We start from the raw sequence: 72,089 nt of genomic DNA on the forward strand, positions 1-72,089 counted from the left end.
GTTACCACACCAATTGAAGTGTATGTTACCACACCAATTGAAGTGTATGTTACCACACCAATTGAAGTGTATGTTACCACACCAATTGAAGTGTATGTTACCACACCAATTGAAGTGTATGTTACCACACCAATTGAAGTATATGTTACCACACCAATTGAAGTATATGTTACCACACCAATTGAAGTATATGTTACCACACCAATTGAAGTATATGTTACCACACCAATTGAAGTGTATGTTACCACACCAATTGAAGTGTATGTTACCACACCAATTGAAGTGTATGTTACCACACCAATTGAAGTGTATGTTACCACACCAATTGAAGTATATGTTACCACACCAATTGAAGTATATGTTACCACACCAATTGAAGTATATGTTACCACACCAATTGAAGTGTATGTTACCACACCAATTGAAGTATATGTTACCACACCAATTGAAGTATATGTTACCACACCAATTGAAGTATATGTTACCACACCAATTGAAGTGTATGTTACCACACCAATTGAAGTATATGTTACCACACCAATTGAAGTATATGTTACCACACCAATTGAAGTGTATGTTACCACACCAATTGAAGTGTATGTTACCACACCAATTGAAGTGTATGTTACCACACCAATTGAAGTGTATGTTACCACACCAATTGAAGTATATGTTACCACACCAATTGAAGTATATGTTACCACACCAATTGAAGTGTATGTTACCACACCAATTGAAGTGTATGTTACCACACCAATTGAAGTGTATGTTACCACACCAATTGAAGTGTATGTTACCACACCAATTGAAGTGTATGTTACCACACCAATTGAAGTGTATGTTACCACACCAATTGAAGTGTATGTTACCACACCAATTGAAGTATATGTTACCACACCAATTGAAGTATATGTTACCACACCAATTGAAGTATATGTTACCACACCAATTGAAGTGTATGTTACCACACCAATTGAAGTGTATGTTACCACACCAATTGAAGTGTATGTTACCACACCAATTGAAGTGTATGTTACCACACCAATTGAAGTGTATGTTACCACACCAATTGAAGTATATGTTACCACACCAATTGAAGTATATGTTACCACACCAATTGAAGTATATGTTACCACACCAATTGAAGTGTATGTTACCACACCAATTGAAGTGTATGTTTTTATGGTGAAGGAATCCAATAATGTAGATAAAATGAACAGAAAATTGCTAATGAAGATGCACTGATCATTACAAAAAATAATATTTCTCTCTAACTCATTATTACTTGTCTTTGTTCTACTTTTGGTTGAAGTCTAATATTATATTACTTTTTGTGTAGAATCACTCATAACGTGTAATATGATGTGCATGTTGAGCTTTTTGATATTGCATTGTTTAGAAGCACTCCACCTTCCCATTGATATATATACACGATACAATAATTCTCAAATCAGTGCATTTCCCTATATTTTGGCGATATTCCTGTCAAACTTAGTGACAAGTATTGACATACATGTATATCAATATCAGTTTATGAATTCTAGTTGGATGGACTGAATAAATATCAGTTATATTAGCCTATAACACAGTACCATTCTTTCTGTCAGCTGCAGATTATTATAGCAATAAAAATATTTTTCTACTTCTACTTCAACTGAAGTATTAACCGTGTTGATAACTTAAATACTGCGTAGGACACTAAAAGCAATCATCAACAAAAAACAACAAAAAATGAAATGTCTTGCTGGAATGATTGCTTGATTTATGCAATTGTATCTTCTTCTGTTCGCTTCTTGTTGACTGATGTTGGTAACAGACAGCTTACAAAGCAAGTGAAGATCAAGATGACAGACAGCAAATAAAATGTCAAATGATAGTCGAATGGCCAAGGTAAGTCTGGAAAAAACAATCAAATACACACAACTTAGATAATATCATATTTTTTTGTAAAATTTACTGTAGAAATATTAGCAAAAAGCCAACAATTAGCATTTTATAAGTTACATCCTTTAAGGTGTACAAATATGTGTCACATACATAAATAACAGAAAAAGGCATATCTGTAGCACTGTCATCATCCTTCTAAGTTTAAGACATGCTCATGTACTAAGGTTTAACTATTTTAAACCTTTAGTTTAACAGTATATAGAGCTGAAATCAGAACATGAAACTAATTACATGATGTATAATGTAGTTGTAAAGTTTGATTGCTATCAGTTATTAAATTTATGTCATAGACATATCTCTAGAACAGCATTATGATTCTGTTATATACAATTGTTCAATGTATGTAAAAAGATCGACAAAAGCTGTATAACCAAAATCTTGGTCCAGAATGGCATAAATGTTTGATTTTTATGCCCCATTAACATCAAAATGACTGTCATTCAAGCCATGTTGAAACTGATGGTCAAACAAATAGATGTGTATATTTGCGCCAAGATGTATGACATACATATGAAGTTTGAACATGGTTGGTCAAGGCATATTAGAGATACAGCTGAACCTGAACCACATTTATTAAAACAAAATGGCTGTCTGTCAGCCATTTTGATTTGATTTGAAAAACAAAATGGTTTGCATCAGAATCCTTAACATACATACATACATATACCGGTATATAAAATTAACATACAATTTAGCAATTTTCAAAGTTATAAACAATGGGAAGTTATCTCCCATATGGCATTGCATATATGTGCAATAACATGCTCAGTAGTGCAAAATTTTAATTGAGCATGTTTGTTGATTACCTTACAAAAATGAATTTTAAGTTAAATACCGTTATGTTCACTCCAAGCAAAAATGTTTCCTCCCACAGCTGGTGCAGTTGATCTAACAAGTGCAGTCAGAGACTGGGCAACTCCATATACTGTTCCTTTATCCTTTGCCTGGAATTAATAATCATATAGCACTACATAAATTCTATAGCACTACATAAATTCTATAGCACTACATAAATTCTATAGCACTACATAAATTCTATAGCACTACATAAATTCTATAGCACTACATAAATTCAAGTATTTATGACTGAAAAGGTCCAAGTGTGAGTTTTCAGCTCTGTTTTGAACCGATCATTAGCTAATACGACTGTAACAAAGTGATTGTTATTGGAAAGTGTTACAAACATAACTTACTAGACAAGCATTTCCAACCAGTACATTCATGGATACAAAGGCTGTCATCCTAGTAAAAAAATGTAATGAATTGAATATAGTGAAAATCTATAATATTGAAATTAATCTGCTACATCATTTTATTTGGCGAAGCAATTTTCAACTGGAATTACAAATTATTATCTAATAAACTATAAAATTCAACCATACTTTATCAAAATAGTATACCTTGATATAGTACTTGCAGTAATAAATACAACCAATACTGCCCATACTTTGACTGGAATCCTCCATAAAGACACATGCTCATCTTTTCGACTTTCTGACAATAACTTGCATTGTTTAATTAAATTATCTGTAACATTTGTCCAAGGCACTGCAGAAAGTTGCAAATCACTGTATTTAGGCTTAGTGTTGTTCATTAGTGAGTTACCATATGTGATCTTTGAGTTCACAATTTGTTCATTATCAGTTGACATAAAATGTAATGTGTTAGAGTGGTGAAGCAAATCAGTTTCAGTCTCAGAAGACAGTGTTAAATCTTCTACTCTCTTCTGTACATTGTCTTCTAAAGACGTAATCTCTTCTGCTGATGCAGTATTCAATGGCAACAAAATGGTGATGTTGTGCGTACTTGGTCGTGAAATTGGTCCAGCAATTCTATTCAATGTTGGTATTAATGATGCAGTCACTCCAAACATAACAAGTCCAACCTTCAGCGTATGTTTAAAGCCAATATTCTTTACAATGGATGGGTAGACAGCAAGCTAACATACAAACAAAAATAAATCATTCCTCTTTAAAAATACTATAAAAATCAGGTTGTTTTAACAAACGAATAAATATGATCTTCATAACAATCAAAGAAAAATTAATATTATAAAAAAATGAATTCCAGCATCATTATGTAGACCATCCAATTGAAAGCATAATGTGAGAATATGTTGATAAAAGTTTTGGGTGCTTTAAATTATGTGATTTTTGCTTTTGCTGAAAAACATGTGAATATTCAATGGTGTTACATTACCTGATATATTACTTCAATTACAGACATCAGACTGTACATAAAGGAAATTTCACTTGTATCTAAGTCATAACCGCCATGTTTATAATCAGTAACCAATAACAAAGGTATCAACTATAAAAAATTCAGGAGGAGAGCATCTTACAGTCTAAAACTATGACTTAGTACAGCTGTAGAGCAACTATACCATCCTTTGATAAGTTGATCAGGTAATATAAATTATACATACATATGTTTTTTACTATTATGATTGTCATGTTTTCCAATTATTAGCTTTCATTTGAAGAAATGAACATTCTCTTGATTTGTAATAATAACTAACTTTTATTTTTTAGCTTTTCTATTCATGAATATACGAATTGCTATAAATTTAGAAATAAATATATAATTATTTTATTATACTGGTAGTATGTGTCAGAACTGATTACCTCAGCATGAACCCCAGCAACAAACGCTAATAGACACTGAATAATGGTAAGGAGATAAACGCGTCTATCTTTCATCGGTTGTACAATTTTATGAACTCCAATCTTGCATCTTCCAAAACATGTTAAAGAATTTTCTATGAAACAAAACATAATAGTTCTGAAATTCTAATAATATTTATCATCAACAGATTAGTTTGGGTGAGCAACCATACATGACTACAACGACCAGTTCACGAGTGACCAACTATAGATAATTAGTGGCCACTTTATCAGTGACCAACCATAGATGATTAGTGACCAGTTTATGAGTGACCAACCATAGATGATTAGACCAGACTTTTATTATCCCTTGTTTCGCGAACCCGCCGAATGAGCAGGAGCCGAAAATGAAATAAAAATAAAATTTTATGTTAGCGTAAATTTTTCTCGTGTCCGCCGACTTGTAAGTGCAAAAAATTGCTAAAAAAACTTATTGTAAACTTCATTTTTTTTTTCCGCCCGCCGCATAACAACCAAAGTTGCATTTTTGTGGGACTATCATGATCAAAGTACCGAAGTCTTGCGCAGATGAGAAACAAGGTTGTACATGGAATAAAATTTTATTTCATTTCTTCGCTCCGATCAATGATCTCACTTACAATTCTTTGAGAATCACATAAATCTAATGAAAGAAAAGGAATTAATTTTATTTTTTTTCCCGCCCTCCTCAAAAAAATTGCCTTATAAAAACTCAAGAAACAAGGAATAAAAAAAGCCTGGCCTTAGTGGCCAGTTTATCAATGACCAACCATAGATAATAAGTGACCATCAGTTTATAAGTGACCATCCATAGATAATTAGTGGCCAGGTTATGAGTGACCAATCATAGATGCTTATGAGTGACCAACCATAGACAATTAGTGACCAGTTTATGAGTGACCAATCATAGATAATAAGTGGCCAGTTTATGAGTGACCAACCATATATAATAAGTGACCAGTTTATGAGTGACCAACCATAGATAATTAGTGGCCAGTTTATGAGTGACCAACCATAGATAATTAGAGGCCAGTTTATGAGTGACCAACCATAAAATGCTTAGTGACCAGTTGATGAGTTACCAACCATAGATTAGTGACCAGTTTATGAGTGACCAACCATAGATTAGTGACCAGTTTGAGTGACCAACCATATATGATTAGTGACCAGTTTATGAGTGACCAACCATATATGATTAGTGACCAGTTGATGAGTGACCAACCATAGATGCTTAGTGACCAGTTTATGAGTGACCAACCATATATGATTAGTGACCAGTTTATGAGTGACCAACCATATATGATTAGTGACCAGTTGATGTGTGACCAATTATAGATTAGTGACCAGTTTATGAGTTACAAAACCATAGATTAGTGACCAGTTTATGAGTGACCAACCATAGATTAGTGACCAGTTTGAGTGACCAACCATATATGATTAGTGACCAGTTTATGAGTGACCAACCATAGATGATTAGTGACCAGTTGATGAGTTACCAACCATAGATTAGTGACCAGTTTATGAGTTACCGACCATAGATTAGTGACCAGTTTGAGTGACCAACCATATATGATTAGTGACCAGTTTATGAGTGACCAACCATATATGATTAGTGACCAGTTGATGAGTTACCAACCATAGATTAGCGACCAGTTTATGAGTGACCAACCATAGATTAGTGACCAGTTTATGAGTGACCAACCATAGATTAGTGACCAGTTTATGATTGACCAACCATAGATTAGTGACCAGTATATGAGTGACCAACCATAGATTAGTGACCAGTTTATGAGTGACCAACTATAGATTAGTGACCAGTTTATGAGTGACCAACCATAGATTAGTGACCAGTATATGAGTGACCAACCATAGATTAGTGACCAGTTTATGAGTGACCAACTATATATGATTCAAGGTTGTATGCTTCTTGGGTTTTGTATTTGTTCATGACTTGACACAAAGCTAAGACCCCATTTATTGTGAGTTCCTATCAGAGATTTATTTGTTTCAACTATAATTGTTAGCTCTCAAGACACATAGTTAGCCAAAAAGGTGACAGCATAAGTCTTAAGTTTATTTGAAATTCACTGCATCTCCTACATGAAGCCAGTTTGAATGAAAATATCATCTTTCTTGACCATTCAGCACAAGGCATTGCTTGTTGTGGTTTGTAAGGTGCAGACATAAGCGACTACAGCCTCATGCATGCAATGGCCTGTGTCAAACACTTTATAAAAACTTCACTACATCTACCCCAGATTCTGGAACTTTTGCTATCTAAGCTAACCCACAGAATGGTCTTAATACAAGGCTTTCTGGTTCTTGCCATAGTAGATTAAATAACAGTTGTTGCAATGGCAAATGTTATTATTTGGTTACAGAGGCAAAGCAATCGAGCAGGTAGTTTTCAAAAAACAAAAAAAAAATTCATAGTTGAAAATATTGTCACAAAATGAATAATTCTGACAAAAGGCCACCCAACATACATGTGTCAAGTATTAATGCAATAGAGCTGGTGCTGTTGTCGTTTATATGAAAAGTTGACAAATAAAAGATGCAAGACAGATGTAGACAGACAGACAATCATCGATTTGAGCAAAAAAAGATTGGTAAACACCAGGAAACAGATGAGTGTAGAACTTTGGTTTCAAATAAATCATGCACTCAGACGTTGAAACATGAGTAAGCTGATATCCTTGCCAATGGACATTTTAACAGGAAGCAGAAGACAATACGAACTATTGGTCCATTGAAACAGTCCTGAAATTAGATCTGACTCAACTCTTGGTAGATCAAATCACTCAGTGTGTTAGGTGATGATGCTTTTGAAAATGATCCCACAACTATGTGTCAGCCATCTTGAAATTGATGACATACAAATTAGATTCACCTAAAATGAATTAGTTAAAATAACTTGTATATAAATCGACCATCAACACCACAAACTGTGCAACAAATTGCATAAATGTCTGCGTATACATGTACATGTCCATTGAGTCTTTTTTGACATCAGGAAAAAGATTATGATGTTTTACAAACAACTAGTCCTAGTGCTTCTGTTGCTAGAGTACAATATTTCAGTGATGGCTCTTTATAATGGAATGCAATTTTTACAGTTTTATGATATATTATACAACATTTCTGACCACTTTTTTAAAGATTTAAGTATTAATTTTTCATAAAACCAAACAGAAACCAGACTGTGGTCCATTTCTGTCACTGATTCAGATCAAGGTCATGATGTCACTGAAAACCCTAGTATTACCATCTAACCTAATTATTTATTCTAAGCATACTAGGTTGTTTTCTTAGTGTTGTTGGGAGAGGTGATTTTGGATGAAAATCGTGAAAAAGATTATGTGCATATTCAACAGAGACTTGTTAATCAACCTGCCAAGTTTCATCGATATCTGCTGCAGAGTTTCTGAGAAAATGTTGGAGATGTGAAGGAAACCGGAAATAAGAATTTATACTAATTAAAACTGTTACACAAATATATGATAGTAGCTGTTGAATGTTATAAACTAATGAGTGATGATTTTAAAGGCCATACCTTTTTCCCCAAATCTATGGTATCTTTTCTTTGCACAAGGACAGCAACCACAACAAAACCATGCTCTACGCTTAGATACATTCACTTCATCATCAGGAGTATTAATACTGTACTTAGTTATATCTTGCGTATCCTGATTATGATTTATCAAATTTTCATTTGCTGGTTCTTCAACTGGTGACCTCAAGTCACTGTGACTAGCAGGTATGTCAGCATATACTTCAGTCATATCTGCCATTGTTTCCTCCAGATAAACAAACGAACCTAATGTTAAAATTAGTAAATGAGAATATATACATAAGTATAAAATATACAGTCTATTGATAGCTATGATGTCATAAATGATTATTATCCTTAAACACAGCCAGCCCAGATAAACTGGTCAAAGGTGTTTTAATTTTTAATCATTAGAAACATATGGCAACTTTTTACTTTGACCAAGGCGACAAAAACATAATCGATATGTCATCGATATGGGAAATCAATCATGGTACTGCATTCACTAAGGCCATACAAACAAATGGTTGTGCTTTTCATCTCAGGGACCAGGAACAATGCATCTTAAACAATATATAAAATATAATGTTTTTGAATAGATCCACAAAAGCATCCCCTGAAACAAAACAAAAAACATTTCTCCATTCTACCATATGTGGTGAAATTCACTGATACGAAAAAATAGACAAAACAAACAAGTGAGGTGTGGCAAGATAAATTGACCTAATACACTTACCGATTAATGCAAAAATACACAATATTATACATATTAAACATGGCAGAAGGTAAGGAAAATTCCTAAGAATTGCTATGTTTAGTGCATCAAACTTCAAAGCAGGACAGCTAAAAAAGCCAGCAGCTATTGGACCCTACAAGATATGAAGAGAATCCATGTGAATACGACAATTACCACCATATTTCAAGGACATATATGTGTTGTTAAAAACCTATAACAAGTGATGCAGTTGCCCAATCTAGCAATATCTAAGGATTCCACAGTTACAATTATTACTTGAGTAAAACAGAAAACTGTATAAAACGTAGGTCACAAGTCAGAATATAATCTATTGTCAGATCAATTACAAGATATCATTGTACAACCATTAAACATTTGTGTCTTTTGAATTTTGCATAGTTTGGGTCCTTGTTCACTATCGTTGTTGACAACAATTACCCAAACCTAGACAGCAGCATGAATTGATGCCATATCACTAAATGAAGAACTTACAAAATTTAATGGTTCTATACAATTGTTGTTCCAAAATGCTATACAAGTTTAAAAGAATGGTATATTTTATCACATGACCATAGTGCATTAGTGGTGAAATATCAATAACTCCATATCTCACATTGAACATGTTGACATGCATGTCAAGGTTGAATGCTACATGCAAGTTAAATACACGTGTGCATATTTTAGAACATATGGCAATATTTTGTGTCAAAATCTGTCTACAATTATTCATATTAGTATTAGTGAACTTTTTGGTTTACTTTCAATCTGTTTTTTTGAGAATAATAATTTTAGCATGAACCACAATAAAAATACATTTCCTTGTTAAAACCCTCTAAAAATTTTGTCAATATTTTGATTCTCCTCGACATCAAAAAATACCATGTAAGACACTATATATCTGTTTACACCATTTATCACTGTGTTAAATTTTGAAATATATTTGTTCCCTGGGAAACGATCATTATGGTAAAATGCCCTAAAAAAGACACAACATAATATTTTCACTCCATTTTGTACATCGACTTTCTCTGAACTGAGTATAGTATAGGGTGAAAACACTCAAATAAAGCAGATAAAAATAATTTTGGCACTGATTTCACCCCCTCATCCTTGTTACATGAAATATTAGATATGTAAACAACATTTTTTTCTTCTTCGAATAGCATTCTAACTGGTTTGTTAGAGCTCATACAGAATTACTGGTAAACTAAATTATATGACAGTACCATTTTGTTTTCATTTAAATATTAGAATTTGAATAAATTGAGTTTCAGACAAGCCATGCATGGCACAGTCCCCAATAGTTATCAAATTTCAGATTTATAGTCTTGTTTATAGTAATATAGCTGGAATATAACCATGTCAGGAATATGATTTTTTTTAACATTAATATGATTGACATTTGTATCTGATCGTCAAACGAGTACTTGTCCATATTGAGAGATATTGCTCTGGAACAGCATTCAAAATCAGCCATTTTGAATGCATGTATATATATATATATATATATATATATATAACATGATGTATAACGAATATATAAAATTTAAATAAAATCAGTCAAAACATTTAAGAAATATGGCTCTAGAAACCCAATCATTGAAACAAAATGGCCGCCAGTCAGCCATTTTGAATCCAATCTGAAAAATAAAATGATGTGCATCAGGAACCTGTAATGTCTAATGTATGTTATAAGTTTGAACAAAATCCATCCATAAATGCAAGAAATGCTTGATATTTAAAGATTTTTTAGCACAAAAATAGCCACCATTTGGCCACTTAGAAAAGGATCGTCAGACCAATATATCCGTATATCTATGACATGATGTATAACGAATATTAAAAATTTGAACATAATCAGTCAAAACAAGTCAGACATATGGGTCTGGAAACCCATTCATAAAATCTGATCTGAAAAATCAGGAACCCGTAATTTCTAATGTATGTACCAAGTTTGAACGAAATCCATCCATAAATGTCAGAAATGCTTGATATTTGATGATTTTTTAGCACAAAAATGACAACCATTCGGCAATTTTGAATAGGATCATCAAACCAATATACATGTATCTATGACATGATGTATAATGAATATTTAAAATTTGAATATAATCATTCAAAACAAGTCAAAGATATGGGTCTAGCAGCCCATTCATTAAAACAAAATGGCTGCCAGTCGGCCATTTTGAATGTTATCTGAAATACAAAATTATTTGCATCAAGGTCCCACAATGTCTAATGTATATATCAAGTTTGAACAAAATCCATCTGTAAACAGCTGAGAAATGCTTGATTTTTATGATTTTATAGCACAAAAATGGCCACCATTCGGCCATTTTTAATAGGTTCGTCAAACCAATATAGCTGTATATCTATGACATGATCTATAATGAATATTTAAAATTTGAACATAATCAGTCAAAGCAAGTCAGAGATATGGCACTAGAACCACATTCATTAAAACAAAATGGCCACCAGTTGGCCATTTTTAATCTTATCTGAAAAACAAAATGATGTGCATCAAGGTCCTATAATGTGTAACGTATATATCAATTTTGAACAAAATCCATCTGTAAACAGCCGAAAAATGCTTGATTTTGATGATTTTTAGCACAAAAATGGCTGCCATTCGGCCATCTTGAATCAGATCATGAAACAAATTGACGTGCATATGTATAATATCATGTATGATGTATGTGTGAAGTTTGATTGTGATTGGTCCAGGCATTTCTAAGATACAGGTCCGGACGCACAGACGCACGCACACACGCACACACGCACAGAGGTCAAAACATAAGTCCCCGTTTTCGGACTGCGTCGGAACGGGGACTAATAAAAACAATTACTTGGAGAGAGAAATAATTCATAAATAATGATGACTGAAATTTATTTTGAAACAATTTTGCCAAGTAGGGTAATATTTTCACTGATTTTGAAAACTATTGAGGACAGTAACTGCAAATGTGTTCACTAAAAATGAACATATGATTTGTGCAAATAGTATGGCTTCCTGGGCTGTACTATCAATACTATCCTATTATGTAATACAAATCAACCAGCTGTATGAACAAGTGACAGCAGGTGATCACCTTATAATATATCAAGATTCATGGGCTGTACTATCAATGCTATCCTATTGTGTAATACAAATCAACCAGCTGTATGAACAAGTGATAGCAGGTGATGACCTTATAATATATCAAGATTCATGGGCTGTACTATCAATACTATCCTATTACGTAATACAAATCAACCAGCTGTATGAACAAGTGATAGCAGGTGATAACCTTATAATATATCAAGATTCATGGGCTGTACTATCAATACTATCCTATTGTGTAATACAAATCAACCAGCTGTATGAACAAGTGATAGCAGGTGATAACCTTATAATATATCAAGATTCATGGGCTGTACTATCAATACTATCCTATTGTGTAATACAAATCAACCAGCTGTATGAACAAGTGATAGCAGGTGATAACCTTATAATATATCAAGATTCATGGGCTGTACTATCAATACTATCCTATTATGTAATACAAATCAACCAGCTGTATGAACAAGTGATAGCAGGTGATCACCTTATAATATATCAAGATTCATGGGCTGTACTATCATTACTATCCTATTGTGTAACACAAATCAACCAGCTGTATGAACAAGTGATAGCAGGTGATAACCTTATAATATATCAAGATTCATGGGCTGTACTATCAATACTATCCTATTACGTAATACAAATCAACCAGCTGTATGAACAAGTGATAGCAGGTGATAACCTTATAATATATCAAGATTCATGGGCTGTACTATCAATACTATCCTATTATGTAATACAAATCAACCAGCTGTATGAACAAGTGATAGCAGGTGATGACCTTATAATATATCAAGATTCATGGGCTGTACTATCAATACTATCCTATTACGTGATACAAATCAACCAGCTGTATGAACAAGTGATAGCAGGTGATGACCTTATAATATATCAAGATTCATGGGCTGTACTATCAATATTAAACAATATTAACAAAAATATATTGAATTCTGGAAAGAGACAATTATGGACAAACCTAAGTTGAGAACATATACTCAATTCAAAACAAACTACAACTTTGAAAGTTACTTAATTATACTGAATCTAAAACATAGAATTTCTGTCTCTAGATTCCGAACAAGTAATCACAGCCTAGCAATAGAAAAGGGTAGACATACCCAACCTAAAATTTCTTTGGAAAACAGGATTTGTAAACAATGTACTTTAGCAGACATAGAAGATGAAATGCATCTCCTCATCAAATGCCCAAAATATCACACACTGCGAATGGATATATTCTCAAATATACAGTTTCCTGATGAAACAAAAACTGACCAACAGAAATTTACATACTTAATGAAAAATTCTAACACAAATGTAATCAAACTTGTTGAAGAATTTATACACAGCTCGTTCTTAATGAGAAACGAGAAAGATACTTAACAAAAACACTAAAATCTATCATTTATTATTTGCTATAGTTATTTTGTTTTTTAATATCTTACTTTTGTTGCTATAAACTGATGGAAACACTGTATTTCTAAGGATGCAATAAATTATCTTTATTATTATTTATTAGTATCAATACTATCATATTGTGTAATACAAATCAACCAGCTGTATGAACAAGTGATAGCATGTGATGACCTTATAATATATCAAGATTCATGGGCTGTACTATCAATACTATCCTATTGTGTAATACAAATCAACCAGCTGTATGAACAAGTGATAGCAGGTGATAACCTTATAATATATCAAGATTCATGGGCTGTACTATCAATACTATCCTATTATGTAATACAAATCAACCAGCTGTATGAACAAGTGATAGCAGGTGATGACCTTATAATATATCAAGATTCATGGGCTGTACTATCAATACTATCCTATTACGTGATACAAATCAACCAGCTGTATGAACAAGTGATAGCAGGTGATGACCTTATAATATATCAAGATTCATGGGCTGTACTATCAATATTAAACAATATTAACAAAAATATATTGAATTCTGGAAAGAGACAATTATGGACAAACCTAAGTTGAGAACATATACTCAATTCAAAACAAACTACAACTTTGAAAGTTACTTAATTATACTGAATCTAAAACATAGAATTTCTGTCTCTAGATTCCGAACAAGTAATCACAGCCTAGCAATAGAAAAGGGTAGACATACCCAACCTAAAATTTCTTTGGAAAACAGGATTTGTAAACAATGTACTTTAGCAGACATAGAAGATGAAATGCATCTCCTCATCAAATGCCCAAAATATCACACACTGCGAATGGATATATTCTCAAATATACAGTTTCCTGATGAAACAAAAACTGACCAACAGAAATTTACATACTTAATGAAAAATTCTAACACAAATGTAATCAAACTTGTTGAAGAATTTATACACAGCTCGTTCTTAATGAGAAACGAGAAAGATACTTAACAAAAACACTAAAATCTATCATTTATTATTTGCTATAGTTATTTTGTTTTTTAATATCTTACTTTTGTTGCTATAAACTGATGGAAACACTGTATTTCTAAGGATGCAATAAATTATCTTTATTATTATTTATTAGTATCAATACTATCATATTGTGTAATACAAATCAACCAGCTGTATGAACAAGTGATAGCATGTGATGACCTTATAATATATCAAGATTCATGGGCTGTACTATCAATACTATCCTATTGTGTAATACAAATCAACCAGCTGTATGAACAAGTGATAGTGATAGTACTATCAATACTATCCTATTATGTAATACAAATCAATCAGCTATATGAACAAGTGACAGCAGGTGATGACCTTATAATATATCAAGATTCATGGGCTGTACTATCAATACTATCCTATTATGTAATACAAATCAACCAGCTGTATGAACAAGTGATAGCAGGTGATCACCTTATAATATATCAAGATTCATGGGCTGTACTATCAATACTATCCTATTATGTAATACAAATCAATCAGCTATATGAACAAGTGATAGCAGGTGATAACCTTATAATATATCAAGATTCATGGGCTGTACTATCAATACTATCCTATTACGTAATACAAATCAACCAGCTGTATGAACAAGTGATAGCAGGTGATGACCTTATAATATATCAAGATTCATGGGCTGTACTATCAATACTATCCTATTACGTAATACAAATCAACCAGCTGTATGAACAAGTGATAGCATGTGATGACCTTATAATATATCAAGATTCATGGGCTGTACTATCAATACTATCCTATTACGTAATACAAATCAACCAGCTATATGAATAGCAGGTGATAACCTTATAATATATCAAGATTCATGGGCTTGTCGCATACGACTTATTTACCACTTCAGTGTCACTGAGAATGTTCTAAAACCGTACTGTGTCTGGGTGGAATATTCTAGATTTTTTTTAGAAAATGGTTGAATAGGTAATAGAACACTGTAGGAGGCAATAGAAGGTAATGGAACATTCTAGAAATTGGTAGTAAGTTCCAGACTCATTATGTATACGTATGCTGATATAATGGTCTATTTATAGACAGTGGAGGTATATATAGGGGAGTTGTTCAGCACTGAGTTCAGATCGGAGATCTCGTTGAATTGTGTTGGAGTTTAAGTATCTAGTTATTGGAGGTTTGGAGTTTTACCGCTTTATTGTAATTGATGTTTGCAGAGTATAATAATACCAGTACCAGTTGAAACCTTATCTGTTGGCTCCGTGTTCGTATTTTATCATCGCCGTCAGGGAAGTCTTACTGTTACTGTTGCTATTTTGGTATTTGAACCATCACACCTGTACTATACCAATTACGGTAATATTACGTTGCGTGTGACATCTGGGGGCTCGTCCGGGAACAGTGAAAACATATAGAAGACAACATGGCCAGCGAGATAAAAGATATGTCAAAACAAGAGTTGATGGAATGGGCGGATGAACTGGGAATGACTGGAGAAGACAAAAGGAAATCTATTTTGGAGCAACTGAGTTCTCAGCAAGCTGACAGACAAGCGGCGAGGGAAGAGAGAAAGGCAGAAATCGAAGCAGAACAGCGAGAAAAGGAAAGGGAAGCAGAGGTGAAGAAAATGAAGATTGAGGAAAGAAAGGAAAAGTTACGGCTGGAAGCGGAAGCAGAACAGTGAGAAAAGGAAAGGGAGATTGAGGAAAGAAGGGAAAAGTTATGATTGGAAGCGGAAGAAAAGAAAAGAGAATTTGAGTTGAGGAAATTAGAGCTGCAAGCAGCAATGCCGGGGTTTCAACAGGCTGATTTTGGTGGTCAATGAAATGTGGTCAGTGATGCACAGTCACCAAAGTTGCCTGCATTTGTTGATGGTAAGGACGAACTTGATAGTTATTTATTGCGGTTTGAGAGGTTTGCAACGAATGCGAGTTGGCATAGAAATGGATGGGCCACAAAATTGAGTGCGCTGTTGACTGGTAGAGCACTGGAAGTATATTCTAGGATGTCCGACACTGATGCAGTTGACTATGATCGGGTGAAGGTGGCGCTGTTGACAAGATACGATTTCACAGAGGATGGGTACAGGAAGCGATTCCGTGAAATTAAACCTGACCAGTTAATTGTGTGGCTTAGGAATTATTTTGCTAAATGGGTTGAGTTGTCAGGCACTGCAGCAACATATGATGGTGTTACCGACTTGATGGTGAAGGAGCAGTTTATTGGTGCCTGTACAAGAGATCTTGCAGTTTATCTTAAAGAAAGAGCACCCAAAGATTGAGATGAGTTGGCAGTAATAGCAAAGCAGTACCTAGTGGCACATGATCAACAGTTATCCACGAAAGACCAGGTGAGGCGTAATGATAAGACTGCCATTAGAAATACTGATGTGGGACAGGGTAGTAGTATCCGGTGTTTTGTATGTCAGGGTGTTGGTCATCGAGCAGCACAATGTCCATCCCGCGTTACTGATGTCAACCATGACAAAGGTAAACAGTGCCCTCAGTGTGGTGACATAGGACATGTGGCTAAGTTCTGCCATAGTGGACAACACAAGGGTCAAGAAAGAAAGAGTGTCAAACCCAGCACTACTACTGGTACAGCTGCAGTGGTTAAAGAGGAGTCTAATATCAGTGCTAGCTGTGCTGTTCAAATTAACAGTGATGTGCCTAAAAGGATTGAGAAGGACCATTTGTTGTTAGCATCGGGGGAGCAGTTAAAGGTTGTGAATGGTGCATGTGTGGAACGGAGTGGCGTTGTGGAGGACAGGACTTTGCCTGTGGGTCAAGGGAAGGTTGGTGACACAGTTGTGACCATGTTGAGAGACACTGGGTGTAATGGCATTATAGTCAAGAAGAGCTTGGTACCAGATAACCAGTATACAAAAAAGATGGGTCATATATTGATGGTTGATCGTACTGTAAGAAGGGTTCCAGTCGCCATGGTGGAAATTGATACGCCATATTTGAGAGGCACGGTTGAAACATTATGTGTGCAGGACCCAATCTATGAGTTAATTGTTGGGAATGTGCCCGGAGCAAGACCACCAGATGACCCACATCCAGTGTGGAAAGTGAGTGGAGCAGTAACAACCAGAGCGCAAGCGAAGAAATCTGGTAAGGTGAAGCTGCTCAAAGTGTGTGATGTAAAGACTAGAGCACATGTAACAAAAGACAAATTAATCGAGATGCAGCAAGCAGACACATCGTTGAAGAAGTATTATAATAAAAGAGAACCAGAAGTGAGAGGGCACCATACAACCGAGTTCCAGGTATATGGAGGCTTGCTATATCGTGTGTATCAGGATCGTTCAGTTCCAGGAGGCAAGACGGAACGTCAAGTGGTTGTGCCGAAACTGTTGAGGACTCGTGTTATGGAGATTGCCCATGATTCAATATTTGGTGGACACATGGGGATAAAGAAGACAGAAGACCGGATTGTGACTAGCTTTTATTGGCCTGGGTTACATCAAGATGTTACCAGTTTTTGTAGGTCGTGTGATGTGTGCCAGAAGACTGTTTCAAAGGGATCAGTTGTGAAGGCCCCATTAGGTAAGATGCCTTTAATTGATATGCCATTCAAGCGTGTGGCTATAGATTTGGTTGGACCAATTACGCCAGCCAGTGACGGGGGTCATCAATACATCTTAACTATGGTGGACTATGCTACACGGTATCCAGAGGCGGTTCCACTTAAACATATAGATACAGAGACTGTAGCCGAGGCGTTGATTACTTTTATAGCCGATTGGGGGTTCCAGAAGAAGTACTAAGTGACATGGGGACTCAGTTTGTGTCAGAATGCATGCAAAAAGTATCAAGATTGCTCAGCATTAAAAGACTGACGTCTACGCCCTATCACCCCATTTGTAATGGACCGGTGGAAAAGTTTAATGGTACTTTGAAGAAGATGTTAAAGCGGTTGTGCCATGAACAACCAAGGCAATGGCATCGATATATTAGCGCTTTACTCTTTGCATATAGAGAGGTATCACAGGAGTCAACTGGTTTTTCCCCATTTTAGCTGTTATATGGTCGAACGGTTAGAGGCCCAATGAAGATCCTTAAAGAGTTATGGACCAAAGAAAGCGATACTCCTGAGATAGTTAATAGTTACCAGTATGTGTTTGAGTTGAGAGATCGGTTAGAACAGACTTTAGAGATTGCTCGAGAGGAATTACAAAAGGCACAGAACCGATACAAGTGTTACTATGATCGTAAAACGAAGAAGCAAGTGCTTAAGGAAGGAGATAAGGTGTTAATTTTGCTGCCAACTGACAACAACAAGCTATTGATGCAGTGGAAGGGTCCTTATGTGGTGGAGCAGGTAATAGGCGAAAACGATTATCAAGTGAGGGTAGGTGACAAAGTGAAGACGTATCATGTAAATATGTTAAAGTTGTATGTTGAGCGGGAGACGTCACCTCAACCAGATGGAAGTGAGACAAGTTACTCACCAAATACAGCCATAGACTTGATGAATGCTGTGCGCGCAGCTACAGCAGGGTGCAACGAATCAGATGAAGAGAATGCTGTAGACGAAGATGATCTTCTAGAGTTAGGAACTTGTAAACCAAAGGAGTCAGGTAAAGATGTTCAAATTGGTACAGACCTGACAGAACACCAGAGAAAAGAACTGGTGGGTTTAGTCAATACTTATGATAAGGTGTTTACTGACTTGCCAGGAAAGACCAAGATAATCAGTCATAAGATTTACCTGACAAATGATACACCAATACGATCTAAGCCATACTCACTACCATATGCAATAAGGGAGAACCTTAAGCAAGATATTGAAGATATGTTAAAAATGGGAGTAATCAGGAAGTCTACATCACCCTATGCATCACCGGTGGTGATTGTAAAGAAGAAGGATGGATGGAATCGCATATGTGTAGACTATAGGAAATTAAATAAGGTCACTGTAACCGACCCTGAGCCAATGGTAACAACAGGGGACATATTTCAGAGGCTACATAATAGTAAGTTCCAGTCAAAAATTGATTTAAGTAAGGGTTATTGGCAGATACCAGTAGCTGAAGAAGATATACCAAAGACAGCATTTGTTACTCCCAATGGAACTTATGAATTTTTAAGGATGCCATTTGGAATGAAGAATTCGGGAGCTACTCTGGTGCGGGGAATCAGGAAATTATTGTCAGGTATGGAGGGGGTTGGAAGCTATATAGATGACCTGATAGTTTATTCAAGCTGCTGGGATGAGCATGTTCAAGTATTATCTGAGTTCTTACGAAGACTAAGGGCAGACCATCCAAGTGTGTTCTGGGTGCAATATCAGTAGAATTCCTGGGTCATGAAATTGGACACAATTGGGTGAGTCCGAGTCACGACAACATAGAAAAAATTCGAGAAGCGCAAAGACCAGCGACCAAGAAAGTGTCCGATCATTCTTTGGGCTGGTCAATTACTACAGAGACCACATCCCCTTATTCGCAACTATTGCAGCACCCCTGAGTGATCTACTAAGGAAAGGACAACCCAACAAAGTTGTATGGGGAGAGGCCCAGGAGAAAGCATATAACACTTTGCGGGAATACTTATTGGGCAAACCAATTTTGAAGTTGCCAGACCCACAGAAAACATTTGTGTTGCTGACGGACGCGTCTCAGGTAGGAATTGAAGCAGTACTTATGCAGAATCATGGTGAGAAGCTTCATCCAGTTGCGTATGCAAGTAAGAAGTTATCCGATGCAGAAAAGAAATATTCAACTGTAGAAAGGGAATGTTTAGCCATTGTATGGGGCGTGAATAAATTTCGCCTATATTTAGCCGATGTGGAGTCCATTTTGCAGACGGATCATAAACCATTGTCTTACCTGGATAAAGCCGGTAGCGGACTACCTGAGTAGATTGATGGACTGAGGAACTTTTGAACAGTATAGTAGAATGTTATTTGTTTATGATTATATTTCAAATTTTATTATATTCTACTGTATGTGATTTTCGAATTTATGTACTCAGAGCTTTATTCAGTTCGATTTGATATATTGTATTGTTGTTTTATTTGAAATTGTTATCATATTCGTATTATTGACGTCGTTGCTAGTCATGTAATATTATATGTTATAATATTCTTGAGAGGGGAGGCATGTCGCATACGACTTATTTACCACTTCCGTGTCACTGAGAATGTTCTAGAACCGTACTGTGTCTGGGTGGAATATTCTAGATTTTTTTTAGAAAATGGTTGAATAGGTAATAGAACACTGTAGGAGGCAATAGAAGGTAATGGAACATTCTAGAAATTGGTAGTAAGTTCCAGACTCATTATGTATGCTGATGTAATGGTCTATTTATAGACAGTGGAGGTATATATAGGAGAGTTGTTCAGCACTGAGTTCAGATCGGAGATCTCGTTGAATTGTATTGGAGTTTAAGTATCTAGTTATTGGAGGTTTGGAGTTTTACTGCGTTATTGTACTTGATGTTTGCAGAGTATAATAATACCAGTACCAGTTGAAACCTCATCTGTTGGCTCCGTGTTCGTATTTTATCATCGCCGCCAGGGAAGTCTTACTGTTACTGTTGCCATTTTGGTATTTGAACCATCACACCTGTACTATACCAATTACGGTAATATTACATATACATTGCGTGTGACAGGGCTGTACTATCAATACTATCCTATTACGTAATACAAATCAACCAGCTGTATGAAGTGATAGCAGGTGATAACCTTATAATATATCAAGATTCACTTCAAGAAATGCATCATATTTATTAAAATGTTTGACATGTTTAATGTTTCACAATATGTATGTACCAATACCATTGCTTCCATGACGTTGTATTTCTGAATATAATTACAAGCAATATAATTTGTATCAATTATCATTTAATTATAGGAAAGAAGAAAAATATCAAGTACACAATGAACTGTTTAATTATCATGATTCATATAAAAATAAAATTTTGACCTGAAATTCCTTGAACATTTTCTTCCACAAAATGAAAATGATTTACAAGTGGTTCACATAGATTATTCTAATCAAAAGGTAAGAGTGGAAAACAAAGTTGATAAAATGATTATGTTCTCATTCTTAGTGCTTCAGCAGGTACCTTCATGATTAAGAAGACCAATAAAATGCAATTGCAAAATTGGTTCCATAAAAAATGATTAAAACCGAATTCCCAAATTTATTAGACTATCATGAAAGAATAAAAATAAGACACCTTTCACTACTCCTTTTATACTTAGCTGTCATTAATCTCATGTTTCAATATGTAGCACATAGTATACAGAGTATTATTTCCAGAATCGACTGAGGGCATCATCTCAATGGCTAAAATCTATATGCATCTGTGTAACCCTAATAATTATGGTTCAAGTCTTTGTACATATTGTTTTTTCGTGAGTTACTATTGTTTTTAATTGCTCATTAGAATAGAATCATGTTTGTTTCAAATTATTTCTAAACATAAATATTTATAAATTCAAATGAGATGATATCATAGATTTAAGAATTAAATAAATTGTAGCCTTTATTATATGCTCCTTATAATAGTCATTACAGAAGCAGACAAATGTAATCATAGATGTTACAATTAATGGGGCATACAAAGTTGCAGGCTGACATTGCACAGTATATGCAAATTTTAAAACATTAACAACCACTGATAGATTTAAATGTATAGCCCAGCCAATCTTATTATTTTGTTTTGATTAGAATTTCAGTATAGCAAGTTAAAAAAGTGAGTTTTAATCAAAACTATAAAGCCTGTAACTGGTATATTCTATGAAGATGTGCTGAAGAATGCTCTTTGGATAAACAGACAATTATTTATAGGTTTACAATTTATATCAAATGAAGTAACTCAACTCACAACACTCTTTGATTCACTCTCCTAAGACGGAATTAAGAAAAAATAACTAGAAATATTTTTTTCTAACATTTTATAAATGAACTAAATGATTGAATGTCCACAAAAAATATATAGCATATTAAGTAAAATAAATATGTAAGGTAATATTGAATGAACTCACAGTTAGTCTACCAATTGCTGCAGCAGAGCCAAGTACGGAAAATCCCTTTGCCAAATTACTGTCATCACACACCTCACTTAAATAGGTTTTGGCCACAGCTATGTTACCATTTAGAGCACCCCATAACAAACGAAAACAAACTGCCCAGATGAATGAAATGCTTGAAAATAATAAACAAATGATGATTATGTGAATTACTTTGTTAAAAGATTATTATGAATAAGAAAAAAACTGGAATACAAAATGTACTGTGAGCAAAAATACTTGTGTTCATACCATGGTTACTTCTGGTAACTGTGTACGTATCAACTTACACATATATTAGGAAACAGTAATCTTAACTGCAAATGGCAATCAGCAGGTCGTAGTTATTTACTGACATTGGGAAAACTTGGTCAAGAATTAACAATTAAACAATATTTGCATGTATTTTTACAAAACATAAAGGTGCCTAATCAAAGTTAATTAATATGCAAAATAGGTAATTAGTATGTTCCAAATTCCACCAAACACTAATGAGACCTATGGTTTATTCCAGATCAAGTCAATGACAATCTTTTGCATAAACTTTCAAGAATTAAATGAATGAAACAATATTTTTCTTTGGGAAAAACTTACAAAAATACCATGACTCCAATATCATACTTAACATGCACAAAACCCAAAATAAAATAAACACTTATACTATAGTGATAATGATACAGTTTTGCAGTGAATTTTATGAAAATTGGTCAAGCGTTTAATTTAATATACAATTTAAGCCCAAAATGGCTAGAATAAGCTTAATACTTAATACTACAAATATCTGTAACAAGTTTGAATAAAATTGGTTCATGAATATCTGAGATATGGCTGAGAACGCACCACACATGCACAGAAGTTTTAAGTCTATGTTCTAGCATATCCACTTCTGACGAGGGCTACAAATATGTATTTTTTATGCGAGTTGTTCCTGAGATATTGCTGGAAAAAACACACAAGTCAAAAACAAATCAGAAGTAAGAATGTCAGTCACATTATGGAGAAGTAGATATGTGTAAAAACTATACATACCTAAATCCAAAGAATACAATAGTTACCATTGTTCCAAGTATACCAAGTAGCAAAGCTGGTCTACGTCCATATATATCAGCAAAACGTCCCCACTAAAAACAAAACAATAGAGACCATTCTTATTGTCACTTCACAGGCTTCAGCAGGTAGAATACCTAGATATAGTGGTGTGACATACAGGTACAGGTATTGACAAGTTTATTCCTTGTCTATATAAAAATTCAAATTTAAGGCAAAATTTTGTCTTAGTATTGTGCTACGTAATTTTCTAAAGGTTTTTTTTATGTAATCCTTTCCTTTAAATTTTGGCTATTGATTGCAGGCTCTCACCAGGCAATGTGTTAAATTAATTATTAAGTTTGCAATTTATTACAGAACTTTGGCTCAAAAAAATCGATATTTGTTAGCAATTAAGTTATTGATGGATAATTAAATAATGGATTAAATATTCAACAAAACTGAAATGAGTCAGCCATTTTGATTCATAAATGAAACAAATGATAAAATGTATAATTTAGTAGTAAAGTTTGATTGCTATCAGTCAACTCAATGTGAGTTTGTTTTTTTCACATGTGTAGAATTAAGACTACCGGTAATGAAAATCCCTGCCTACCTACCTTGTATTTTTAAACTCTTACTAGAAACACCAAATTAGTTTTCTTATGTAATCACTTGCCAGCCACTACCACTATGTTAGTAATTAATTTATTGGTTAATATAATCCAATAATGAATTGAGTTCCAGCCAATAAGCTAAGCTTGCAGGCAGTTTTTTGACCATAACCCATCACATGAGACAATGTAACAAGTGTTAGTCTTATAAGATTTAATAAAATAAAGGTTCTAATTAAACCTGAAAAACTTGCATATCTTGCCAAGTATGGGGAGAATAATGACTCATCTTACAGAAAAGCATGATACATGTACTAAAACAATACATGTACAGTGGTTATCTCTAGCAAACCTAAATCACAATATCAGCTTGACAGCAGAAATATATGGTAATAAATTAAAAATACATTAATCTGATAAACACAAATACAAAACTTAAATGTGAACATCAACAGGGGGGGGGGGGGAGAAAAGATACCTGTCAGATTCCACCTGGCAAAGCCAATAAGTTGAAACTCAACATATAAGGTAAACTGTAAGTTGAAGGCACTAGACCGATGGTCTTCTGATAGCTATTTAAGATACATTCATACTTCAGGATAGTCTGTCATTTCCGCTCATTCTCCTTTTGTGAACAGTTTCTAATTTCATCCATGGAATCAGGTAGATATGAATTGTCCTATGATTAACTACTCTACAGTGTTATTTTTACAGGACCTTTTTCCCATTTAATTTGGGGTCATTTAATTTGGAGGCCTTGTATAGTTATAACGTGTACTTTTTCTCCCCTAAAATTTTGCTTTTATACATTTTAATCGCTTCTTTAAATTTTATTTATTAGTTCCCATTCGGACGAAGTCCGAAAACGGAGACTTATAATTCGGTTTCAGTGCGTCCATGTGTCCATCCGTCCGGAGTCATATTTCAGAATCTGACGGACAGATTCTGTTCATTCTTTGCATGTGCCAAGTACTTTATGTGGGACATGCAGTGGTTTAGCGATTCTTGTTTTTTGAAAATGTTGTATTTTGGACATGCTTTGACAGTTTTCATCCTGGAAAGGGGGGGCTGGTTGTTTGAAATCCCTACCCCTTATCAGACAGAATTAACTCAAATTGCCTACCCCTTTTCAGACAAACTGTGGATATTTGACACCCATTTCCAGACAATAAGTATAAATGGTACCATGATGGACTTTGACGATCGAAATTAAGTTACATAAAGAAAAAATCCCGATTGTTGGATCACCCAAGCTCTAGAGACAGTCTTTGGAAAATATGGACTCCTTTTTAGACAGAAATAATGAACTAGCAGCCTGTCGGCTGAGATAGCTCCGCTGTTATCAATGCACATTGCAATTAAAGAACAGAAGATAGGAAATGAACAATATGTATAGTACTGTGGAATACTTTATTTTCACTGGAATTAATTTTCGCTGAAAAGGTTTTTTGGGCGTTTTGTGTGGAATTTATTTTCAATGATTTTTGATGAGTTTAATGTGAAATATAGGAAAAAAAGTATATTCACTGGATTTTATTTTCACGGAAACATCCCTTCATCGAAAATAGCGAAAATAAATTCCAAGCGAAAATAAAGTATTCTACAGTATTAAGGTAGCGAGACTATTATTTGTGTTGAAAATTACGATTTTCACATTTATTTATTAATTGATGAAATGCACTATAAACTTTCATGTGATAAAGTCAACATAACATAGAATGTCATGTAAGTTGGTTAAAATGTAGATTTTCTGAAGGGAAGCCAGGCAGCCTCAGTAGTGTTTTCCAAAATCAATAACACAGGTTTAATCTGTGTGCCTATAAGTTTCAAAGATAAACTCAAGACAAAGCAATGTTAGGATGTGTTATCAGTAGCTATCTGACACACAATGAGTGTTTCCAAACATTTGAGTGGTTTGTCTCCACCCCTGTTTGTTTCACAGATTAGTCATTTGCATATGAATGTGTCAGACACAAGGTCACACAGCCACTGAAAAAAATCATTGATTTTGGTGTTTTCATATGCCGAATTTATCCAATTATAGCTATCCCATTCCTTTATTTTTTTAGGTTTCCAATAGCCTTAGGCATTTGGATGTCCCTACACATGGTAAAACAGACCTTGATGGGGAAAACAAATTGATTGTGCCAATAAACAAGCTTGAAAATCTTTGCTGTTACTTCATGGACGTTTTCTAGGAGTTTATGTTTTTCAAAATACAAGGTCTTTAACAAAAAATAACGTATACTTATTGTCGTCGGATTAACACCAAATTTTCACAGCTTTAAGGTGACAGTGAGAGGAACTTGAATGTGTCCAGACAAACCATTTCATCGATTATTTACCAACGAGTTGTGGTTTGAGTTGGGGGCAATGCGACTAAAACAGTAATTGAAATTCAGCACACTATTTTTTAAAACGTGTTGCTTGCATAAAACTGACCAGACACATTCAATTTACCAGACTATTGAACAACTAGGAAAAGTGAAAAAAATACTTCTTATCGCCAGCATAAATGCGTAATTATTTTTTTTACAGAAAAAGTAATTTTTCACCTTTGATTAAGTAACGGGTCATAGAATGCAGATACGGGCATGACAAACACATCTTTGCAAAGCTTGAAGTCTGGCGATTCTAAAAATATATACTTTCCTGGGTCTATTTGTAGTCATTTGGTCACAATTAGAAGATGAAAACAAGTAAGCAAATAATAGTCCCGCTACCTTAAAGCAATCAGACTTTTTATAACTTTTTATCAAAAATATTGAAGAACAAAATCATCACGAAATGAACAAATCTGAAAGAGGTCTACCTGTAGTACCTATGTAGTATATATAATATCAAAGCAATTAGACTTGCGGTTTTTAACCACTTTTTAATATCACTTTTTACCAAAAATGACAAAAATATTCATGAAAATTAGAGAATTAAAGATATCATCAGAAAATGAACAAACCTGAGAGAGGACTACATGTAGTACCTATATATGTAATATCAAAGCAATTGGACTTGTGGTTTTTAACAAGAAGTCAAAAATATCACTTTTTACCAAAAATGACAAAAATATTCATGAAAATTAGAGAATTAAAGATATTATCATGAAATAAACAAATCTGAGAGAGGTCCACATGTAGTACCTAGATATGTAATATCAAAGCAATTGGACTTTTTGGCTGATTACGCAGTAATCTGAGTTTAACGTAAAGGACTGGATGCACACCATCTCATCTTGCACTTCTTAATCTTAAGTCATAACCTTGGTAACACTGGGCCCCACACCTGCAGTTAATTAACTACACCCATCTGTGTTTACATGTCAGCTGCCTTCTTTGTTTAATGTCTACACCTCGTTATTATTTAATCCACCTTTGCTTATATTCCTTAATGACACTTTTGTTTCATATTTACATCATGCATGCACATTCATTCCACTTGTTTATTCCATAATCCTCATATCTTCACCCAATCAACTCTTTCCTAATTTGTAATTCTCATATCTACACCCAATCAACTCTTTCCTAATTTGTAATCCTCATATCTTCACCCAATCAACTCTTTCCTAATTTGTAATCCTCATATCTACACCCAATCAACTCTTTCCTAATTTGTAATCCTCATATCTTCACCCAATCAACTCTTTCCTAATTTGTAATCCTCATATCTACACCCAATCAACTCTTTCCTAATTTGTAATCCTCATATCTTCACCCAATCAACTCTTTCCTAATTTGTAATTCTCATATCTTCACCCAATCAACTCTTTCCTAATTTGTAATCCTCATATCTACACCCAATCAACTCTTTCCTAATTTGTAATCCTCATATCTTCACCCAATCAACTCTTTCCTAATTTGTAATCCTCATATCTACACCCAATCATATTCGTCCTGTACATCGCTATCACTCTCTTTACTAGTAGTACAGACCACTTGCATTGTAACTGCCATCGTGCATGCTGCTAGTTTTCTCAAGCAATTGGACTTTCGGCTTTTAACAAGAAGTCGAAAATATCACTTTTTACCAAAATGACAAAAATATTCATGAAAATTAGAGAATTAAAGATATCATCACGAAATGAACAAACCTGAAAGAGGACCACATGTAGTACCTAGATATGTAGTATCAAAGCAATTGGACATGTAGTTTTTAACAAAAAGTCGAAAATATCACTTTTTACCAAAAATGACAAAAATATTCATGAAAATTAGAGAATTGAAGATATCATCACAAAATAAACAAATCTGAGAGAGGTCCACATGTAGTACCTATATATGTAATATCAAAGCAATCAGACTTGTGTTTTTTAACAAAAAGACGAAAATATCACTTTTTACCAAAATGACAAAAATATTCATGAAAATTAGAGAATTAAAGATATCATCACGAAATGAACAAATCTAAGAGAGGTCCACATGTAGTACTTACATATGTAATATCTAAGCACTCGGACTTGCGGTTTTTAACAAGAAGTCAAAAATATCATTTTTTACCAAAAATGACAAAAATATTCATGAAAATTAGAGAATTAAAGATATCATCACAAAATGAACAAATCTGAGAGTGGTTCACATACCAAGGATCAACGCATTCGGACTAGCGGTTTTCAAGAAGAAGTAGAAAATAGCATTTTTGACCAAAAATGACAAAAATATTCGCTATAATTAAGACAATTGAACATATCCACACGAAATGAACAAATCTGAGAGAGAAGCACCTAAGGTACCTTCCTAGAAAGTTTCACAGCTATACAGTTTGTGGTTTTTAAGAAGAAGTCGAAAATGTAAAGTTGGCGACGACAGCGACTACGTCGACGGACGTCGGCAGACAATCAGTAATACTATAAGCTCCGCTCGACTTCGTCGACAGCGGAGCTAAAAAAGTGTACCTCTTTTCAGGCAGACAGGGTAAAATAACATACCCCTTTTCAGACAGAAGTGGTGAACTTGGGACCCTTTATGGCGGCACATATATATATAGCACTTCAATGTGAGTACCCAATATTTCATTCAAATTTGGTATATAGATTATACATGTTAGGATACACGTCCTCCAACTGTCTGTGAGCGTCCATCCGTCTGTGTGTGCATCCATGTGGAGTCATATGTCAGAATCTTTTGGACCAATTTTGTTCATTCTTTGCATGTGCCTAGTACTTTATGTGGGACATATGCACATGCAGTGGTTTAGCGATTCAATTCAAAATGGCCGACTGACAGCCATCTTGTTTTTTGAAAATGTCGTATTTTGGACATGCTTTGTCAGTTTTCATTCAAATTTGGTACATAGATTAAACATGTTAGGATACATGTCCTCTGACCATTCGTGCATCCGTCCGTCTGTGTATCCGTCCATCCGGAGTCATATTTCAGAATCCTTTGGACCAATTCTGTTCATTCTTTGCATGTGCCTAGTACTTTATGTGGAACATATGCACATGCAGTGATTTAGCAAATTGATTCAAAATGGCCGACTGGCAGGCATCTTGTTTTTTTTTAAATGTGGTATCTTGGACATGCTTTGTCAGTTTTCATTCAAATTTGGCACATACTTTATACATGTTAGGATACATGCCCATGACAACTTGTTTCAAAATCCGATCAAGGATGGCCGATTGACAGCCATCTGACTTTTTGGCCTTATTTATGTACCATTTTCATTCATATTGGCACATACATCATACATGTCACTTTGTTTCATAATCAGATCAAAGATAACGACTGTTTTTATTTTTGGCCATATTACTATATCTCTGTCATCCATGTATCATTTTCATTGATATTTAGCATGTCATAAATGGATACATGTCAATTCAATTTAATCAAATATGGCCGACTGGCGGCCATCTTGTTTAAAATGTGATAACTTGGACATGCTTTCACTAGTGATCTATGTTTTTCTTTTCTAGGTCTTAAACCGGAGGGATCGTCACACATGTGTTTGAATTTGATGTAAATAACAATATGTTGTATACACTTTGGACTCAAGTTTCAGGTACACGCTCGCGACAACCCCTCCACTTTAATATGACAAGCACAAAGAGAACTTACAAAAATTTAATGGGAACTGTGTCGTTTTCAATGACTTTTTATTATTGTATTTTATTCATATGTATTTTAGCATTTTATATTCATTAAAATAATGATAGTGACTGGCAGTGTCGCCATAAAGTGTATCATCTTAGAAGGTCACCCATTATGTATCATCTTCATGCCCAAGGTATAATGAAACTGCTACAAGCATTTCGAATGCCCATAGGAAGTTGGAATAAAACAGGAAATTGATAATTGTATAATATTTCCAGAGAAAATTAAAAATTTTACTTACAAAAATATTACCAAAGAAGCTTCCACCTGAGAATGCGCCTCCCAGAAAACCTGAATAAATACCTATGGAATTAAATGGAAAGCAAAATGATAAGATATAATATAAAGCAAATCATAAGTTACATAATTACAAGACAGGCTTGTTATATGTGGTCGGCACTTAGTCAAAACCCCCCTCAAAAACTAAAACTAAAAAAATTATCAAAATGGCAATTTCAGGAGAGTCAGGAGAGGGGTATATTATGCTATTTTGGAATAATTAAAACATTTATTTATGAAATGAGTTGTGCCACATTATCATAAAGAACAAACACAATTATGTACATTTATAATTACAATAATATTGACATACCATGAGAGTATATCATGAAAGCTTATTATATGTGGGAATGCAGTCAAAGTGGAGTCATTATTATCTTTTTTTACCAGTACACAAACTCTTGATCCATGTACAACAATTTTTTTTTTTACTTGCAACAGCATCCTTTGACCTGGTAGATCAATTCTAAATTGTCATACTGACATAATTCACCAGAATTTCCAATTATTGGCGCAATATGGAAGTGAATTACTGATGGTGGTTAGCAATTTTTGAAAGATAAACAAAGTATGGAAGAATTATTTAACATCACGGGTTAGTGATCAATAATAGATGCTGTGATTGATTATTCAGAAAAGTAAATGTAGTAGTAAGATTAAAATTCATTCTGACCAACCGTTAGAAAATGACCATTCATTTACCGGTATATAAAGTGTGTATTCAAACTTTTGACTTTACAATAACATTATTCCAAGCTATAGGTTAGGTTTGATAATGTAAACATAAATGGGCAAGTTTATTGTCACATTAAAAAAACAAAAAAACTATGTATATTACACACTTGCCAAATATACAAATCACTACTAAAAACAGTCTAAAACCAATTATTCACTTACTAATTTGCATTAGGCTTTCTTGAAATGACACTTACCTAACTGTGTAGCACTGAGATAAGGAAAGAAGTCATGCGTCATGAATGGTAACATGGGAAATATCACAGACAAACAAAAGGCATTGGTATAGGTCACCAAGGCAATCATTACAACCTGTAAATAAACACACGGTACAACATTCAATCACCATAAGATTATTCATTTTCATGAATAGCATATTGTAGAATACTTTATTTTCGCTTGGAATTAATTTTCACTATTTTTGCTGAAGGAATGATTCAGTGAAAATAAAATCCAGCGAATATACATTTTTTCCTATATTTTTCATACAATTAGTGAAAATAAATTCTATACAAAACACCCAAAATGCCTTTTCAATGCAAATTAATTTCAGCTAAAATAAAGTATTCTACAGTACTAATCATAATATATTTGTTTTTTGTCAAGGCACACATACATACAAAGTACTGTTTTTTACACATTCTAGATATATTTAATATGTACTCAATATGTTTTAATATAGATTCAACATATTTAATGTTACTAAAAGCCTTATAATATGAGATTATTCAATAAATACCAAAATTTGATGTCTAAGTGCAAGTCTGAGTGCGAAGTTTTAAAGACAAGAGCATTGCATACAAGGCATTTGTAATCTTGCTCTACAACCTCAACATTTTTTATCTGTGTACTATATATATAGGCTACAATTATATTTGGACAACCAAAACTATATTCAAAATGAGCAATTCGGTTTTCGAAAGAACCACCGTACAACTGACAGTATTTTCATATTAAAATCACTCATTAATAAATATACCAATAAGGGGAATAAAGCATATCTATATGCTTGTTTTGTTGACCTGCGAAAGGCTTTTGACAGTATTTGGCGGGAAGGCATGTTGTTTAAATTACTGAAAGCAGGAGTCGGGGGTAAATTTTTCCACTTGATAAGATCAATGTACTCTACCACAAAATATGCAATCAAAACAACACATGGTTGCACTGATAGATTTCTATCATCAACTGGTGTAAAACAGGGGTGCAATCTAAGCCCACTCCTGTTTAACATTTTTATTAATGATCTTTCTAAAAATATTTATTCAAATCCTGTGAATCTGGAAGGTGTATCAATCAATTCATTACTCTTTGCTGATGATGTTGTGATACTCTCAGATACAAGTGCAGGAATGCAAAATAGTCTTGATAAACTTGAACAGTACTGCAAAAAATGGAAACTTCAAGTCAATATCAATAAGACAAAAATTATTGTATTTAATAAATTAGGTAGGCTAATTGAAATGGATTTCTACCTAAATGATAACAAAATCCAAGTAGTTACATCATATAACTATCTTGGTATCATTTTTCAAAGTAATGGTAATTTTAAACTTGCCATTGAAAATCTGGTGATGAAAGCACAACGTGCATTAGGTATTCTTAGGCAAACTATCACTTTACATAACCAAACTCTTTCTATTAGTAATGCTTTACAGCTTTTTAAAAGTACAGTCTTACCGATCTTAATGTATGGCTCAGAAATTTGGGGGGCTTTTACCTTCAAGATTTACAAATCTAAACAGGATGATCAAATTGATACAAAAAGATTTGTTAATAATCTCTTTAATGACAGATCACAATTTGAGCAACTTCACATTAAGTTCTGTAAGAGTGTATTAGGAGTGCACAGGCGTTCAAGTAATATTGCTTCTAGAGCTGAACTTGGAAGTTATCCTGTTATTACTGAAATATGTGCACAATTATTTAAATACAAGAAAAGAATTGAAAACAACATCAGCAATTGCAGTCACTTAGTACGTACATTGTGCTTACATCTCAGAAACCAAAATCAAAGGTAATACATGGGCAACATTTGTAAATAAATTACAGGAGATAACTAAAACTGGTGATGCTGATGACAATACTCTGCTTAAGTCAAAATTAAAAGAAATCTATGTTGAAAAAGTTTGGCTACCAACAGTCCAGACAACCCAAAACAATAAATTACGTACATACACTCAGTTTTCAAACCTACATATAAATTTGAACCATATTTGAATCAAGTAAAAAATGCACAACATAGAACCAGCTTCACCAAATTTAGGATATCTGCACATACCCTACCAATTGAAAAACTTAGATATCAAGGGATACCTCCAGAGGAAAGAAAGTGCCAACTTTGTAACAATGGGGCTATTGGCAATAAAATCCATGCACTTTTATACTGTAACCATACTGGAATAACAAATGCTCGTACTGAATTTCTGAATGTAGTTAGCATTTATAATGAAAGTATCCTTAAACTATCAAAACAACAAATGTTTACAGAAATTTTAAGTTCGAGAGATGGGTTCATTGCCAATAGTGCTAGCAAATTTATTGACAGCATACTATTTTACTATAAGTAATTTAACTTAGACTTTAGTTATTTATGTATTTTCTTTTGTCTCGTGTGTGTACTTGTGTTTTATTATATTTAATGTCTTTTGACCACAGATAATGTAACAAAGTATATTATTTAGTGTCAAATAAAATATACTATACTATACTATACTATAAAAGAAGAATCTTCATATGAAGGCTTATAATCATACCAAGTTTGACTGAAAACAATCAGCCTACTAGTACCCATTTCAAAGAATGTTTGTCTGAACATGTGATTAATTTGCAAATGGAATTCTGCTTAATTACTGTAAGCCAAGTTTTGTGTTTTGCATAACTAGGCATATCATGAAAACGTTCACATCAAATCAATGAGTGAATGTAATTAGGATGCAAACATTATGCAACTGTATGCAATTTTGTTTGAAATCTGCCTGTAAATAGCTGAGAAAACACTGTTCAACCTAAAGAATGTGAGAAATATGCAAATTATATGCTACTTACTATGACCAAAGTTTTGTGTTTATCTAATTTACAACAATATATCTAGAACCACAAATAATAGAATTTACCATTTCGTAAAAAGGTACATTTCAACTCATTCAGATGGTCAAATTTGTCCTTATTTGGAGTAATATAATGTTACCAACATTTTCTTTGCTTACATCAGACACAGAAGTTATAGCATGTGTGGGAAATATAATCCTGTCACTGAAACAAATGTTTTCATTGCTATTTTGGTTTGTCAGCTCTCATTGAATTATAAAGCAAGAAAGAAGTGTTAAAAAATAAAGTTATCACTGCAATATCTGCACTCAGGCAGTACATGATTGTACCAACCATCACAATTAAAGCAATCCCATGATCCTTATATTATTTGTTGTGAGAGGATCTAGATCCCTAATTATTTCACAGTTTACAATTAAACAGCACAGCTAGTCTAGCTGCTGACAGATCTCCTACTAGACTCTGGAATGATAACAAACATTATATGTACAAAATCAGGAAAAGGTCACTTTTAAAGGTCAACATGTGAATAACATGTGTCTATAAAAACAGTACTGGGGTATGTGTACAGTAAAACCTAATTTACGGCAATTAGAAAATCTAGAAAGTTAACATAACTTTTTTATTCATGTCTTAATATTTGCATAGTAATATATCATTAATATGCATTTTTCATATGAAATATTGTTGACATTACATTAAAAATGTCAAAAGCAAATATTGAGCATATTATAATAAAAATAATAACAAGTTTGTTGCATTCTTACCCAATATATGCCAGGGTGGTTTTTATTTGGACACTGACTGGTTATATTTATGTTTATAAGAATTCAGAAGCAGATGTTTTCTTGTGTATAGCAAACGACTCGCAGTTCTATTGGCTACTAAAAATACCACATAGATAAGAAAGGACAAACAAAATGGAGATGTTAAACCAGTTCACCAGACTCTGTCTGTTAATTCTCATCATATCAGGCATGTTAGCTGATAGTGAAAGAACAAGATGTAAGAACAGAAGATGTGGCTGTAAAAAAATGTCCGAGGTTTTTGAACAACAGATGACACAACTAGTGGAAAGTAATTTTCTGACACAAGAAACCATTATGGCGTTGAAGTCAGACAGTAGCATACAATCTGAAGTGATAGCAGATCTACAACATACAGTCTCAGAACTCAGAGATTTGCTGATTCAAAGTCTACCAAATATGCAAAAAGGTAATGTTCAGTATAAAAAGCTATTAATTCAATCTAACTAGTCTATGAGTTGTCAAATTTAGGGATTTGGTATTCTACATATATCTTTGTTTGGTGTACCAGTTTTACAATACACAATGAAATTTAGGACAATTAGTTCTAGAGCAATGTCTACATTCTTGTAATGTAACAAAGGAGAATATATAGGACTCTTATAGAAGTAGAGGTAAAAATTAATTTCTGCTGACCCTTAACTACCAATGGAACTCTAAATTCTATTTTATACAAACTAGATTTTGTTTCCAGTTTTATGAAAATTAGCCAAGTGCCACCCACAAAAATATATATATATTTTTTTTTAAATTAACCTTATTTGATGTATAGTGGATTATTTACTACAGACTTAAGACTATGTAGAATGACTACCAATTGCAAGTTATTCATAATAGTGGTTTAATAAGTTTAGTTATGTTTGAGTCAAAAAATATTAAACCAAAGAAATTAAACCACTATTACAAGTTTTTTGTCAATCATAAATCTGTAATAAATGTATCATATAGTGCAAAACAAAAGGTATTCTCAGGGATCGAAATACCCTGGTGCACACTGCACTATGCACGAAGATTATTAGCTCGTGCAAGTAAACTCAAAATATAATGTGCACGCTGTGCATGTAGAAATTAACACACCATTTTGTCATTATATTCACTAAGCCTAAATTAAGTTCAACCAACATTGTGAGACAACTAAAAAAAATCAAATTCTTTCATGATTGCATCAATCGAGAACCCGTAAATTATATTTAAACTTTAAAAATGGTGCATTTCACAACAAGTTAGTGCAGGTAAATTTCAAATTCAACATGCACACTATGCATGCAGGGAAAAAATTATATTTCAATCCCTGATTCTATTTGGGAACAAAATCAAATCCTTGCCTTAGTACAAAGTATTTTGTTAGCCCATTACTAGAAACAGAGTTCTTTCCTTATGGGAGATACAGATTTTTTCACAAGGTGAGCTGATTTTTAGTCCTCCTTAGGATGCAAGGATTTATAGATTGACCTTTGTGCGTTTATGCGCCTGTGTGTCCATACATCCGTCTGGACATTTATATTAGACATGCCTGGACCAATTACATTCAAACTTCACACATACATCATACATAATATCATACTTATTAATATTATTCATTTCACGATCTGATTCAAGATGGCCGAATGGTGGCCATTTTTGTGCTAAGAAATCATCAAAATCAAGAATTTATGGATGGATTTTGTTCAAACTTAGTACATGTACATTAGACATTATGGGACCTTAATGCATGTCATTCTATTTTTCAAATCAGATTTAAAATGGTCGAATGCAGTTCTAGTGCCATATCTCTGCCATGCTTTGACTGATTATGTTAAAATTTTATATATTCATTATACATCATGACATAGATATTCGTTAAATATATAGATATATTTAAAATGGTCGACCGGTGGCCATTTCGTTTTAATTAATGTTGCAATATTTCTCAATATGGACAAGTACTCGTTTGACGATCAGATACAAGATGTCAATCATTTTAATATTAAAAAATAGGCCAATGGCCTGTTACTCAACGGCTATTGTACAAAAGATTAGTGCTGTATATGACAAATACTCCAAAAGGCAGTGAGTGAGACAATAAAACATAATGCTAAAAGTGGAATTTTTTACAAAAATAACAGAAATATTCAATAAACTTAGAATCAAAGAGCTTAAAAAGAACCCCAGCATGTTGAAAGAATAACATAACATGATATTTGCAATTATCTGAATTCGTAATACATGTATATACCAAGTTTTGTTGAAATATGTTGAATGGTTCTTGAAATAGCACCCAAATAGCTTGAATTTGACTAGCTGAATTTCCACTAAAAACTAAATATATCTGGAAACTGCCCCAACACATCTATGCACCAAGTTTTATTAAAACATATTTAATGGTTCTCAAGATATCATCAAATAGCCTAAATATTGGTATGTAAATTAGGCAATTTGCATAATTTTCCACAAAAATCAATCATGACTATACACATTTAAATATGTTGAGTGGTTATGTTTTCATTACAATCACATGGACCAATCAAAGAAAACTTAGAACTCCCATGTGCTATGTGAGAATGAGAAACAGTTGACAGAACAAATGGGAAACATTACATATCTCCCTATGAGCATATAATTTCAATATGGCATCATTGTATAAACTTCCCAAGTTTTGTTTCCAACAACTATAGTGCATTAAGGAGAAGGTAATAAAAAAAATCACGAATTTCTGAAATGTTTGATAAATTTGGCCACTTTTAGTGACTGGGTGAAGTGTCATCCAAGCTACATGTGTACCAAGTATCAAAGAATTTGGACTACTAGTTTTGAAGAACAAGTCAAAAGTACTATTTTTGATGAAAAATGACACAATATTTGCTTTAAAATATCGCCAAACAACCACACAAAGTTGTCAATGGAATAATGAATACATGTATGCCTAACACCAAAGCATTGGAAATAGTGGTTAGTTGAAATTCCATTTTTAACCCAAAATAAAAATATTTGCCAAAATTAGAGAATTAAAGATATGGCCATGGGATGAACAAATTTAGTAGATGTCAACACAAGGTACATACACACTAAGTATCAAAGCATTCAGGCTACCAGTTTTGAAGAAGAAGTCGAAAATAGAATTTTTTACCAAAAATGACCATTTTAAATTGAAAAATTTCCTTACCAAATTAACAAAACTGACAGAGGACAACCCAAGGCACATGCACTATCAATATCAGCACTGTAGACCACTTTATAGTGTCATAGTAGCATAGAAGAATTTTTAGAGTTTTGGGAGGCTAATTTGCATAATTTTTGGCAGATCGACTTCTCATGAACAAATTACCATCTACACTCATCAAGGCATCCACACACCCAAATTCGAGTTAAACAGTTCGGCGGTTTTTGAGAAGAAGTCGTGCACAGGCAGACAGATACATGTAGATAGATAGACAGACGACAGATACAGGACAGAAACCCATCCCATAGGCTCAGTGGACTTATGGTCCGTTGAGCCAAAAATTTTCATAATCAAACATCAGCTTCTGGATCCATACTTCTGAGATGTTTTTGTTCCAAGTATATTACTATAAACAAATTTAATAACTAACAGGGACTGTGCCATGCATGGCTTGTCACAGTTCATTTCAAAGTATTAAGCTAATGAATAGAATCTCATTTTTATGGATGCACTCATTTATAAATCAAAGCCGATCAAAATGTTTCTGTGACATGTTATTTTGTTTCATTCACATAATTCCTTTGAGTCCTATTCGCTTAGACTGCAGTTTTAACTGCTATAGAAAATTAAATAATACCAAGACAGTATGGACCAATGCTCAACAGAAGTCAAAGCATACTAGTATCTAATGACCTTATTATTGAGTTAATTTAATGAGTGATAACAGCCTGAAATATCGATAGCGTTCCAATGTGACATCAATATTCTTGAACAAGTATGTACGGTATGTAATTAGCTCAAATAAAGTCAAATTCTAAATAAGTGCAGCTGTGATTTGAAGAAATGCAGCTACAGCTTTTTATCGAATATTATAACAATTAAGTGACTTGACAGTCAAAATAACTGTTTTAAAGTAATTGGAATTGACCTGGTACTTTTCAAGAAGTTGAAAATAGCATTTTTTACTAAAAATTACAAAAATATTTGCCAAAAAATTTTCAAAAACAAGACGGAAATGTAATTATTGACGGATGGTCAATAACAGACATTCACCTATATGAACAGCTCTGTTCTGACATATCTATGAGGACAGCAGAGCTATTAATTTTTTCAATCAATATCCAATAGTTGTACAATGATCAGTCAAACAGAGCATGGTAATTACAATAATTATTAACATATTTTCTTTCTTTATTAGTATTTTAGGGTGATAATTATTAAATTAGTGTGAAGGTTACAGTTTCAGGCTCTGTTGGTATTTTGGGAGTTGAGTGGTTGTCACATTGTGTTTAAAACAATGCATTTTACATATACAATACATGGGATAAAAATTATACAACCTTTGACAAAAACCAATGTGTTGGTATTTTGTTATTTACTAACTCCAATTGCCAATTCTGTTTCTTTACTATAACACTGAGATCAAACACTGGTATCAGTATCATTATATTAATTTGAATATATAAAGCATGAAATATTATTATGTAAAGGTGGTTGACTGGGTTTATACAGAGATGAGAAAGGGAATTTTTACACAAATATAGCAATGTAAATTAAAGCTCTGCCATGTGAAAATTGTAATTAGCATTGTCACAATAAATGTACAGTAATTTTAATGCAGTAAGTGAATAAATTGCAAACAAAACAATGTTTTGTTTTATAATAAACAAGCCATGCATGGCACAGTCCCCGTTAGTTATCAAATTTAAGATATATAGTTTTGTTTATAGTAATATAGCTGGAATATAACCATGTCAGGAATATGATTTTTTTAACATTAAAATGATTGACATTTGTATCTGATCGTCAAACAAGTACTTGTCCATATTGAGAGATATTGCTCTGGAACAGCATTCAAAATCAGCCATTTTGAATACATGTATATACCGTACTCGACCGCGTTAGCGCCCAGGGGCCTCAACTCAGAAAATCACGATTTTTTAGGGATGGGCGCTTACCCGAGCAACCCTCCTCGAAAAAGAGTGCAAATGAAAAATTTGATTTATTAAGTGACAGATTACGTCTTTGAGGGAAAATCAAATTACGAAATTAGTTGAGTCGTCATTAATTTTCACAATGAAGAAACAGAAATGATCACAAAAAATATGCAAATTTTATTACAATATTAATTACGTACCACCAGAATTTACGAAATTAAGTTTGAGTCTGTTGGAACACTGTCGAAGTCAAAATTGTCATATTATCTCCTCTGACAAAGGTGTTGGATCGTACGCAAACTCTCGATGAAAATCACTTTCCGCCATGATGCATTTGCATTTGACCTGCAGCAGCATCCTTTGACCTAATGGGTCAAGTTGGTTATTTACCAATCAGAATGCTATGTTGTACTGACGCAATTCTTCGGAAATTCCCGAAGACTTTCCGGTAACGCAATGTGGAAGTGAATTATCGATGTCGAAGTACGATCTGTTGGAATTGATTTCAGCGAATAAATGACATGGTTTTCCAAAAAATAAGTAACTAGCCATTTTTGAGAGGTAAACTGAATATAGCATGAAATATTTACTGCATTTTACTTGTATTAACAGGTCATTGTCGAAGCGTAGTTTACGCACAGTTACCGTGTTCTACACATTCACAACATGTTCACAGCGGTCGATATCCACGCTGTATCATATAAAAACAATTACCAAGATTCATTACACAAGACCAAGTTTTAAATTAGTTGCATTTTGAAGGGGTGGGCGCTTTGCCGAATGTGACCCCAAATATAAAAATTGCGCAAAAGTGGGGGGTGGGCGCTTGCCCGGGCATGGGCGCTAACGCGGTCGAGTACGGTATATAACATGATGTATAACAAATATATATAAAACTTAAATATAATAAGTCAAAGCATTTAAGAGATATGGCTCTTGAAGCCCAATCATTAAAACAAAATGACCGCCAGACAGCCATTTTGAATCCGATCTTAAAAATAAATGATATGCATCAGGAACCTGTAATGTCTAATGAATGTACCAAGTTTGAATGAAATCCACCCATAAATGCTTGATATTTGATGATTTTTTAGCACAAAAAAGGCCACCATTTGGCCAATTTGAATAGGATCGTCAAACCAATATATCTGTCTATCTATGACATGATGTATAATGAATACTGTAAAATGACTAATTTTCACTGGGTTTAAATTTCACTGATTTACCATTTCAGGCATATTCAGTGGGTTTTAAATTCACGGTTTTATCATTTGGATAATGTGTTTTATGCTAAATTTTACATATTCACTGGGGTTTTATTTAGCGTATTTTCCAGTCAGCGAAATAAGCCAAATTAAAACCCAGTGAATAATTATCCATTTTACAGTATTTAAAATTTGAACATAATCAGTGAAAGTAAGTCAGAGATATGGCACGAGAACCACATTCATTAATACAAAATGGCCGCCAGTCGGCCATTTTGAATTCTATCTGAAAAACAAGGTCCCATAATGTCTAATGTATATATCAAGTTTGAACAAAATCCATCAGTAAACAGCCAAGAAATAGTTGATTTTTAGGATTTTTTAGCACAAAAATGGCCGCCATTCGGCCATCTTGAATCAGATCGTAAAACAAAATGATGCGCATCAAGGTCCTATAATGTCTAATGTATATACCACGTTTGAACAAAATCCATCTGTAAACAGCCGAGAAATGCTTGATTTTGATTATTTTTAGCACAAAAACGGCCGCCATTCAACCATCTTGCATCAGATCATGAAACAAATTGACGTGCATATGTATAACATCATGTATGATGTATGTGTGAAGTTTGATTGTGATTGGTCCAGGCATTTCTAAGATACAGGTCCGGACGCACGCACAGACGCACACACGGATACACGGAGGTCAAAACATAAGTCCTCGTTTTGGGACTGCGTCCGAACGGAGACTAAAAATAAAGTATGTGTCTATTGTCAAAAGAAGTTAATAATTTGATGATTCAAAGTGCAATTAATACAAATTTTTGTTTATGTGCATTTCATATAAAACTGTTAACATATATAATAGATACATGCAAATATGTTAAATGTCTGCATGAGTTGCATGTAATACCCAAAACAGAAAAACTTAATGCTTGGTTAACCATACTTTTGTAATTAAAATTATACTCTCATACATGTATCACTTTTATACAACAAGCAGCCTGTCGGCTGAGATAACACCGCAGTTAGCAATGCACATTTCAATTAAAGAACTGAAGCAATCTGACTTGCTGTTTTCAACAAGAATTTGAAAATATCACTTTTTACCAAAAATGTCAAAAATAATCATTAAAATTAGAGAATTGAAGATATCATCATGAAATGAACAGATCTAAGAGAGGTTTACCTGAGGTACCTATATGTATAGTATCAAATCAATCTAACTTGTGGTTTTCAACAAGAAGTCGAAAATATCACTTGTTACCAAAAAAGACACAAATAATCATTAAAATTAGAGAATTGAAGATATCATCATGAAATGAACAAATCTAAGGGAGGTTTACCTGAGGTACCTACATGTATATGTATAGTATCAAATCAATTGGACTTGCGGTTCTTAACAAGAAGTTGAAAATATCACTTTTTATCAAAAATTACAAAAATATTCACCAAAATTAGAGAATTAAAGATATCACAAAATGAACAAATCTGAGAGAGGTCCACACGTAGTATCTATATATGTACTATATCAAAGCAATCAGACTTGCGATTTTTAACAAGAAGTCAAAAATATCACATGTAATTTACATCACATGCAAAGTCTATTAGTATTCTCTGTCCTATGACTAAACCCATCACTTGACTAATATTTCACCAAAAAAAGTGTATTTATACTCGGTGTCTCTCTATGTAAATTTGGCACCAAGCAACTTTCCATTTTCTCCAGGAAAATAAAGTTTTGTTTCAATTTGGTTACATGACTGACATTACAAACTGTATTTTAATTCTTTAATTTATTTAGTTTTTTTGGACAAAATGGACATAGGTTTATTTTCTAAAAATATTTGTGAATATTCACAAAGGTTAACTTTGACATACAAAAAGTTGGAAATTTTACTTGCAAATGAAGCTCAGTGGATTGTTCATACTGCTATTATACTTTTCAATAATTAAGAATTAAAAAGCTGTAATTATTTAAATAACTATTAAATACCTTGCATTTATGTATATTTCAATTAGAAAGTAATAGCAATAATTTTTACATCTTAACTGCATACCAATGTGAGAAATCATTATCAATTTAAGAAATTTATATTGTGTACTATACTGATTCTTCACTAGCAGTTTTAAGAACACAAACAAAATATATTAATGCAAGTCATTTATTTGTTTTCCTCTAGTATATACTAATGTGAAACCAACAACAAAAGGAGCTATATCCAGTTATACATCAAGAAGTCAAGATAGTACCAGCAGCTCAGATCGATCCACCACAATAAAGACAGTAAAGTATCTGCATCCATTACAAACTCTATTCCAAAACACAAAGATGTATAATACTACAACCTTACCTACTACGAATGCAGACCTGCACAATGGTGTGTACTATGGTAAAACCGATTCGATAGAAACAGTACCTTACTTTGTGACACCAACCACTATACCTACACTCACTCACAACCACATGGTAAATACTCCAAGTTCAGAGATACCAAGTTATTTAAGTGCATCTCAAGAATGGATTACAAAAACGTCCTATGAAAAAAAAATATCAACACTACAAGATACAACTCAACCTATAGCTATATCTTCATTCCAAAAACTATCCCAACCATTTTCCAACAAGAGATTGAATATCTCAACTATTGACATGAACATGAAGACATATTCTAGGACAGGACAGGACCACAACACAGCTACACTAACATCAAGTACACAAACATTTTTAAAAGAGATTGGTAACATCTCTGATAAGTCAATGACTGATGGTGAAAACAATACACCAAATTTAATTTCATCATCAATGGCATTGGCTGCAAACAAAAACATGCCCAACAGTGATTATACAACTTTGCATTATGTGGATCAAGAAACATCTACTAGGGTATTTTCCAACAGTAGTAAACATTCAGCAATTAGAAATACACATAGAAGAATAGTAAACAATTCTGCTACTAGAACTGAACAGCCAACAAATGAAGGCATGACAAGACAATCAATAACAATGACAACGAAACACTTTCCTAAAATAAGAACAGAACTCACGAATGTGAAAACTACAGAACCAATCACTGTGAAATCAGAGTTAACAAACAAGACATCAGAACAAACACACAAGAGAATGCGCTCAACCCATGTGAAAACAAAAATACCAATCCATGAGAAAACAGAAACAACCCATGTAGAAACAATAAAACAAACCAACGAGAAAACAACAGAACCAAACCCTGTGAAAACTACAGAACCAACCCAAGTGAAAACTACAGAACCAAACCCTGTGAAAACTACAGAACCAACCCAAGTGAAAACTACAGAACCAACCCAAGTGAAAACTACAGAACCAACCCAAGTGAAAACAACAGAGCCAACACAAGTGAAAACAACAGAACCAACCCAAGTGAATACAACAGAACCAACCCAAGTGAAAACAACAGAACCAACGCAAGTGAAAACCACAGAACAAACCCATGATGTAACAACAATAACAACCCATGAGGAAATAATAGAAACAACCCCTATGAAAACAATAGAAGGAACCCTTATGAAAACAACAGAACCAACCCACAAGAAAACAACACAACTAACCTCTGCAAAAACAACAGAACCAAACCATGAGAAAACAGAACCAACCCAAGTGAAAACAACAGAACCAACCCATGTTGTAACAACAGAACAAATCCATGTGAAAATAACAACAGAAACAACCCTTGTAAAAACAACAGAACCAAGCCACAAGAAAACAACACAACTAACCTCTGCGAAAACAACAGAACCAAACCATGAGAAAACAGAATCAACCCAAGTAAAAACAACAGAACCAACCTCTGCAAAAACAACACAACCATTCCCTGTGAAAAAAACAGAACCAACCCAAGTAAAAACAACAGAGCAAACCTCTGTGAAATCAACAGGGCCATTTCTAAAAAGAATGATAGAACAAACTCCAAAGACAATGACAGAACAAAATCTAGATAGCACAAAACAAACTTTGGTCAGAAGAATAGAATCAACTACTAAAAGAACAACAGAAACAATACATGTACCTAAAAGCTATAAAACCAAACTGAAGCAAAAAACAGAAGTAACAATAAAAACTGGAAAAATACAGACTAAAACATCATCAATACAACAACCATCTCGAGGCATGACAACATCTGAAAGTCGATTCCACAATGATGTCAGTGTTCATTTTACACCAGTACAACAACTACAGAGTAGCACTGAAGCCAGTGTCTTTTACATTGATGGTGTTACCTATCTACTGATGCACATATCGGCGAATAAATGTGATATCAAGATATTTTCCAATGGTGGTTTTAGTGAATTTCAAAACGTGATCAGTGATGACAATGTTAGAGAATGTGATCACTGCCGCATCAATGGTGAACATTTTGTGCTGATTGTACTTAAGTCACAACACTTTGACACAAAAATTATAACATATAAATGGAATGGCAGGCAATTTGTACCACATGGTAGTGAAACCATTCTTACAGGCATTGTTGTTGATTTACATTGCTTTTCAGCTTATTCACAAACAGGCTTCTTGACTTTTGCATCAATGGCCATGTGGCCAGCAAATTACCACCTCATCTATAAATGGAATGGTGACAATTTTGAAGCCCTTCAAAAAATCAGAGAGACATCAACAGTTGAGTCAACTAGTTTTTTCATTGATTCTGAACTATACCTTGCACTGACAAAATCAGACATGATGAAGACAAACCCAACTACAATCTATAAGCTGCACCCAAAAACACCAAGCTTTATGTACTACCAGACTCTACCAATCCGCCGACCTCATGTGTCATCAGCAACTGTGCCATTCAACTATAATGGTAACATGTACCTAATAATTATGGTGAACCAGAGATATCATTATCTTAAAGGAATTGAATACATTCAAAAATCACCTGTATTTAAATGGCAAGATGGTCAGTTTCATACATACAAACATATGATGACAACAGGAGCAGAACAGGCATGTCCATATAAAGTGAATGGTGAACAGCATGTAGTAGTGGCTAATCATTATAACGGCACATCTTATGATATTAACTCACTCATTTATAAATTCAAAGGTGGCAGATTATTTAAAAATTATGATGAGTTATCAACACATGGAGCAAGTTTTTGTCAAGTTTTTAAGACTGATGGAAATCTCTATATTCTCTTAGGAAATGGTTATGATGAGACAAGCTATGATATACCTGCTATACTTTACAGGTATAATAAGTAAAAATATAATAAACTCTCTGACAGTGTGAATTTACTGTAGAATCTTCTCAACAGTTAACAGGAACTCAACCATGGATGACACCAAATGTTTGCATCTTTTCAATTATTCAATTTTTTTCTCTAAAAATACCTGACTGTTTTAATGATTTTATAGTATTTGATTTGAAATTTCTCATTCTAATTTACAGATTAAAATATTAGTGTGAAAACCTTACCGGGTAACAAAACTACTTTTTTATTATCAACTTTAAAGTGTAATCAAAGAAAGCTTAGAAAGAACTCCCGTGTGCTGAGAGTATTGGAGACACATTAATTCAAAATTACTTGAACTTGAGATATTGATGGAAATGCAGAAAACTAATTATGCAAATAAGGTAACTAATATGAACACATTTAAGTGTAAAACTAATAAGGTCTGCGCAATGTAAAAGTAATAAGATCTGCGTAATGTAATATCTATGTACCAAGTTTCATTGAAATGTGATTAGAACCAAAAAATTATTAATTATTGTGCTAATTAAGAGAATTAATATGAACAGATTTTAACCCAAAATTAATCAGGCTGTCTATTGTCCTATAGCATTTATGTACCAAGTTTTATTCAAATGTGATGATCAATACTTGAGATATCAGTATTAATTAATTATGTTAATTAGGTGATTAAGAAGCATAAATATTTACCAAAACTAATATGGTGTACAGTCCTACACATGTAGGTTCATTGAAATGTGACGAGTACTCTTTAAAAGTTTCATTAAAATTCAATGAGTGGTTCTTAGGACAAATTAACTAATTAAGCAAATTAGTACCGTAGTTAATATGCACAATAATTTATCCTAAAATTAATCAGGTCTCTGCATAGTCCTAGAAGATCTATGTCGCAAGTCTCATTGAAATGTGATGATTAGTACTTGAGATATCAGGTGAAGGGCTGAAAATTAACTAATTATGCTAATAAGGTGATTAATATGCACAAATATTTCTCCAAAAACTAATTAGGTCTCTGCACAGTCCTTAAGTAACTATGTACCAAGTTTCATTGAAATTTGTTCATTACTACTTGAAATATCAATAGCTGAAAATTAATTAATTATGCAAATTAGGTAATTAATATGTACTGATATTACCCTAAAAACTATCAAGTCTGTGCAGTCTCATATGTCATCTATGTACCAAGTTTTATTGAAATGTTATGATTAGTACTTGAGATATCAGTGGAAAAGCCGAAAATTGATTAATCATTATGCACATTAGGTAATTAATATAAACAGATTTTTAACCAAAACTAATGAAATCTGTGCATTAGATCAGAGCATCCATGTGCCTAGTTTCATCAAAATCCAATGAGTGGTTCTTCAAATATCAGTGGAACAGTCATGGAACAGCTTAAAATCAGGTAATTATCATGCAAATTAGGTATTTAATATTCATAGATTTTTACCCAAAACAAATCAAATCTGCGCATTAGTTCAGAGCATCCATGTGCCAAGTTTCATCAAAATCCAATGAGTAGTTCTTCATATATCAGTGGAACAGTCATGGAACAGCTAAAAATCAGCTAATTATCATGCAAATTAGGTAATTAATATTCATAGATTTGTACCAAAACCTAATCAACTCTGCGCATTATCCCAGAGCATCTATGTACCAAGTTTCACCAAAATTTGATTAGTGGTTCTTGAGATAACGGTGGAACAAAAAAAGTGACATACATACATACATACATACATACATACATACATACATACATACATACATACATACATACATACATACATACATCCTCCATGTATGTAAATGTGTCGAAATGGGCGTAGTGCGAGTGGTTAGTGCTAGTAGCACTAATCCGAAAAAGTACTAGATCTAGTGCTAAAACGGCACTAGATCTAGTGCTAAAACGGCACTAGATCTAGTGCTAAAATGGCACTAGATCTAGTGCTAAAATGTGCACAGTGCGAGTGGCATTGTTATCGCATTGTCAACGACGTCGAATAATAGGAGGGACATCAACAACCACTTTCATATGCAAACTACAAACAGTATAAAACATCGGCAATATGCGCGAGATGTCCATAATAATAATTATTATTTGGGCTTCACAAGACGAAACAAACTGCCGGGGATATTGCAGAATTAACAATAATTAATAATTAATAATTCTTGCTGAATTAAAAAGTAGACCGCCTGAAATTTCATTACATTGTCGACCAGTGTCAAATACATTTGTTTTCATTTATTGGTAACGAAAGTATATTTTAAACGAAGTTTCAAATAAAAACGAACACAACTGCATTGCTAGTAGCAAACGATCACAGTTGCGCAATCCTGCTGCGTTTCACAATTGTTGATTATTACTCAGTAGTGATTATAATAACGCACAAAAAATAAATTCGTTGAATTGTTATGAAATTAAAATGCAACTTAGTTTCATCGTAAGCAAATGATTCCGATCGCAGACAAACGCTCGATGCGGTAGGGTATCCGCCATGTTTCTTGCATGGTCAAATCGCATTAACCAATCAAAATGCTGGATGATGGCAATGTGTTCAAATCACCATAGCTCATTTAAATATGTTAATGTATTGAACGCAATGCGGAAGAGATTTGTCGATGTTGTAGTACGATCTTTTGGCACAGGGGCTTGTCGACTGAGCGCGAAAGCCCCTTGGCGAGAACGAAGTTCGAGAAGGGAGGACACTCTACCACCAGAGTGACGTCATAGCTTTACAATTATTCGAATTTAAACAGTAATCAATCATTTACCTTAGAAAAAACAACACAAAAACTGAATACAGTTAAGTGCTAATCTATTCAAACCACCATCACGATCAAATTCGGCAAATTAGCGACAAAATACACGTTTTCCCGAGTCTGAATGACTACCGCTGTATGTCAATTGCCGGCCGCAGCCATCTCAAATGCATGCTTGGTCTTGATTGGCTAATAATGTGGGCGTGTCTAAGACCGCTTATTTCAAAATTCCGTGTACTATGGCTGCCAGCACTATGGAGTCGGTGAATTCTGGCAAGTTTCCATTGGTTTCTTGGTGAGCAAACGGTACATTTTTATGTAGAATTGACACCTTTATTCTTGTTATCAATTTAGTTTTGCCCGTGCCTGCTTGGCCTAAAATAAGAAGGTTGTGGCCCTCATTTACTGCGGTCACAATGTTTTCCTCTACAGTTGCCATGTTGTTTAAAATCAACAGTGAGTTAAGGAGTCTTTCACACACCCACTTTATTAACCAATTAGAAACAACCCAACAATGACTGACGTACAGCGGTAGTCATTCAGACTCGGGAAAACGTGTATTTTGTCGCTAATTTGCCGAATTTGATTGTGATGGTGGTTTGAATAGATTAGCACTTAACTGTATTCAGTTTTTGTGTTGTTTTTTCTAAGGTAAATGATTGATTACTGTTTAAATTCGAATAATTGTAAAGCTATGACGTCACTCTGGTGGTAGAGTGTCCTCCCTTCTCGAACTTCGTTCTCGCCAAGGGGCTTTCGCGCTCAGTCGACAAGCCCCTGTGTCTTTTGGCTTGGATTTTGATAGGAAAATGGCATGATTTTTTTTTTCAAATCAAAAAATAGTTGTTTTCAAAAGATGAACTGAGCATTAGATGAATAATTTAACATTGTTTACAGCTCTTTGTCCAGACAAAACTTACCCATTCACGCTAGTCACAATAAACACGCTCTTGAATAAAAACTTTAATAGACTATTTTAGGCCTCAGGAAAGATTGAAATGTCCGAAAAATTACGCCAACATATTTAAAAAAAATAACTTTAAAAACTGCCGAAAATAAAATAAATGCGCATTATGAAACTACGATCATCACACATGCGCACTGGGTTTGTTTAGCTGTGGAGGGTTAAAATACTATTTCACAACCGGAAATTCAACAGAGGAACTTGTTACTTCACAGATTTCACATGTTTTAATTATTAGCAACTGTAACAAGAACAAGATTTCGAGAGTCTACAACAAAAAATCCTAAGGACTCCTAACAAATATTATTGCAGAGAAAGTGTCTAGACATATATTATATGGTCACTTTAAAACATCGGCGAGGTTATATCATATTCCGCTAACTGGTTACTTGTGTAAGCAATCACAAACTATCAACAACATCAAAGATGAGCTAGACAATGTCTTTATCAGGATTAACTTGGGTTGAAACAAAAGGAAATAAGCCACTTAAGAGGCTCAAATGGCCACTTGAGAGGCGTTGTGGCTCCTTCCGTTAGTACCTCCATGCTCCGAATATTACCGAATGCTCAAGATTAGCATAACCGGGAGCATAACCCATTGTAAGAAGGTGCTAAGAGCTAACGAGACCAATGTTTGTGAACAAACATTCACAAACGATCATATGGTAAAGCTAAAACAATAGCGTCGGGGCCCCTTCCGTTAGTACCTCCGTGCAGGGAGCTGTAATTACATTACAGCAGCTCCCTGTTCCGTGGTACAATGTAACAACAGGATTGCGTGAATCCACTTTTACCGTTGGTTGATTACAGCCAACACAAGGTCAGCTTGGATTTTCAGTTGCGAGACATAAAAAAACAAACAAAAACACAGCCAGTGATACATTTTGAAAATAAAAATACAAAATAAACGCAATCAGAGGCGCCGACAACGCGCGTTGGAAATAAATAGAACGCGTTGTGACACAGTCTCACCAGCCTCTTTCAATCACGCAATCATCGTCCGCCTGCACGGTGTTGTTCCGTTCGGACATTCCTCCCTCTACATAGTGGAGTGCTTCGCCGGAACATTCACCTTGAAAATTCAAGATGTCACGCAATATAATTATGCTATTTCCCAACGCACTTATATTTAATACATTGACGAAAAACACCACAAGATAACTCGCCAATTCACGATAAACGTGGTGATGAACTGTTTAGCTGATTTTTCAAAAGATGGATATTCAAGTCATATTCATCGCAACATATTTGAATATCCTTTCGGGAATTTGAGACATTGTTCAAAAGATCCTGTATAGGGATATGTCTGATGTCAACTAATAATACGCAATTATCCAGGCAGTACTAGAAATTATTGCTGATACTAATCCTGTTTTTTTGTATTGGGAAGTTGGATACTTGAACGTGTGTAGTCCCCGGGCGTGTAGTAGACGAGCATAATCATAATCGTACTGTCACGTTTTTCGTCTTAGCCTTGTCTTTTCGTTTTAACCGTCGCAGTCCGCTTAATCAATTATCAAACTAAACATTCAATGAACATATATTCAAGTTGTGTTAATACAAAGATGATTTAAACTTGTCCCTTCCGTTGCCAACGTATTCAATATACGGAAATAGCATGTGTGTGTGCGTTTGCGTGAGTGAAAGATACTGGTGAGATTTCTCGTCGCAACGCGTTCTATTTATTTCCAACGCGCGTGGTCGGCGCCTTTGATTGCATTTATTTTGTTCTTTCATTTTCGAAATCTATCGCTGGCACCGTTTATTGTCATTTCTCACAACTGAATGTCCAAGCTGATTTTGTTTTGGCTGTATGTCTGCAAAGGTCAATGTCATGACAACCAGACAACGGTTCATTTTCTGTCAAGTTCCCAGCGGTACTGAGCAACATGCCCTTTCACAGGTCGCCGTACACACAAAATCCACCGAGCTTTACAGGGACCCGAGACTTAGACTAGGAGTATACAATTTTTTTATTTAGTTCATATAAGGCATCATAATTTCATTGAAGATCTATTTTTCATTAAGTGTGGCGCCGACCAGAAATAAAACGGCACGTCAGCGATTTAAAAAAAAACGCTGAATTCCACCATTTACATACAAGTTACAATTTTACATACGCCAAAGTTGAAAACACAAACTTCCACACATTACCATTTCATACAGTGTATCATGGACGTTCTCTGGTACGTCCATGAGTGTATCCTATTCACAATTTGTAAAAATTACGAAGTTCGACTTGCAGTTTCACTGTCCATGGAGCTAGTTTCCCGGTCGATCGCGTTGTTTCAAAGGTCTATTACGACAAACGTGGTCAATGACATTCATGTACGTTCTCAATTTTCCCACTGTAGCACATTTCCATGAATGAAAGATGCAATAATTTTACGTAAATATTAATTTATTTTCAGACAATTACGGGATGTCTAGACGTCGTTGACAACGCGATATCAATGCCACTCGCACTATGTACATTTTAGCAGTAGATCTAGTGCCGCTTTAGCACTAGATCTAGTGCCGCTTTAGCACTAGATCTAGTGCCATTTTAGCACTAGATCTAGTAATTTTTCGGATTAGTGCTACTCGCACTAACCACTCGCACTATGTCCATTTCGACACATTTACATACCTCCATACATACAGACATACAGACATACAGACAGGGTAACTGCAAAGACTCCCTTTTGTGCTTCGCACACGGGAGTCAAAAATGATCAAAGTGATTAAACAACAACAATAATTAATTTTAAGCACAGAATTCAACTTTAATGTAATAATTCTTGTTAAGAAAAGATTATATATTATGAGTGGTTCAATATACAAAATGGGTTGAATCCTTCCTTTATAAAAAAAAATAATCACTAATTTGTACTATAGATAATAATGTCTGTGATAGTCCCCTCATAATGCTTTTTAATTTAATTTACACAGCTCATTTTACCCATGAATTTGAGTGATTTTTAAAAACAAGTCAAGCATATATACATAATTTAGTTGGAAAATAAAATGACAAAATTATATTTAAGATTTCATTTTTGATATACAATTTTCTTTTATTTTACCCAAAAACACATCAGTGGTTGCAAAGTATAATACAGTGTGTCTCAATGCTTTCAATTAATATTTATTATGAAAAATCCATCACAGAATTAAAATTATAATTATGTAATCAAACAAGCAGCCTCTTGGCTGAGATAGCTCCGCTGTTAGCAATGCACATTTCAATTAAAGGACGGAAGATATCATTAGAAAATGAACAAATCTGAGAGTGGTCTACCTGTAGTACCTATATGTATAATATCAAAGCAATCGAAAAGAAGTCGAAAATATAACTTTTTACCAAAAATGACAAAAATATCAAAATTAGAGAATTAAAGATATCATCACGAAAAGAACAAATCTAAGAGAGGTCTGCTGAAGGTACATACAACTGTATACACCAAGTATCACGTTTTCTAGAAGTAGTTGAAGGAGTAAAAAGTTGACATGAACGACGGACAATCACTCATATGATGAGCCCAGCTCGACAAAGTCGCCAGCGAGCGAAGCTAAATATCTGAGAAAAATTTGGATTGTGCCCATTGCTGTTCCATGCATGGCGCCCACATAAAATACCGGTATTCAAATACTATTGTAATGCATACATTATGGTCGCAACTGATTTTATATTTTATGCTGAAGTTTTAGCAAGAAATCACAGAGAAAAAGTCAAAACAAATCAGCAAAAAGCTTACTGAATGTGTGAACCTGTAAACAACTTAATAAACCTGTAACCAACAAACCCTGTAATATGAATAAATAGTTGAACCAATAAATGAAAAATCTGGTAGCGTATACATTCACTAATATATATGTGTAGTGATGCTTTAGAAAGGAAAGTGTATGTAACCTAGAACATTATAGTATCATTCATAACATCATGTATATTAAATAATGGTTACACTAAAACATTTGTATCAACTAGTGGGGTGTAATTTAAGCCCACTTCTCTTTAACATATTTATAAATGACTTATCTGATAATATATATTCAAATCCAAATCCAATATTGTAATATTATCAGATTCAGAGACTCCAAAATAGTATTAACAAATTAAACAGTTATTGTGAAAAGTGGAAATTACAGGTAAATATCAATAAAACTAAAATCATAATATTTAATAAAAAGGGAAGAATCATGAGTCATAATTTTAAGTTTTATTTAGGTAATAGGCAAATACAGATAATTTCCACTTGTATACTATATAATGATTATTTGATATCAATAATTGACAAGGGACACAGAGACATACTCAAAGTTCGGTTTGAGAATAAATTAACTGGGTGATTTCCTAGTTTTTTCCTGTTATTTGCCACCTGAAAATTCTCCTTGAGGAAGAGATGCAAATGCATTTTTTAGTCACCTACTTAGTCAGCTTTATATGACAGATGATGTTGATACAATTATTATGTGGTGATCTCAATGCTCGTTTGGTAAATTTGAATGATAATATTGATGTAGTTGATAACATTAGGAATAAACACGTGATCGATACTAAAATTAATCAACATGTCACAGTTTTTGCGAGTTCTTGCAGGAATCTAAGCTATGTATTTTGAATGGTCGTTTTGATAGATACCAAAATGATTTTACTTTTATTTCTAGTAGGGGGGAGCTCAGTAGTTGATTACGTGTGCATTCCCCCCGAGACCATTTAATTTATTGTAATAATTTTAATGCTATAACTATGTCGTCTCTGGTTGAGAAGTACAATTTATTTGATGCACTCACTGATAGAAGTAAACTCCCTGACCACTCAATTTTAATTTTTGAATTTCTGGATAGACCACTGGGATCAATAGTGGAACAAAGTTTGTCAAATAATATTAATATCGGTAATAACCGGCACAGTGTGACTGTTAGAAAGTATTGTCTCAACCAGACTCCTATTAATTTCCTAGAATTAGAAGTAGCTAGGGAAGCGTTATTACATATAATTTCTAAGATTGAAATTTGTAGGGAAACGCAACAAGAAATTGATGAGATTTATGATGATCTATGCAAATGTATTTTAAATGAAATGAATTCGACTATTCCAAATTATAACTGCTCCAGTGGGGCACGGAAAAGATTCCGTCATCATAAGCCATACTGGAGCGACGAGCAATATAGTATGTGGCGTGTTATGAGAGAACGAGAACGCTCTTACACTCGATTTGGCGGCTCTAAGAATATTAGAACGATATTACGTAATGATTTCAAAGCAGCGAGACAGGCATTTGACAAAAAACTTCGGTGCTGCGAACGAAATTATAGAAATGATCTTGTTTCTAGCATTGAAAAGGTATGTACTGAAAACCCACACCTATTTTGGGAGCATATTAATAAATTAGGACCTGTCAAACGTAAAGATATCCCAATGGAAGTTTACGATGACGGGGGTCATATTACAAGTAATCATAACATTGTTTTAAATATTAAAGTGAAAACATGATTTTTCATCCCTTTACAATCAATCTGATCTAGATGGATTTGACACGAATTTCTATGAACATATTTTACATCATAAATTGATCATAGAAAATGATTTGGATGATCCACTGTATGAAAGTAATTCGGAATTAAATAAGAATTTTTCTACTGTAGAAATTAAGGCAGTGTAACAAAAGCAAAGTCAGGGAAGGCAGTTAGATAAAATCCTGTATGAAGTGCTTAAGAATGACAGTTCTGTTGCCATTTTAACTCATCTTTATCAACTTTGCTTTGACAGTGCAAAAGTTCCATGCATCTGGAAAAAAGCATTAATTTGTCCAATTCTGAAGGAGAGGTCGAGTGACCCTCGCGTTCCAATGAATTATAGGGGCATAAGCATACAGTCCACTTTATCAAAACTGTACAGCGCATTGCTTAATAACAGAATCACAAGGTTTTTAGAAAATAATAATATTTTAGTAGATGAGCAAAATGGTTTCAGAAAGGATAGAAATTGCAAAGATCATATTTATATTTTGACATCTATTATCAGGAATAGAATATCCCATGATTTATCAACCTTTGCCGCTTTCATTGATTTACGAAAAGCGTTTGACAGTGTCGATAGAGACGCATTGCTATACAAATTACTTATTAATGGAATTAACGGTGAAATGTACAAGTCTATACTAGCTATGTATAGCGACACAAATTCTTCTGTAAAACTAAATGATTTTAAAGTAAACTGGTTTAACACTGAGCAAGGCGTACGTCAGGGTGATAATCTTTCTCTTACATTATTCTCCATCTTTATTAATGATTTGGCAGTTGAAATTAACCTGAAACAAAAAGAAATAACTCTTGATAATAAAGTTAATGTTAGTATTTTGTTATACGCTGATGATATTGTGTTGCTATAATGAATTTTATATGCAAATGATGTTAAGTCATAATAAATAGGTGGTGTGAAAAATGGAAAATGTTACATTTTAGAAAAGCCAGTGAAGCTAGAAGTACATTCCAATTTTGTATTGGCGATAATGTGTTAGATTATACCAATAAGTATAAATATTTGGAGATTGTTTTGGATGAATTCGTTGATTATCCTGTAACTGCTAGTGTCGCAGCAGACTCGGCAAGTAGAGCGTTAGGAGCGTTATTTGTTAAATTTAAAACTCACAAGAATCTTGGGTTTTCCACATTTACAAAGTTATATGATGCCAGTGTCGCGCCTATATTTGATTATTGTTCCGGTGTTTGGGGTTTTAGTAAATTTGAAAAGTGCGAAATGATTCAAAATAGGGCTTTAAGATTTTTTCTTCGCACCCATAGGTTTTCCCCACTTCCGGCTGTTTAAGGTGACACTGGGTGGGTCTCATGCAGAGATCGGCGATGGGCCCATATGGTTAGACTGTGGAAGCGTATTAGTGAACTTGATGACAATAGACTAGTTAAACAAGTATTTCTGTGGGATCACTTCTAAATTATAATAATTGGTCATTGGAGATTTACCAAATTATGGAGCTCGTCGACTTAAATTATGAACACCTAATTGACGTAAATATACATGCATTAAGAGAAAATATTGCGAGGAGGTCAGAGTCATCTTGGTCAGAAGATGTTAGTCACAAACCAAAGTTATGTGTCTATGCAACTTTTATATTTGAATATAAACCAGAAAAGTATGTGCTAATAAATTTAAATTGGGGTCAAAGGTCACTATTAGCTCAACTGCGCATGGGCATTTTGTTTCTCCGCATTGAGACTGGGCGATTTAGACACAAGCCTGTAAGTGAACGAATCTGTAATTTTGTGATGCAAATGTTGTTGAGGACGAAATGCATTTTTTTTTTGACTGCCAGCAATACAATGAATTGAGGCACGAATATCTAGATTCTATTCTCAATGAAATATCTGGCATATCACGGGAACAAATACTGGTTCGTTTATTTTCAGGGCCAATAAAAAAACTTGCTTTTTTTATAGAAAAGGCTTTTTACAAAAGAAGAAATTTGTTGTACGTCTGAATTTAATGAACTACACGATTGTATTGTTGATATATTATTTCAAGCTCTCTTTCATATTAACCTGTATTTGTAAATGTAATCGTTATTATTTAATGTGACTTATAAGTTCACTGGGCTGGGCAGTTCTCTGAGCTGCAGGTCACTATAATAAATTACTTACTTACTTATACATACCTAGGAATTATCTTTAATAGCAGTGGAAACTTTAAACTAGCAATAGATAACTTAGTGATGAAAGCACAGCGAGCCCTAGGTGCACTAAGACAGACACTAAACTTGCACAATTAAATCATTTCACCAAAGAATGCCATACAACTATTCAGAAGTACAGTTCTACCAATCATATTGTATGGATCAGAAGTATGGGCAGCTTTTAACTTTAAATTATTTAAATCAAAAAATTGTAACATTATTGCAAATGATTCATTCATTCAATGACAAATTACAATTTGAACAACTGCACATCAAATTTTGCAAGCAAACATTCGGTGTACATAAAAGGTTCAGTAACATTGCTTCTAGAGCAGAGCTTGGAAGCTACCCAATCATCACTGATATATACTCATAAATGCTAAAATACCAAAGGAGAGTATTAAATTCAGAATGTAGCCCTTTGGTTCAATGTGCATTCAAGTCAGAAAGCAAACTAAATGGCAACACATGGACAGCATTTGTGAACAACTTTGAAATTACAGGAAATATCAAATGTACATGATAATGCAGAGTCCAATAGTATACAAACAAAAATGAAATTACAGAAAACCTATATTGATAACCAGTAGCAGCTAGGTCATAAACAAATGTACAAATAACTATAATTAAAGCATAACAAGTCAGCTGGTGTGACAATAGTGACCTAAGCTGTTAGGTGTGGTGTTAATGAAATGATAACATGACAGATCAGTGAGGGAGTGTAATCTGTGTGGTTAGGTGTGTGGGGTTTAATGAATATTGATTAATTTCATGACGGTGATGAGAAAATTTGCCAGATGTGTTGGGAAGTTGTAATCTTTGTGTGATTAAGTGAATGTGATTAATTAATACGTAATGATGCCTTGATACTGATAAGTTGTGTGCCTGGGAACCAATGTCATCCCCACATTGTTAACCTCAGATTACTCAGTAATCAGTCAATTAACATTGCTGGGCTGTGGAGGATGAGGAGTGGTAAATAAAGTAATGACACAAGAGACTTGATTGCCGATGAAAGGAAGGGGGGTCTCACCCCGCACGTGCAGGTGTCATAGCGGCCCCTCCCCTGATGCACCTTGGTCGTTTGAGTTACATCATGACATGGACAACGTGGTACCTGAGTGTGAGTGGTCACTACGGCAACCCTGGCAGTGGGCGTCGTAAGTGCTGTTGCCAGGGTACCAGTCTCAACATCGACTAGCACTGTGGCAAAGACACCGTGGTACCCAAGCAAGGTTGTGCATGCTGCAGTGACAGCCCCCAAATTACGAGTGGAAAAAAGTTAGGCACAGTGTAATGGCAAATGAGTCATGCAAAATTCTTATTAATCTAATTGTCCTAAGTTAAATAGGTACAGATGAAATACCTGGCCTAACGCCTATTGGCAGCTAAATACTAAGTGATAATAATGAAAATAAAAGTACAAAGGCAAAACGATTGTCAAATGAGTGACGTGCTTCAGTCAGTACGAGGCAATGAATGAAATTAACAAATTCAAACTGGACTAATAATGCAACGAATGGTTACGGGTAGAAATACATGAATAGCGAATTACAATGTTATTGAATCAAGTGTTGTACATGATAGTTCAACGAGATATTTTCGTACAGGAGTTCATATGTGTTTCAACAATACTAGAGTCTGTAATAAAAGTATAATATTGTCAACGGGAAGCCTGGATGCTACTTGCCGGAATGTTTTGCTATAGTCCGTGGTACTTTCTGTAGTGTTGCTATAGGAGTCTTGATGTAGACCTGATATGCATCACTTTGCCATCGTCCTAGGCATTTAATTACGTTACACCTCCGTTGCTTTGCACCCAGCACAATCTCCAGCCTTTCAATTCACGGATGGGTCATTTTTAACAAGACAAAGGATTACACTTGAACTGCAACGTCTCCTCGCACGAGCAGGTTTCTACAATACCAGTCAATACACCAGTCACAGCTTTCGGAGTGGGGCTGCTACCACCGCTGCTGCTGCAGGGATCCCAGACTGGCTAATTAAATGCCTAGGACGATGGCAAAGTGATGCATATCAAGTCTACATCAAGACTCCTATAGCAACACTACAGAAAGTACCACGGACTATAGCAAAACATTCCGGCAAGTAGCATCCAGGCTTCCCGTTGACAATATTATATACAGACTCTAGTATTGTTGAAACACATATGAACTCCTGTACGAAAATATCTCGTTGAACTATCATGTACAACACTTGATTCAATAACATCGTAATTCGCTATTCATGTATTTCTACCCGTAACCATTCGTTGCATTATTAGTCCAGTTTGAATTTGTTAATTTCATTCATTGCCTCGTACTGACTGAAGCACGTCACTCATTTGACAATCGTTTTGCCTTTGTACTTTTATTTTCATTATTATCACTTAGTATTTAGCTGCCAATAGGCGTTAGGCCAGGTATTTCATCTGTACCTATTTAACTTAGGACAATTAGATTAATAAGAATTTTGCATGACTCATTTGCCATTACACTGTGCCTAACGTTTTTCCACTCGTAATTTGGGGGCTGTCATTGCAGCATGCACAACCTTGCTTGGGTACCACGGTGTCCTTGCCACAGTGCTAGTCGATGTTGAGACTGGTACCCTGGCAACAGCACTTACGACGCCCACTGCCAGGGTTGCCGTAGTGACCACTCACACTCAGGTACCACGTTGTCCATGTCATGATGTAACTCAAACGACCGAGGTGCATCAGGGGAGGGGCCGCTATGACACCTGCACGTGCGGGGTGAGACCCCCCTTCCTTTCATCGGCAATCAAGTCTCTTGTGTCATTACTTTATTTACCACTCCTCATCCTCCACAGCCCAGCAATGTTAACAAGACATTTAAATCAAAATATGAATTTGAGCCACATCTAGAACTTGTAAAAAATATTAGTCATAGAACAAGTATAACCAAATTTAGAATCTCTGCTCATACACTGCCTATCGAAAGGTTAAGATACAAAGGTACATGTATGCCTCCAGAGGAAAGAATTTGTAATTTGTGTGAAGACAAGGCTATTGGTCATGAAATACATGCATTATTGGTTTGTAAGAACCAAAGGTTAATAACTAGTCATACACAATTTATTTATACTTTGTCATTGTAAAATGATAGTCTACTAACATTATCAGAACAAAACATGTTCAAACAAATCTTAAGTTCAAATGATGGTTTCATTACCAGCAGCCTGGGAAAGTTCATTATTAAACTTTTAATATTTAACATTTGTTTAACATTTATTTTATATTCTTACAATGTTTGTTTATTTGTTATTTGTTTGTTTGTTTATAAAGTAATGTATATTGACCATAGATGATGTATTTTCCATGCATTATTTTGTGTCAAATAAAATATACCAGTACTATAGTATACTAGTGACGTGGCAAATTCACACACTTCGCATCGCTCCGTGCCATCAAAGGTTGCTAGTGGTTTTGGTTTGCTCTGTGGTGTCACAGGATCTCAGCTTTCAAGCCAGGTATTTTTGTAAATATTGTACAGTTATTTTATTATTATTTGTGTTCCTTTATCGTTTTGGAAGGTGTGGCAAGGTGAACGGCAACCAAGATGGCATCTGTTCCAACAAAGACCTTGACCACACCCAAGCCTAAGTTAACAAGAAATCACGTCGTTCGCTGTGAGAACATAGAAGGCGTTTCTGTTCAAGTGTTCGTTGAGACACTTGCCAATATAATCAACAGGAATTTAATTACTGCAGCTTCCTGCATTAACAGATCTGTTGTAATTTTTCTTGCTGACGTGTCATGGGTGGAATTTGTTAGTTCTACATTGCTGATAAACATGTGGCTATACAGCCGTTGGTACGGCCATCAACCAAGGTGATATTATCAAATGTTCTCCCATTCATGCCAAATGATTGCATTGTTAGTGCCCTTTACCTATACGGTCTGGTTATGAGCAGTGTCAGAACAATTCCACTTGGTTGTAAAGGCCAGCATTGAAACATGTTCAGTCTTCCCGTAGACAGGTTTATGTGTTTTTAAAAGACGTCAATATTAATGGTTTGCTGTCAATACAGGATGATGGTCATGTGTACAATATTTATGTCTCAACTGATGAATTTTTTGCTTTCTTTGCAAAAAACCGGGGCACACACGTAAAAACTGTCCACAGTCTAATGATACACAAAACAATAAGCATGTCATAAATGTGAACACGGTACCAAGCAGTAACAGTGAACAATTAAATCACACAAATAATACTGATAAAAACAAGGGTAATCAAAGAAAGCTTAGAAAGAACTCCCATGTGCTGAGAGTATTGGAGACACATTAAATATAATTCGAAATTACTTAGCTGAAAACTAATTATGCAAATCAGAAAATTAATATGACCAGATTTGAGTGTAAAACCAATGAGGTCTGCGCAATGTAACAGAAAATCTATGTTTCCAAGTTTAATTGAAATGTGATTAGAACCAACAAATTATGAATTATTATGCTTATTAGGGAATTAGTATGAACAGATTTTTACCCCAAACTAATTAGGTTTGTACATTGTCCTAGAGCATCTTTGTACTAAGTTTCATTGAAATGGAATAATTAGTACTTTAGGTATCAGTGTGAAAGCTTAAAATTGGTTAATTATGCAAATTAGGTAATTAATATGTACAGATTTTAACCTACAATTATTCAGGTCTATCTATTGTCCTACAGCATCCATGTACATTCATTGATATGTGATGTATAGTACCCAAGATATCAGTGTGAAAGTTGGTTAATTATGCAAATTAGGTGATTAATATGCACAATATTTACCGGAAACTAATTGGGTCTGCATAATTCTAGATTCATTGAAATGTGATGATTAGTACTTTAGATATCAGTAGAAAAGCTGAAAATTAATTATGCAAATTAGGTAATTAATATGCACAATTATTTACCCTAAAACTAATCAGGTCTCTGCATAGTCCTAAAGGATCTATGTACCAAGTTTCATTGAAATGCGATGATTACTACTTGAGATACCCGTGGAAAAGCTGAAAATTAACTAATTATGCAAATTAGGTGATTAATATGCACAAATATTTATCGGAAACAATCAATCTCTGCATAGTCCTTGAGTATGTAAGTACCAAGTTTCATTGAAATGTAATGCTCACTACTTATATCAAATGCTGAAAATTAATTAATTATGCAAATTAGGTAATTAATATGTACTGATATTACCATAAAAACTATCAGGTCTGTGCAGTGTCATATGACATCTATGTACCAAGTTTCATTGAAATGTGATGATTAGTACTTATATCAAATGCTGAAAATTAATTAATTATGCAAATTAGGTAATTAATATGAACTGATATTACCATAAAAACTATCAGGTCTGTGCAGTGTCATATGACATCTATGTATCAAGTTTCATTGAAATGTGATGATTAGTACTTGAGATATCAGTGGAAAAAACGAAAATTGACTAATCATTATGCAAATTAGGTAATTAGTATCCACGGATTATTACCAAAAACTAATCAAAACCTAGCATTAGTTCAGAGCATGTATGTACAAAGTTTCATCAAAATCCAATGAGTGGTTGTTTAGATATCAGTGGAACAATCATGGAACAGCTAAAAATCAGCTAATTACCATGCAAATTAGGTAATTAATATGCACGGATTTTTACCAAAAACTAATCAAATCTGCGCATATGTTCAGAGCATCTATGTACCAAGTTTCATCAAAATCCAATGAGTGGTTGTTTAGATATCAGTGGAACAATCATGGAACAGCTAAAAATCAGCTAAATATCATGCAAATTAGGTTATTAATATGCACGGATTTTTACCAAAAACTAATCAAATCTGCGCATATGTTCAGAGCATCTATGTACCAAGTTTCATCAAAATCCAATGAGTGGTTCTTTAGATATCAGTGGAACAGTCATAGAACAGCTAAAAATTAGCTAATTATCATGCAAATTAGGTAATTAACGAGCATGGATTTTTACCAAAACCTAATCAAATCTGCGCATTGGCCCAGAGCATCTATGCACCAAGTTTCATCAAAAACCGATGTATGGTTCTTGAGATAGCAGTGGAACAGTCGGACACACATACACACATACACACACACACACACACACACTAACTGCAAAGACTCCCATTGTGTGCTTTGCACATGGGAGTCAAAAATGTCACGCATGTCGTTGAAAAAAATAGGTGAAAACACAGAACATATAGAAACAGTAGAAAACATTTTTCAAGAGATGGAAACTGAAACGTTGGTTGAAAATACAAAAAACGGAGAGGAAAATGGTGAACATGTTTTTGAGGAAATGAGCGTGATGGAAAGTGAACAATTGGGAAATGCAAATAAAAAACGTGCCTGATTTAAATCACTGGTGAATCGGGAAAAACTGAATGAAATGAAAAAAAATCAAACTGGAAGTGAAAAGGCTAACATCGAAGGTAATACTAATATAGAAATCATGAATACTTTAACTGATGAAAACCCCCCACCTCCATCTTCACCTCAACCCACCCAAAGCTCTGATGAAGCGCCGGGGAGATCCTACTTTGCAATCCGCCACCATGGACATCTACAGTCAATCAAACTTTAGCCACGGCGTCAGACTCAGCGCATGTCACAGTGTAAGGCCTGCTTATCACAATTGAGAGGGCCACCCACAGAACTCACACTGGACAGGGGGTTCTTTCACTGCTAGTAAATATCAAGTTAAAGCTCCTGGCTTTAGTACCTCTCAAAATAATTACAAGAAATAAAGCACAGAAAATACAATGAATAAAGTCACTAAAATAGGGGATTGCTGAGTGAAGTGTGCATTGGTGATAACTCACAGTTCCAGGATGTATTAATGGACGACAGGCAATGGCTTCTGCAACACAACAATGAAGAAATACAGGAGTCTTGCTTGCAGAGGAACGCTGGCATCTTTAGATTTCACTGCCAAGTCACCTGATTAATGATGATGTTTGGCCAATTTTGCGTTGGGTTAATTGCAATTACATGTCAATCAACACATCTAAATCAAATGGTGAAATAATTAAAACAGTCAGTTTCGAAAAGTCGCTCGGGGTGGTTTTAGATAAAACTCTATCATGGGATTATCATGTTGATATGCTTTGTAAAAAGCTTAGCCAAAGAATTGGTGTTCTTATGAGAGTTCGCAGCTTCTTACCAATTTCCGTCAGAAGAACATTGTATTTTTCATTTATTCAGTCGTTATTGGACTATTGCTGTATAGTATGGGGAAATACAAGTCAATCAAATTTATGTCGGGTGTATAAGCTTCAGAAAAGGGCAGTTCGTGTGATTTCCTCTGACAACTTTAGCCAATCGTCGTTTGAACTGTTCAAAAAACATAGTATCTTGCCTATCGATTACAGAATTTCATATTTTCTAGGTATCGTAATGTATATGGCAACCAATGGCTTGGCGCCTTTATATATAAGTGAAATGTTCAGTCCTATCTCCCAAACCCACAAGTATAGTACACGGTTCCTCTCCTAAAAATACTGTACACATTACTAAATGGAAAACATCCATGGGTCAGAGGACATTTCAGTATAGAGGGGTAACCCTATGGAATAACTTGCCATTCCATATCAGAAATTCAGCCTCTTTAGGCATTTTTAAGAAAACCTACAAAATTTATCTGAGTGAAAAATTTGTTGTAAATGGCTCAAGCCTATAATTTTGTATATTGTGTTTTTTGTCCCTACAGAGGGCCCAATGAAAATTACTTTATTGTATATTGGCCTACCCTCTTTAAGTAAAGTGTTAAATAAATAAATAAATAAATAAATGATTTTTCACTATTATCAAGTGTACCTGTTTCGCTTTCAGGTTTGTCAGTTGAAAGTCATAGTTTTTCTCAGTCACAGTATCAAGTGATATACACAAAGAAACTGAAAATCATAACTCTGGTGATGAAGGGTCGGTCATTTCTGAATAGTAACCCATTTAATCTCTATAATGTTTATGCTACCATAGATGGACATGAGCGTGTTAAATGTTTTCAGCAACTAAAGCAACATCTCAAAAAATTGAATGATGATCCTGTTATTGTTTGGGGTGATTTTAATTGCACACTTGCACCTGGCATTGACTGTAATGGTGGTAGGCAGCCAGACATGCGCATCTCGCACGCACTACGCTCTGTGCTTGATCAGTTTGAGTTAATCGATGCATGGCGTCCTCACCATGGCAACAACACAAATTTCCAATGGGGGCGTGACAACAATCTTGTATGCCTTAACAGATTTTACATCTACAAGCATATGCGCAGTTGTTTGGTGTTTGATGTCCTTGAAGACGCAAAATATGTAAAATTTAATTACAGAATTGTGGGCCCAATGGCAAACTCAATGTAACACTTTCACAAATTTGCAAACATGGTAGGACATTGGGAAGCACAAAATCAAAATGTTGACACAAGACTACTGTCATTTCAAACAAGTCATTGAAAATGACACAGTCCCCGTTAAGTTGTGCTCGTCATATTAAAGCAGAGGGGTTGTCGTGAGCGTGTCTTTGAAACTTGATTTCCAAGTGGCGTATACAATAGATTGTTTATTTACATCAAAACACGCGTTTCGTGTCATAGTAATATGGCCAAAATAAAAACAGCCGTTATTCAGCCATCTTCGATCTGATTATGAAACACACTGATATGTATGATGTATGTGCCAAATACGAATGAAAATGGTACATAAATTGTGGAAATATAGCAGTAAGGCCAAAAAGTCAGATGGCTGTCAATCGGCCATCCTTGACCAGATTTTGAAACAAATTGTCATGGACATGCATCCTAATATGTATAAAGTACATGTATTTGCCAAATTTGAATGAAAACTGACAGAGCACGTCCAAGATACCGCATAAAAAAACAAAAACAAGATGCCTGCCAGTCGACCATCTTTGATCCAATTGCGAAATAAATTGTCATGGACATGTATCCTAACATGTATAATCTATGTACCAAGTTTGAATGACAACTGACAAAGCATGTCCAAAATACAACATTTTCAAAAAACAAGATGGCTGCCAGTCGGCCATTTTGAATCGAATCGCTAAACCACTGCATGTGCATATGTCCCACATAAGGTACTAGGCGCATGCAAAGAATGAACGGAATCGGTCCACAGGATTATGAAATAGACGTTGGATAGACTGACGCATGGACAGACGGACACACGGACGGTCGAACGAACAGACTCAGGAACTCACGGACGGTCGGGGACATGTATCCTAACATGTATGATCTATGTACTAAATTTGAATGAAAACTGACAAAGCATGTCCAAAATACGACATTTACAAAAAACAAGATGGCTGCCAGTCGGCCATCTTTGATCCAATTGTGAAATAAATCATCATGGACATGTATCCTAACATGTATAATCTATGTACCAAGTTTGAATGAAAACTGACAAAGCATGTCCAAAACACAACATTTTCAAAAAACAAGATGGCTGCCAGTCTGCCATTTTGAATCGAATCGCTAAACCACTGCATGTGCATATGTCCCACATAAAGTACTAGGCACATGCAAAGAATGAACGGAATCGATCCAAGGGATTCTGAGATATGACTCCGGACGGACACATGAGCGCACGGACACACAGACGCACGAACGGACGGAGACCGAATTATAAGTCCCCGTTTTTGGACTTCGTCCGAACGGGGACTAACAAGAATAAGCGTGCTTTAGAAAATGATATCAATAAAATGGAACATGCAACAAACATCACTTCTCCTTCCCGTGATTATCAGGAAAAAAGGGAGACTCTGTCACGCCTTGAACAGCACGAAAACAGGTTTTGCCATTTGAGCCCATCACAAATATTGGCGATCCGCTCCGCTAGGATTGCCCTTATAATCACTTTTGTCGTTTTGTGTGTGTGTGTGTGTGTGTGTCTGTGTGTGTACATTTCCAGTGTTCCAGTGTTCACGTATTATTTCTTCTGTGATTTTTTTGGCTTGGCCGATTTCGTTCAAACTTGGCAGGTAGGTCACACCTTAACCCTAGTTATAAGGAAAAATCGGGAACATTTTTTTGGCCCACCGTTGCCATAGCAACAGCCAAAAAACTGATTTTTGGATAGCTTCGCGCCAAATGTATCTCCTCCTACAAATTTGGGATAAAATACTTCAAACATAGCTCATTCTACTCAGCTTGAGTGTGGGCACAAAGTTATCATTTGAATTTTTGATATCTGTTTTCATTACCGAGAAATTTGACCCCAAAGTTGGGGTAACTTTTCACCAGCAACGGCCCGGCTGGTTTTGTTCATACTTCACAGGTAGGTCGTGCCGTCACTAATTGGAAAAAAATCCTGGCCCACCACTGCCATTGCAACATCCAAAAACTGATTTTTGAATACTTTCGCCCCAAATGTATTACCTCCTACCAGTTTTGTACACAGTCAGCTGGCATCGGTGTCGCTGGGTGTATATGATAAAGGGAAGTTGTGCAACCAAATTTGCCGAGTTCGCAGTTTTTCGCCAATAAAAAAATAACTAAAGCAACAACTCACGGTTTTTCAGCATTTTTGTAATAAAGACATTATTCTCTATCAATAATCCGCCCAAAACAGGAACATTTCTACTAATTCTTGTGTTTTTTAGACGTTTTTCGAAAAACCTGCTATTAGGCTGCAAAAGTAGAACATTCCGGAGGGGGCGAAAGGGAAGAGCCAAATTTAACGCGTAAAAATAGAACGCGTATTTTGACCTCTATGCGGTCGTTGCCAAAGAGCCCTGCGTCCATCGCCTGGCAATGCTCTTCTGTTTCACCAGTTGCGTCTTTTGACTAAAATTTGGGCAGTACTGTCAGTCACGAAAATTTATGAATAAATTAATACACATAAAATATGAATCACGGGCTAATTCAATGGTCACCGAACACTCCACTACTAAACAATCTGTGGCAAGATAGTAGCGTACTGTATATTTGACCCAGATTTGACAAGCGTGGTACAGTTTTTTGCGCGTGTCCGTAATAACGCGCACAAAGGATTGTGGGACAGAGTCCTTTATTTGCTGGCATTCTTGACTTTTGACTGCAGTTCTTTTTTTCTATTTTAGAGTAAATGCTTCTGATATGCTCTTAGGTTGCTTAATATCCGTCTGAAATTCTAGACTGTGGCCATATTTTTCGATTAAGAGTCGTATATTTAAATTACTCACTGTGACTAGTGTTTTGCATTATGAAGTATATTGTTATGAAGGTCAACACACTGCAATTTAGGTAAATATTTACCATTTCGTTACTTCATTATTTCGCTTTCCAGCATTTCCGGGAAACGCTTCATTCTAAAAAATGCTATCGCAAAACGGTTGGAAATAATAAATGTAACAGCAGAATACGTCCTAGCACAGTCACTCTACTAGGAGAGAGTAACTGTGGTCCTAGTACTAAACTAAGTGACTTCTAAAGACTGAATGGTGTTTGCGAACTTCGTATTAGTTATAAACCGACGTCAGCTTCACGTTTATGTCACCATGGAAACAGCCAAAAAACATGTTGCTTGTTTTTGAGCGGAGCGGATCGCCAACCAGCCTACCGACTTGTCTAAATGAGTCTGACGCCCCCAGTTCAAATTTTTTCACTCGCAAATTTTATGCATCCTTTTACACACCCAGTAACACTGATGAAACTGCAACTGTCCAACTGTCAATGCCCATAATGCATGCATTCACATGACATAGCAGCTGCAACTGTCCATGCCCATAATACATGCCGTCACATGACATAGCAGCTGCAACTGTCCATGCCCATAATGCATGCCGTCACATGACATATCAGCTGCAACTGTCCATGCCCATAATGCATGCCTTCACATGACATAGCAGCTGCAACTGTCCCCACCCATAATTCATGCCTTCACATTACATATCAGCTGCAACTGTCCACACCCATAATTCATGCCGTCACATGACATAGCAGCTGCAACTGTCCATGCCAATAATGCATGCCTTCACATGACATAGCAGCTGCAACTGTCCATGCCCATAATACATGCCGTCACATGACATATCAGCTGCAACTGTCCATGCCCATAATGCATGCCTTCACATGACATAGCAGCTGCAACTGTCCCCACCCATAATTCATGCCTTCACATGACATAGCAGCTGCAACAGTCCATGCCCATAATACATGCCGTCACATGACATATCAGCTGCAACAGTCCATGCCCATAATACATGCCGTCACATGACATATCAGCTGCAACTGTCCACACCCATAATTCATGCCGTCACATGACATAGCAGCTGCAACTGTCCACACCCATAATTCATGCCGTCACATGACATAGCAGCTGCAACTGTCCATGCCCATAACACATTCCTTCACATGACATATCAGCTGCAACTGTCCACACCCATAATTCATGCCGTCACATGACATAGCAGCTGCAACTGTCCATGCCCATAACACATTCCTTCACATGACATAGCAGCTGCAACTGTCCACACCCATAATTCATGCCATCACATGACATAGCAGCTGCAACTGTCCATGCCCATAATACATGCATTCACATGACATATCAGCTGCAACTGTCCACACCCATAATTCATGCCGTCACATGACATAGCAGCTGCAACTGTCCATGCCCATAATACATGCCTTCACATGACATAGCAGCTGCAACTGTCCCCACCCATAATTCATGCCTTCACATGACATAGCAGCTGCAACTGTCCAAACCCATAATTCATGCCTTCACATGACATAGCAGCTGCAACTGTCCACACCCATAATTCATGCCTTCACATGACATAGCAGCTGCAACTGTCCATGCCCATAATTCATGTCTTCACATGACATAGCAGCTGCAACTGTCCACACCCATAATTCATGCCTTCACATGACATAGCAGCTGCAACTGTCCCCACCCATAATTCATGCCTTCACATGACATAGCAGCTGCAACTGTCCCCACCCATAATTCATGCCTTCACATGACATAGCAGCTGCAACTGTCCACACCCATAATACATGCCTTCACATGACATAGCAGCTGCAACTGTCCATGCCCATAATGCATGCCGTCACATGACATTACAGCTGCAACTGTCCATGCCCATAATGCATGCCGTCACATGACATATCAGCTGCAACTGTCCCCACCCATAATTCATGCCTTCACATGACATAACAGCTGCAACTGTCCATGCCCCTAATGCATGCCTTCACATGACATTACAGCTGCAACTGTCCATGCCTATAATACATGCCGTCACATGACATAGCAGCTGCAACTGTCCATGCCCATAATGCATGCCTTCACATGACATAGCAGCTGCAACTGTCCACACCCATAATTCATGCCGTCACATGACAAAGCAGCTGCAACTGTCCATGCCAATAATGCATGCCTTCACATGACATAGCAGCTGCAACTGTCCATGCCCATAATACATGCCGTCACATGACATATCAGCTGCAACTGTCCATGCCCATAATGCATGCCTTCACATGACATAGCAGCTGCAACTGTCCCCACCCATAATTCATGCCTTCACATGACATAGCAGCTGCAACAGTCCATGCCCATAATACATGCCGTCACATGACATATCAGCTGCAACAGTCCATGCCCATAATACATGCCGTCACATGACATATCAGCTGCAACTGTCCACACCCATAATTCATGCCATCACATGACATAGCAGCTGCAACTGTCCATGCCCATAATACATGCCGTCACATGACATATCAGCTGCAACTGTCCACACCCATAATTCATGCCATCACATGACATAGCAGCTGCAACTGTCCATGCCCATAACACATTCCTTCACATGACATAGCAGCTGCAACTGTCCACACCCATAATTCATGCCATCACATGACATAGCAGCTGCAACTGTCCATGCCCATAATACATGCCTTCACATGACATATCAGCTGCAACTGTCCACACCCATAATTCATGCCGTCACATGACATAGCAGCTGCAACTGTCCATGCCCATAATATATGCCTTCACATGACATAGCAGCTGCAACTGTCCCCACCCATAATTCATGCCTTCACATGACATAGCAGCTGCAACTGTCCAAACCCATAATTCATGCCTTCACATGACATAGCAGCTGCAACTGTCCACACCCATAATTCATGCCTTCACATGACATAGCAGCTGCAACTGTCCCCACCCATAATTCATGC

General features: G+C 35.0%; 1 protein-coding gene and 1 long non-coding RNA gene across 2 annotated transcripts in view; both read right to left on the minus strand.

Annotated features, from left to right (window-relative positions):
• Positions 1-1,191: 1,191 nt before the first annotated feature.
• LOC102803972 (uncharacterized) lies at positions 1,192-49,472 on the minus strand. The gene is made up of 14 exons (XM_085497541.1): positions 49,285-49,472; positions 32,451-32,526; positions 31,343-31,457; positions 30,373-30,434; positions 23,438-23,529; positions 22,385-22,544; positions 8,876-9,008; positions 8,143-8,406; positions 4,572-4,705; positions 4,147-4,257; positions 3,348-3,886; positions 3,141-3,189; positions 2,783-2,891; positions 1,192-1,896 (listed from the first exon to the last, which is right to left on the minus strand). The coding sequence occupies exons 3-14, from the start codon at positions 31,449-31,451 to the stop codon at positions 1,763-1,765; spliced, it is 1,896 nt and encodes a 631-aa protein (XP_085353667.1). The 5' UTR covers positions 31,452-31,457; positions 32,451-32,526; positions 49,285-49,472; the 3' UTR covers positions 1,192-1,762.
• A 6,996-nt stretch (positions 49,473-56,468) lies between these two features.
• The window catches only part of LOC146747445 (uncharacterized), a 24,559-nt gene continuing 8,938 nt past the window's right edge, over positions 56,469-72,089 (minus strand). The window contains exon 2 of the long non-coding RNA XR_014929022.1: positions 56,469-56,526. This is a non-coding gene — a long non-coding RNA (uncharacterized LOC146747445). The remainder of the gene's footprint in view (positions 56,527-72,089) is intronic.

The sequence above is a fragment of the Saccoglossus kowalevskii genome, chromosome 3 (assembly GCF_978046115.1).
Source record: "Saccoglossus kowalevskii chromosome 3, keSacKowa6.1, whole genome shotgun sequence".
Classification (NCBI taxonomy): Eukaryota; Metazoa; Hemichordata; class Enteropneusta; family Harrimaniidae; genus Saccoglossus; species Saccoglossus kowalevskii.

What these genes read in the sequence shown, in the direction of transcription:
- LOC102803972 (XM_085497541.1), bottom strand. Translation starts at nt 31,451, where the DNA reads ATGATTGCCTTGGTGACCTATACCAATGCCTTTTGTTTGTCTGTGATA. An exon ending in ATTGTATTCTTTGGATTTAG is followed by an intron (nt 22,545 to 23,437) that starts GTATGTATAGTT and finishes ATTATTTTCAAG; the next exon opens with CATTTCATTCATCTGGGCAG. An exon ending in CAGCAATTGGTAGACTAACT is followed by an intron (nt 9,009 to 22,384) that starts GTGAGTTCATTC and finishes CATATCTTGTAG; the next exon opens with GGTCCAATAGCTGCTGGCTT.